The following is a 71,750-nucleotide window of genomic DNA, read 5'->3' on the forward strand; positions in this document are numbered from 1 at the left end:
TTTATTTTTTATTAAATCTCATTAATACTATCAACAAAACCACCCTCAGATGCCATTAAGGAAGAGAAAATCGAATATCATGGATACAAAAGAAAGAGAGGTAACACAGATAGAAGAGGAAAAATCTATGGAGAAAAAATTTAATATATTGGAAACCTTGAAGTTAAATGACACAGAATTCAAGATAGAAATCCTAAAAATACTCAGAGATATACAAGAAAACACAGAAAGGCAATTTAGGGAGCTCAGAAAACAACTCAATGAACACAAAGAATATATGTCCAAGGAAATTGAAACTATAAAAACAAATCAAACAGAGATGAAAAACTCAATTCACGAGCTGAAAAACGAGGTAACAAGCTTGGCTAATAGAACAGGCCAGATAGAAGAGAGGATTAGTGAAATAGAAGACAAGCAACTTGAGGCACAACAGAGAGAGGAAGAAAGAGACTCAAAAATTAAAAAAAATGAGATAGCCCTACAAGAATTATCTGACTCCATCAGAAAGAATAACATAAGAATAATAGGTATATCAGAGGGAGAAGAGAGAGAAAATGGAATGGAGAACATACTCAAACAAATAATCGATGAGAACTTCCCAACCCTGTGGAAAGAACTAAAGCCTCAAATTCATGAAGCAAACAGAACTCCAAGTTTTCTTAACCCCAACAAACCTACTCCAAGGCACATCATAATGAAATTGGCACAAACCAATGGCAAAGAAAAAATTCTCAAGGCAGCCAGGGAAAAGAAGAATACAACATATAAAGGAAGGCCCATTAGATTATCATCAGATTTCTCAGCAGAAACTCTACAAGCTAGAAGAGAGTAGACCCCAATATTTAAAGTCCTGAAAGAGAGGAACTTTCAGCCACTAATACTATACCCATCAAAGCTATCCTTCAAATATGAAGGAGAAATAAAAACATTCACAGATACAGAAAAGATGAGGAAATTTATCATCAGAAAACCCCCACTCCAGGAATTACTAAAGGGGGTTCTCCAATCAGATACAAAGAACAAAAAAAAATAAAGCCACAAGTAAAAGCTCCAAGAACACAATAAAACCAAATTTAAAATGTGACAACAACAAAAAGAAAGGGGGGAGAGGATGGAGATTAACAGTAGCAAAGGACGATGGAGTGCAAAAGTACTCACAAAATAGTGCACTACAATGAACAGGGTAGGAACCCTTTTCATTACCTAAAGGTAACCACCATTGAAAAAATCACCACAGAAGCACATGAGATAAAAAATATAGCAACAGTGGAAAGATGTATGGAATACAACCAAATAAAACAAAAGATAAAAAAACGAAAGAGAAGGATCAAACAAGACACAAAACTAACAGAAAGCAATCTATAAAATGGCAATAGGGAACTCACAAGTGTCAATAATTACACTAAATGTAAACGGATTAAACTCACCAATAAAAAGACACAGAGTAGCAGAATGGATTAAAAAAGAAAATCCAACTGTATGCTGCCTACAGGAAACTCATCTAAGTAACAAGGATAAAAACAAACTCAAAGTGAAAGGCTGGAAAACAATACTCCAAGCAAATAACATCCAAAAAAAAGCAGGCGTAGCAATACTCATATCTGATAATGCTGACTACAAGACAACAAAAGTATTCATAGACAAAAATGGCCATTTCATACTGGCTAAGGGGACACTGAATCAAGAAGACATAACAATTCTTAATATATATGCACCAAACCAAGGAGCACCAAAATATATAAGACAGCTACTTATTGACCTTAAAACAAAAACTGACAAAAATACAATCATACTTGGAGACCTCAATACACCGCTGACGGCTCTAGATCGGTCATCCAAACAGAGAATCAACAAAGATATAGTGGCCTTAAACAAAACACTAGAGCACCTGGATATGATAGACATCTACAGGACATTTCATCCCAAAGTGACTGAGTATACATTTTTTCCAGTGTACATGGATCATTCTCAAGAATTGACCATATGTTGGGCCACAAAAACATCAGCAAATTCAGAAAAATCGAAGTTGTACCAAGCATATTTTCTGATCATAAAGCCTTGAAACTAGAACTCAACTGCAAAAAGGAGGAAAAAAATCCCACAAAAATGTGGAAACTAAACAACATACTTTTAAAAAATGAATGGGTCAAAGAAGAAATAAGTGCAGAGATCAAAAGATATATACAGACTAATGAAAATGACAATACGACATATCAGAATCTATGGGATGCAGCAAAAGCAGTGATAAGAGGGAAGTTCGTATCACTTCAGGCACATATGAACAAACAAGAGAGAGCCCAAGTGAACCACTTAACTTCACACCTTAAGGAACTAGAAAAAGAACAACAAAGACAACCCAAAACCAGCCGAAGAAAGGAGATAATAAAAATCAGAGCAGAAATAAATGAGAGAGAGAACAGAAAAGCTATAGAAAAAATTAATAGAACAAGGAGCTGGTTCTTTGAAAAGATCAACAAAATTGACAAACCCTTGGCAAGACTTACCAAGGAAAAAAGAGAAAGAACTCAAGTCCAGGCCCAGACGGCTATACCAGCGAATTTTATCAAACATTCAAAGAAGACTTGGTTCCTATTCTACTGAAAGTCTTCCAAAAAATTGAAGAAGAAGCAATACTTCCAAACACATTTTATGAGGCCAACATACCCTCATACCAAAACCAGGCAAGGATGGCACAAAAAAAGAAAACTACAGACCAATATCTCTAATGAATACAGATGCTAAAATACTAAACAAAATACTAGCAAATCGAATACAACAACATATTAAAAAAATAATACATCATGATCAAGTGGGATTCATCCCAGAATCTCAAGGATGGTTCAACATACGCAAAACGGTTAACGTAATACACCATATCAACAAAACAAAGAACAAAAACCACATGATCTTATCAATAGACGCAGAAAAGGCTTTCGATAAAATATAACACAATTTTATGTTTAAGACTCTCAACAAAATGGGTATAGAAGGAAAATATCTCAACATGATAAAGGCCATACATGATAAACCATCAGCTAACATCATATTAAATGGCACAAAACTGAAGGCTTTCCCCCTTAAATCAGGAACAAGACAGGGTTGTCCACTCTCTCCACTCTTATTTAATGTGGTACTAGAGGTTCTAGCCAGAGCAATCAGACAAGACAAAGAAATAAAAGGCATCCATATCGGAAAAGAAGAAGTAAAGGTATCACTTTTTGCAGATGATATGATCCTATACATCGAAAACCCCAAAGAATCCACAAAGAGACTACTAGAAACAATAAGCCAATACAGTAAGGTCGCAGGATACAAAATTAACATACAGAAGTCAATAGCCTTTCTATATGCCAACAATGAAACAATTGAGAATGAACTCAAAAGAATAATCCCCTTCACAATTGCAACAAAAAAAAATAAAATACTTAGGAATAAACATAACAAAGAATGTAAAGGACTTATATAATGAAAACTATAAACCATTGTTAAGAAAAATTGAGAAAGATATAATGAGATGGAAGAATATTCCTTGTTCTTGGTTAGGAAGAATAAATATAATCAAGATGGCTATATTACCCAAAGCAATATACAAATTTAATGCAATTCCCATCAAAATTCCAATGACATTTTTTAAAGAAATAGAGCAAAAAATCATCAGATTTATATGGAACTATAAAAAACCCCGAATAGCCAAAGCAATCCTAAAGAAAAAGAATGAAGCTGGGGGCATTACAATACCTGACTTCAAACTGTATTATAGGGCCACGACAATCAAAACAGCATGGTATTGGCAGAAAAATAGACACTCAGACCAATGGAACAGAATAGAAAGTCCAGAAATAAAACCACATATATATAGTCAAATAATTTTTGATAAAGGGGCCAAGAACATACAATGGAGAAAAGAAAGCCTCTTCAATAAATGGTGCTGGGAAAACTGGAAAGCCACATGCAAAAGAATGAAACTGGACTACAGTTTGTCCCCCTGTACTAAAATTAACTCAAAATGGATCAAAGATCTAAACATAAGACCTGAAACAATTAAGTACATAGAAGAAGACATAGGTACTCAACTCATGGACCTGGGTTTTAAAGAGCATTTTATGAATTTGACTCCAATGGCAAGAGAAGTGAAGGCAAAAGTTAATGAATGGGACTACATCAGACTAAGAAGTTTTTGCTCAGCAAGAGAAACTGATAACAAAATAAAACAGAAAGCCAACTAAATGGGAAATGATATTTTCAAACAACAGCTCAGATAAGGACCTAATATCCAAAATATACAAAGAACTCATAAAACTCAACAACAAACAAACAAACAATCCAATAAAAAAATGGGAAGAGGACATGAACAGACACTTCTCCCAGGAGGAAGTACAAATGGCCAACAGATATATGAAAAGATGCTCATCTTCTTTAGTTATTAGAGAAATGCAAATCAAAACTGCAATGAGATACCACCTCACACCTGTTAGATTAGCTATTATTAACAAGACAGGTAATAGCAAATGTTGGACAGGCTGTGGAGAAAAAGGAACCCTCATCCACTGTTGGCGGGAATATAAAGTAGTACAACCATTATGGAAGAAAGTATGGTGGTTCCTCAAAAAACTGAAAATAGAACTACCTTATGACCCAGCAATCCCTCTACTGGGTATATACCCCAAAAACTCAGAAACATTGATACGTAAAGACACATGCAGCCCCATGTTCATTGCAGCATTGTTCACAGTGGCCAGGACATGGAAACAACCAAAAAGCCCGTCAACAGACGACTGGATAAAGAAGATGTGGCACATATACACTATGGAATACTACTCAGCCATAAGAAATGATGACATCGGATCATTTACAGCAAAATGGTGGGATCCTGATAACATTATACGAAGTGAAATAAGTAAATCAGAAAAAACCAGGAACTGCATTATTCCATACGTAGGTGGGACATAAAAGTGAAACTAAGAGACATTGTTAAGAGTGTGGTGGTTATGGGGGGGGAGGGGGGAAAGGGGGAGGGGGAGGGGCACAAAGAAAACTAGATAGAAGGTGACAGAGGACAATCTGACTTTGGGTGATGGGTATGCAACATAATTGAAAGACAAGATAACCTGGACTTGTTGATCTTTGAATATATGTAACCTGATTTATTGATGTCGCCCCATTAAAAAAATAAAATTATAATTAAAAAAAAAAAAAGAATTTCCCACATTTTCCACATCACAATTGAGCATTACTGTCTGTGCCACATTCACAAAATAATCCCAGACCTGCCACAGCACCAAATTCTGGAACTTGGCAGAGCTGATGATCATGCTCCTGGCCCAGGATTGGTGCTCCACAACCTGCTTTAACCAGCCTCCCAGGTGGTTCTGATACATGCTAAAGCTGGAAAGCCACTACTACAGACTCCTCACATGCCAACATTCAAGCAGGCTTTTTTTTTAAGTTTTTATTTATTCATTTTTAGATAGGGAGAAAGGGGTAAGGAACAGGAAGCATCAACTCCCATATGTGCCTTGACCAGGCAAGCCCAGGGTTTTGAACTGGCGACCTCAGTGTTCCAGGTCAACACCTTACCCACCGTGCCACCACCAGTCAGGCTAAAGCAGGCATTCTTAACCTGAAGCTGTGAACTCCTTGAAGTCAAAGGCAAGTGTACATATTCCTGGGGAGCAGCTGCACAGCTGTCAGCATCCTAAAAGGGATACTGGAACCTAGAAACACAGGTACCACGACTTTGAGTCATCCAATTCAGCAGAATTCACTTCTGCAAATAAACACCAAGCCAAAATTTTCTCTAAGCCCTTTAATATTCACTTAAAACAGCTGAGGCACAAGCAATAATAAAACTGCATTTGTTACAAGAAAAAAATTTTGTGTTATCTGCATGATATACCAATTAACTCAGTCTCTTTTCTGCAATAACATTAACACACTCTGGTCCATACGTTGAGTCAACAGGATTAGAAAGGCAGGCCAACTGCCTGCTTGCCTACTAGCACACTGTACTGGGTTTTATGTGATAGGGAGAATGAAAGGGCAAGTTCTGTTACTGGAACAGCAATGCTACCACCAGGTGAGCCTGTTTTAAATGCTCTTTCACTTTGCCCAAGCAGCATGCCAATGTGGACTTCCATTTCCAGAGATTCCAGCCCACATGTGCAACAGAGGAACATGGGAACACTGCAGTTCTCAGTACTAGTCTTGGGTCAGCATCAATGTGACTGACTGCCAGGTTCCAGGAAAGTGTTTGGCAATTACGCATGGGGGGGGGAAAATGTATTTTACCTATGACAGCTAGCTTTCAAAAGTAGTACAATGCCCTGGCCGGTTGGCTCAGTGGTAGAGCGTCGGCCTGGCATGCAAAAGTCCCGGGTTCGATTCCCGGCCAGCACCCATCTGCTTCTCCACCCCTCCCCATCTCCTTCCTCTGTCTCTCTCTTCCCCTCCCGCAGCCAAGGCTCCATTGGAGCAAAGATGGCCCAGGCGCTGGGGATGGCTCCTTGGCCTCTGCCCCAGGCGCTAGAGTGGCTCTGGTCACAACAGAGCGACGCCCCGGAGGGGCAGATCATCGCCCCCTGGTGGGCAGAGCGTCGCCCCCTGGTGGGCGTGCCAGGTGGATCCCAGTCGGGTGCATGCGGGAGTCTGTCTGACTGTCTCTCCCCGTTTCCAGCTTCAGAAAAATACAAAAAAAAAAAAAAAAAAAAAAGTAGTACAGTATCTACTTTTAGAGCACCAAAGGTGTCATTTACATAAGAAAATGCACTCAATACCCAGGCCAGATTGCTCGGCTGATTAGAGCATTGTCCTGAAACACAGAGGTTCGATCCTTGGTCAGGGTACATCCGGTAACAGATCAATGTTCCTGTTCCCCACCACTACCTTCCTGTCTCTAAAATCAATAAAGCAGTCCCTGGCCGGTTGGCTCAGCGGTAGAGCGGCGGCCTGGCGTGCGGGGGACCCGGGTTCAATTCCTGGCCAGGGCACATAGGAGAAGCACCCATTTGCTTCTCCACCCCCTCCCCTTCCTCTCTGTCTCTCTCTTCCCCTCCCGCAGCCAGGGCTCCATTGGAGCAAGGATGGCCCGGGCGCTGGGGATGGCTCCTTGGCCTCTGCCCCAGGCGCTAGAGTGGCTCTGGTCGCGGCAGAGCGACGCCCCAGAGGGGCAGAGCATCGCCCCCTGGGGGGCAGAGCGTCGCCCCTGGTGGGCGTGCTGAGTGGATCCTGGTCGGGCGCATGCGGGAGTCTGTCTGTCTCTCCCCGTTTCCAGCTTCAGAAAAATACAAAAAAAAAAAAAAAAGAAAATCAATAAAGCAACAACAAAAATGCAGCTGGTTGAATTTTCTCTAAAGTGGAGACACCACAGCCTTCTCAGCAAGCTCGGCATCAAAGCCTTATTTCTCAGTAAATCCAGTGATACCCAGCGCAGACGCACTGCAGTTCTTCAAGGAATATTCTTCATACCCTCCAGGATCTAAGGTGACCCCTCCGCCCTCCAGCCAGTCCTGTCCTCTCTGGGCCCATTCTCTTGTTCTTTTCCCACCTATATTCCGTCCTACCCTGTGTTCATTCTTCCCTTCCTTTGGATGGCCCTGTCCTGAATGCTCTTGTCTGGGTGGGAGCAAGATAAAAGACTGCTTTCAATTACTGACCAATCACCACCACCCTCATTTGGATTTGGGATCCTATTAGTAAAACCGACTAAACAGCATGTTTGTATTGGTCACCCCTCCACTACCCACAAAAAGCATGCGGGGCCTGACCTGTGGTGGCGCAGTGGATAAAGCATCGACCTGGAAATGCTGAGGTCGCTGGTTCAAAACCCTGGGTTTGCCTGGTCAAGGCACATATGGGAGTTGATGCTCCAGCACCTCCCCCCTGTCTCTCTCTCTCTCCCCCTCTCTCTCTCCTCTCTAAAATCAATAAAATAAAAAATTAAAATTTTTAAAAAAATAAAAATAAAAAAAAAAGCATGCGGAATATAACCAAAAAAAGCACTGTTTGAGGGTTCAGGATCACAAACCGGGGGAAGGAGTCATTAAATGTGAGTCACCTAATCCTAATTTTATAAATGAGAATACTGAAGTTCAGAGATGCAGTGTGACTTGTCCAAAGCTGTGTGCTCTCCAAAGACAGAAACTAGAACTGTATTTCAAACCCTTTCCACTACACTACAGCTACCACGAAACCCAAGGTCAAGGTAAAGTATGTACATAAAATAAAAAGCCTAGCACACATAGCAAAAGACTTGGGGCTCTCTCTACAGATTTTCAGACAGAATGAAGGCGACCTGTACAATGAGAAATGTGATTCAGTTAATAGATGCTACCAAGATCCTCACTCTCACGTCTGACCATGAATGGGTGGCTGCAGAAATGTCACTATTCTGAGAATAAGAGGTCCTGTTATCTCCAGACTTTACAAGTCTCCAGCCACAGGCTTCCTTATTCTCATCATAACAAGATACATGAATCAGACTGAAAGATTGAGAAAGTACATCAGGATAAAAACAATGAAACATGTTTACAAATCTATCACATCAGTCACTTAAAGGTTAAGTTTCAGATTTACAAGAGCAGTGACAGAACCACATGATTTCAGTGAAAATCAACGTTATCCCTTTTTTAAAAAAGTATTTTCAGAAATACTAAGTAAATCAGGCAAGCATGCAAAATGCAGAGAATAAAAAAATGCAAGGCCTGATTGGCCCTCCGGAGACGTTTGGATTTCATGATGCTGAACACAACCAAACAAATGAGAAGCTGAAAGGGACACTTGTCTGAATCAGCAGACCAATTCCCTCATTCTGTAAATGAGGAAAGCAGCAGGCATTAATGACAAAGCTCAGCAGCCAGTTAGGGGTACACAGACCCATTTCCCCGTGCTATTTTTACTACATGTATCTAAAACATCAGGGGAGAAATATCCAGAGCACATTAAATCGGAACGTTCCAAACTGATACGCAGGGCAGATAAAGTTACCACAGCACAATAGCACATCTCACATAGCTAAGAGAATAAATGCAAGGAAATGATCACAAAGATTTTAATACCCAGTTTTGATAAACAAAGTCAGGTTCCCATCCAATTTCCCGATGTGCAGCAAAATGTACTAGCTTAAAAAATGTGCATTTCTCAGCCTTCCCCTTTTTCTGCCTTTCAAAACTGAGCACTGGATGTTTCTGATGTACATAATATGATGTTATATGTACATTTTAATTACACGTTAGGAATAAACAAAATCTATATTTTGGTAACTCATAGTGTATTTATAAAATGAATAGCTCTATTAAAATACACTCTTCACTGGGAAAAATAAATACAAGACAAAGGATCTACACAAAGTAAAATGAACTTTGGTAGACATGAGTGCAGGACAGACCAGTGAACATATCTGCCTTTATTTCCCCAGAGCTGCTCATCTTCCAAGTTAAGATTTTTAAAGTATTTTTAATTGAGATTATTATGTTGACATTTCTTTCTTATTCCACATCATCTTCAGCCAAGCTCTGAGCACTCACAATTCTCTGAAAGAAAAAAATTTTTGACTCTTACAAAGTATAAACATTTAATCAGGCTTCTAAGTTCAACAAAAACACCTTTTGCATAAAAAGAAACAAATCTTGCTAAATATTAAGTATGTTAACACATTATCATCTAATATAATGATCATAACTATTGTCAGTTTCACTTTAAAATTAAAATGAATAAAGGAGGCCCTGGCCAGTTGGCTCAGCGGTAGAGCGTCGGCCTGGCGTGCGGGGGACCCAGGTTGATTCCCGGCCAAAGCACATAGGAGAGGCGCCCATTTGTTTCTCCAACCCCCCCCCCTTCCTCTCCGTCTCTCTCTTCCCCTCCCGCAGCCCGGGCTCCATTGGAGCAAAGATGGCCCAGGCGCTGGGGATGGCTCCTTGGCCTCTGCCCCAGGCGCTGGAGTGGCTCTGGTGCGGCAGAGCGACGCCCCGGAGGGGCAGAGCATCGCCCCCTGGTGGGCAGGGCATCGCCCCTGGTGGGCGTGCCAGGTGGATCCCGGGCGCATGCGGGAGTCTGTCTCTCCCCGTTTCCAGCTTCAGAAAAATAAAATGAATAAAGAAAGAATACCATTACATTGTGCTACATGTTAGCCAATTACATAACTAAAACCAAAATGAATTCAAGAGCTCTTTTCACGCCTATGTAAACTAAAAACACTGATTAGGGCCAAGAATACTGATCCTTTTATGCTCCAAACATTTCCCTTATGGCCTGGAAATGCTTAAAATCATTATATGAAGAAGGAATACAGTATTCTCAAATTGGCATTTTGAAGACACTTCCAGATATGAGAAGTTAATTGAGTAAAAAAAGGTTGTCTTTATAGAGAGGAATTCAGGCTTTACCCTGAATTCATCCACATTTCAAGACATCACCCTCAGGTCAACCTCCCAAAAGGTCTACACTATGCTGCTTTTCAATGTGCAAATAATGTTAAACAGAGGATTCTGGTAACAAACTGGGAACCACATGAGTCTAAATAAAAAAGATTAAGACCAAGTCCTTGGTTTTTTAACTCCTGTTCCTAAATACTTGGGATCTGCCGCCCTGGCTGGATATCTCAGTTGCTTAGAGCATCATCCCTGAGCACAGAGGTTGCTGGTTTGAACCTCAGTAAGGGCACATACAGGAACAGACTGTTTCTGTCTCTGTCTCTCTCTCCCCCTTCCTTTCTCTTTATAATCCATAAAAATAAACATTAAAAAAAAAGTATTTGGGGCCTGCCCTTTCTCTAGTCCCTTTCCAATACAGTGAAGTAAAGATCAGTTTATAGAATTAACCAGTCACTTTACTAATTTTTAATTACACCAAATGTGGAAATTAACATGTTACAGTCAAGCTATTTCAAAAAGGAGGTTCACTTGGTGTCCTTGGGAAAGGAGTAAAAATGAACAGAATGCATTTTGAATTAACTCTTACCATGGATCACTGTGTATAACCACGGTGCCAGTCTGCAAAAGAGTTAACCTCCCTGATGTTATATGAAGATTCTAAGACCAAGGTTCAATAAACACTGGTGTATACAAATGGTATTTTGCCCTATTAAACAGGAATTTAGGGATGTAGTCAAATAATTAGAAACTCAAAGGTACACTGCTAGAACCGAGGTACTGGGGCCTTTACACAAGTGAGGGCAGAGGGGTCCAGGATCCTTTATAGCCTAAGTTCCAGGGCAGGGCACCTTGGCTCCCTTTTCTCTGCCATGCCACTGACCTCAATGCATGTTCTCACAAGAGAAGGCAGAAAGCTAGTTTTAGAGAGTAGCTGAGAGTGGTCTGAGAGTGGGGGTTTGAATACTCCTGCTGAGACAGCTCTCAGAGACAGTTACTGACCCACCTCGAGGGCACCGTCACTACCTTATATGCCCAGTTCTCTGCATGTTTTCCCATTAGGGAAGAAAAGTTCAAGCACTGTTATCTCAAGTACTACTGTCATTATATGGATGAGCTACAAGACTACCATTTCACTAGGCTCATTTTTAAATGCTAATGTCCCTAAACATTTAATTTTCAGATTCTATTTTTATTTCTAACATTTTATTCTTACCTGACTAATTGTTGGAAGCTTAGTCAGAAGCATCTGGAACACAGGTGGTGGGAGAGTCTGCTGTAATACTTGCAGCAGTTGCTGCGGCTGGCCACACACGGCAATTGCATTGGTCAGATGGTCTACACCCTTCTCATATTCACCTGGAAGGTTGACATAAAAATAACACATAACCTGAAAAGTCTCTGCCTTTGTCAAAAATTCTACTCTAAAGTCCTCGCTGTATCTCTAAGTGATACTGACCAAAAACATTATGCAAGTAAAAACTTGGAAATAATCTATAGGACACTGATATAATTGAATATTATAAAGCCATTAACAAGGGTGAATCAGATTATATTCACTTATAAGTATCTCCAATACACACATAAAAGGGGAAAATAAAGGTGCAGAGATGTCCAAGTACTATATATTTCTATTTATATACTCAGAATATTTCTGAAAGAATACATAAGAAACTGCCTGACCTGTAGTGGTGCAGTGAATAGGTGTCAACCTGGAATGCTGAGGTCACTGGTTCAAAGCCCTGGTTCACTTTAAACTAATCACTTGTACTATTTGAATGTTACTATATTCAAGTTCAAAAGAAAAGAAATGTTAAGTGACACTATAGGCAAAATGGTCACACTAATACAGGTGGTAGGAAGAAGCAGGTAACAAAACAGTAATTAACTAGCAGGATTTATTTTTTTTATTTACCTGCAAATTTCTTGCAATAGATATACTAATTTATTTTTTTTTTAATTTATTTTAGAGAGGAGAGGGAGAGACAGAGGAGAGACAGAAGGGGGGGAGGAGCTGGAAGCATCAACTCCCATATGTGCCTTGACCAGGCAAGCCCAGGGTTTCGAACCGGCGACCTCAGCATTTCCAGGTTGACGTTTTTTTATCCACTGCGCCACCACAGGTCAGGCTAGATGTACTAATTTTGAAAGAAAAATATTACTTAAGGTATATACAGTAGTTTTTGAAGGTTCACTTAACTGAATAAGGACTTGTCAGGTGGTACTTCAGTTAATTCCATCTGAAATCTAACTCCAGAGATTGTCCCAAATTCTGGGAGCAAATCGATGTTACACTATTAAATATGGTTTCGAGCCTGACCAGGTGGTGGCGAAGTGGATAGAGCATCAAACTGGGACATAGAGGACCCAGATTCAAAACCCCGAGGTCGCCAACTTGAGTGTGGGTTCGTCTGGTTTGAGCAAGGCTCACCAGCTTGAGGCCAAGGTCACTGGCTTAAGCAGGGCGTCACTCAGTCTGCTGTAGCAGCCCCCACCCGTCAAATCACATGTGAGAAAGCAATCAATGAACAATTAAGGAGCAACAACAAAGAATTGATGCTCCTCATCTCTCCCTCTTCTTGCCTGTCTGTCCCTATCTGTCCCTCTCTGTCTATCATATACATAAACAAAAATAATATATGGTTTCAAGTTAAGTGTTCTATACAAGATAACTTTTCCATGCAGGAAATCTTTTTAATGTACACTATTAAAAATCATGTACTGCCTGACCAGGCAGTGGCACAGTGGATAGAACGTCAGACTGGGATGCGAAGGACCCAGGTTCGAGACCCCGAGGTCGCCAGCTTGAGAGCGGGCTCATCTGGTTTGAGCAAAGCTCACCAGCTTGGACCCAGGTCCCTGGCTCGAGCAAGGGGTTACACGGTCTGCTGTAGCCCCACAGTCAAGGCACATGTGAGAAAGCAATCAATGAACAACTAAGGTGTCGCAACAAAAAACTAATGATTGATGCTTCTCATCTCTCTCCGTTCCTGTCAGCCTGTCCCTGTCTATCCCTATCTCTGACTCTGTAAATAAAAAATAAAGACATTTTTAAAAATGTACTGAAGTGCCTGACCTGTGGTGGCGCAGTGGATAAAAAACGGCGACCTGGAACGCTGAGGTTGCCGGTTTGAAACCCCAGGCTTGCCTGGTCAAGGCATATATGGGAGTTCATGCTTCCTGAACCTACCCCACCCCCACCCTGTCTCTGTCTCTCCTCTCTGAAATGAAAAAAAAAAAAAAAATGTACTGAAGTTTGTTTGTTTTTTTAAGACATTTTTAGAGCAGTTTAAAAGTTCACAGTAGGCCCTGGCCGGTTGGCTCAGTGGTAGAGCGTCGGCCTGGCATACAAAAGTCCCGGGTTCGATTCCCGGCCAGGGCACACAGGAGAAGCACCCATCTGCTTCTCCACCCCTCCCCCTCTCCTTCCTCTGTCTCTCTCTTCCCCTCCCGCAGCCAAGGCTCCACTGGAGCAAAGATGGCCCGGGCGCTGGGGATGGCTCCTTGGCCTCTGCCCCAGGCGCTAGAGTGGCTCTGGTCACGGCAGAGCGACGCCCCAGAGGGGCAGAGCATCGCCCCCTGGTGGGCAGAGCGTCGCCCCCTGGTGGGCGTGCCGAGTGGATCCCGGTCGGGCGCATGTGGGAGTCTGTCTGACTGTCTCTCCCCGTCTCCAGCTTCGGATAAAAGTTCACAGTAAAAGTTAGGGGGAAACATTTGATTTTACATTGGAGATGCTAAAGGACAAATTCAACAAATGTGGCCACATGCTATATGCCGACATCAAGATGGAGAATGGGAAGTCCAAGGGGTGCGGTGTGGTTAAGTTTGAGTAGCCAGAGGTGGTGGAGAGAGCCTGCTGGATGATGAATGGGATGAAGCTGAGTGGCCAAGAGATTGATGTTCGAATCGATAGAAATGCTTAGGCAAGTTCCTTTTTTAAAACATCGATACCAGACCTCTGAATTTGTATTTTTTCTTGTTAACCATTTTAATTTGTTGGCTGATATATAAAATGTTTAAAAAATTAAAAAAAAAAAAAAGAATTGAGGGGAAAGTACAGAGTTTCTTAAAAAAAGAAAAAAAAAAACCGCTACAAAGAGGAATTAAAAATGAAAAATCTAAAATCAAAGACTTGGTCTTCTGAATGGGATTGAACTCCTATCAAGGGACTCAACAATGGCTCCACTGACTTGAAATCTGGATGCCACTTGGCAACTAAATACTCATGTAGGCAATCAAGGAGATTATTACATGGTTGCCAAGAGACATTTTTTTTTAAGTGAGAGAGACAGAGATAGAGAGAGAGAAGTGGGGGGGGGGGGACAGAACAGACAGAAAGGGAGAGAGATGAGAAGCATCAACTCCTTGTTGCGACACCTTAGTTGTTCACTGTTTTCTCATACACCTTGATGAGCAGTGGTGGGGTGGGGGCCTCCAACCAAGCCAGCGACCCTGCACTCAAGCTGGTGAGCCCTTGCTCAAGCTGGATGAGCCTATGCTCAAGCCAGTGACCTCGGGGTTTCGAACCTGGGTCTTCAGCATCTGAGGCAGATGCCCTATCCACTGCGCAACTCAGTGCCTGGTCAGGATAAAATTTTTGTTAGTCTAAATAGATATCTTTATAAGCATAAGAATAAAATTCACTTGAGAATTTGCATGAATTAAAATATTACAATCTAGCCTGACTAGGCGGTGGCACAGTGGATAGAGCGTCAGACTGGGATAACAAGGACCCAGGTTCGAGACCCCTGAGGTCGCCAGCTTGAGTGCGGGCTCATCTGGCTTGAGCAAAGCTCACCACTTAGATCCAAGGTCGCTGGCTCGAGCAAGGGGTTACTCGGTCTGCTGAAGGCCCACCGTCAAGGCACATATGAGAAAGCAATCAATGAATAATTAAGGTGTCGCAATGCACAAAGAAAAACTAATGATAGATGCTTCTCATCTCTCCATTCCTGTCTGTCTGTCGCTGTCTATCCCTCTCTCTGACTCTGTCTCTGTAAAAAAAAAAAAAATACAATCTAGTCTTGGCCAGATAATTCAGCTGGTTAGAGCCCTGGTCGGCAAACTGGCTCACGAGCCACATGCAGTCTTTGGCCCAGTGGTCCCCAACCCCCAGGCCATTAACCGGTACAGGACCGTGGGCCATTTGGTATCAGTCCGCAGAGAAAGAATAAATAACTTACATTATTTCCGTTTTATTTATATTTAAGTCTGAACGATGTTTTATTTTTAAAAAATGACCCGATTCCCTCTGTTACATCCGTCTAAGACTCACACTTGACACTTGTCTCGTAAGTTCGACAATTATATTTAAAAATACCACAGTTTTTGGCCCTGGCTGGTTGGCTCAGTGGTAGAACTTCGGCCTGGCGTGCAGAAGTCCTGGGTTCGATTTCTGGCCAGGGCACACAGGAGAAGCGCCCATCTGCTTCTCCACCCCTCCCCCCCTCCCCCTCTCCTTCCTCTCTGTCTCTCTTCCCCTCCCGCAGCCAAGGCTCCATTGGAGCAAAGATGGCCCGGCCTCTGCCCCAGGCGCTAGAGTGGCTCTGGTCACAACAGAGCGAAGCCCTGGAGGGGCAGAGCATCGCCCCCTGGTGGGCGTGCCGGGTGGATCCCAGTCGGGCGCATGCGGGAGTCTGTCTGACTATCTCTCCCCATTTCCGGCTTCAGAAAAATACAAAGAAAAAATATATATAAAAAAAAAATACCACAGTTTTTATGCCAGTCGCATAATTTTATTTTATGCATTTTTCCATCCCACCCTAAAGGCCGGACTGTAAAAATATTTTCTGACATTAAACCGGTCCGTGGCCCAAAAAAGGTTGGGGACCACTGCTTTGGCCCCTTGAGTGTGGCTCTTCCATAAAATAACACGTGTGGGTGCTACCTCGATAAGGAATGTACCTACCTATATAGTTTTAAAAATTTGGCTCTCAAAAGAAATTTCAATCGTACTGTTGATATTTGGCTCTGTTGACTAATGAGTTTGCAGACCACTGGGTTAGAGCATCGTCTCGAAGTGCAGAGGTTGCCAGTTCGATCCGTGGTCAGGACACATATAGGAACCAATTCATGTTCCTGCTGTCTCTTGTGAAAAATCAATTTAAAAAATAAAATAAAATACTACAATCTAGGCTGTGTTGGCACAGTTGATAAAGTGTCAACCTGGAATGCTGGGATGCCAGTTTGAAATACCAGGCTTGCCTGGTCAAGGCATATTTCTCTCCCTAAAATCAGTAAAATCTTTCTTTCTTTTTTTTTAATTTTTTTATTTTTCTGAAGCTGGAAACGGGGAGAGACAGTCAGACAGACTCCCGCATGCGCCCGACCGGGATCCACCTGGCACGCCCACCAGGGGGCGATGCTCTGCCCCTCCGGGGCGTCGCTCTGCCGTGACCAGAGCCACTCTAGCGCCTGGGGCAGAGGCCAAGGAGCCATCCCCAGCGCCCGGGCCATCTTTGCTCCAATGGAGCCTTGGCTGCGGGAGGGGAAGAGAGAGACAGAGAGGAAGGGGGGGGGGGGGGTGGAGAAGCAAATGGGCGCTTCTCCTATGTGCCCTGGCCTGGAATCGAACCCGGGTCCCCCCGCACGCCAGGCCGACGCTCTACCGCCGAGCCAACCGGCCAGGGCCAGTAAAATCTTTCTTAAATATTCCAACCTATATCTTTAAACACAGATAATAAAGACACCTCCTAATACTTCCAAACACACAGCAAACTGTTTGTGAACAACCACAGCAACCCAGTGCAGTTGAAACCACTTCCTCTCTGCACTTGCAACTTGATCTCAGTCACACATGAGATGAGCTCTTACTGGGGTAAAAGAATATGTTAATAGAAGATGTCTGGATAAAGGAGACCTTGTCAAGCAATGAAGTTCGCTGTCCAAATTGCTTATGCTTTCACCTGGCTTACTTTGATATTGACTTTTACCTAAAGACTCATAGTTACTTCACTTAAGCTGTTTATTGCTTGCTGTATGTGCCTTGACTGGGCAAGCCCAGGGTTTCGACTGGTGACCTCAGCATTTCAGACCAATGCTCTATCCACTGCACCACCAGAGGCCAGGCCCATCTGTGTTTTTTACCTCTGGCTGGCATGGTAATTTCCATAAGAAAGGAAGCTTGGCAGCTGAATTAAGTATTTCTCCGGGTATGTTGCGGTCAAGTGTGGAATACGAACTTTGAAAAAAAACTCCCAAGCCCTGGCTGGTTGGCTCAGTGGTAGAGCGTCGGCCTGGCGTGCAGGAGTCCCAGGTCCAATTCCCGGCCAGGGCACACAGGAGAAGCGCCCATCTGCTTCTCCACCCCTCCCCCTCTCCTTTCTCTCTGTCTCTCTCTTCCCCTTCCACAGCCAAGGCTCCACTGGAGCAAAGTTGGCCCGGGCGCTGAGGATGGCTCCATGGCCTCTGCCTCAGGCGCTAGAATGGCCCTGGTTGCAAGAAAGCGACGCCCCAGATGGGCAGAGCATCGCCCCCTGGTGGGCATGCCGGGTGGATCCCGGTCGGGTGCATGAGGGAGTCTGTCTGACTGCCTCCCTGTTTCTAACTTCAGAAAAATACAAATAAAAAAAAAAAGCCACCTCCATTTCCCTGCCTCTCATTAACCTGTCCCCATCACTGTGGGTAACTTTCCTACTCAATTTGGATCTAACAGCTCAAACCACATAGACAGACAGTCCTACTGCATGAATCTTGAAGACAATCCAAATGTATGTAATTAGGAGTACCCTATATTCTACCTTAAAATTAGCAAATTAACTTAAAATGCTTCTATTTTGGGGGTTCTAGTAGAAGAAAATTTTGATAATATAGACTCTTTATGAGCATGAAGAACATCTACCTGAGAACGTTTGCATGAATTGAAATACAGTGATGCCTTGACACACGAGTTCAATTCATTTCATAGCCAAGCTCGTGGCTCAGTTTGCTCGTGTGTCGAATCAAATTTCCCCATTTAAATTAATGGAATGCAATTAATCCGTTCCAGCCCCCAAAACCTACAGAAATTTTTTGTTTCATATGCTTTTAAATAAAAAAATGTACTTTATAAATAATAAATATATATTTACACATAATAAGAGAGAATGTAAAGAAATGAACTGGTTTATGAAGTATATTTACCTTCAAGGTCAGGCAAAGACGCTGGCCGAGAGGAAGGAGATTGGTGAAGGAGGTTTTCATTTCCTGCGCTACCACTTTTTTTTTTTTTTTTTTTTTACAGAGACAGAGAGAGTGTCAGAAAGAGGGATAGACAGGGACAGACAGACAGGAAGGAAGAGATGAGAAGCATCATTCCTTAGTTTTTCATTGCACATTGCAACACCTTAGTTGTTTATTGATTGCTTTCTCCTATGTGCCTTGAACATGGGCCTTCAGCAGACCGAGTAACCTCTTGCTCGAGCCAGCGACCTTCGGTCCAAGCTGGTGAGCTTCTGCTCAAACCAGATGAGCCCGCGCTCAAGCTGGCGACCTTGGGGTCTCGAACCTGGGTCCTCTGAATCCCAGTCCAATGCTCTATCCACTGCGCCATCGCCTGGTCAGGCTCGTGCGCTACCACTTAACATAACTTACTCTCTACACATTTAACACTACATTTAATTGCAAAGTTTAACTTACACACCATGTATGATATGTAATGTTATTGCTAAACTTAATTGCTATTTTTTTTACTTTGTTTAATAATCATTTTCTACACTGACTTTTGGCTTTTTCACCACACTTGCCTGGCTTTCACTTAGAGGCCATTTCAACAAAAACCTTCCCATGGAAGTTTGTTTCTTTCTCCCTTTTAGAACGTTCGGCAGGCCATCTATTGGAGGGTAGCAGAAGCTCATGTTTCAAATATCTGCTCATGACTTACAGCAAAAAATCTCGTGAGTGACTGCTTGTCTCTCAAACTGCTCGTGATTTCAAGTGCTCATGTGTCAAGGTACCACTATACTACGATTTGGCCCTGGCCAGTTGGCTCAGTGGATAGTATGGACATCCGACATTCAATTCCCAGACAAGGCACACAGGAGAGGTGAACATTTGTTTCTCTCCTCCTCTCCCTTCTCTCCCTCTTCCCCTCCCCGCATCCAATGGCACCATTGGTTTGAGCGTTGGCCCCAGGCACTGAGGATAGCTTGCTGTAGCTTCAACCTCATGAGCTAAAAATTGCTCAGTTGAGCTCTGGCCAGTTGGCTCTGTGGTAGAGCATCAACCCAAAATGTGGAAGTCCTGGGTTTAATTTCTGGTCAGGGCACATAGGAGAGGGGACCATCTGTTTCTCCACCCCTGCCCTTCTCTTTTCCTCCTGCAGCCATGGCTCAAGTGGTTCAAGTCAAGTTGGCCCCAGACACTGAGGATGGCTCCATGGCCTCTGCCTCAGGCACTGGAATAGCTCAGTTGCCAAGCAATGGAGCAGCTGTGCACACAGGCAGAGCATTGTCTGGTAGGGGGCTTGCTGAGTGACTCTCTGCCTCCCCTCTTTTCAAAAGAAGCAATTCCAGTGTTGTATAAATACCAGAGTGCATTACTTACACACACCAAGGTGGTTTTAGATTTATTCATTTTAAAAAGGAAAGAAAGAGGCCCTGGCCGGTTGGCTCAGTGGTAGAGCGTCTGCATGGCGTGCAGGAGTCCCGGGTTCAATTCCCAGCCAGTTGTTATTTTATACAACTGGCAGTGGAGATTTCACAGGAGAAGCGCCCATCTGCTTCTCCACCCCTCCCCCTATCCTTCCTCTCTGTCTCTCTCTTCCCCTCCCGCAGCCTAGGCTCCATTGGAGCAAAAGATGGCCCGGGCGCTGGGGATGGCTCCTTGGCCTCTGCCCCAGGCGCTAGAGTGGCTCTGGTCTCGACAGAGCAACCCCCCAGATGGGCAGAGCGTCGCCCCCTGGTGGGCGTGCGTGCCCGGTTGGATCCCGGTCGGGCGCATGCGGGAGTCTGATTGCCTCCCCGTTTCCAGCTTCAGAAAAATAAATTAAAAAAAAAAGAAAAAAAAAAAAGGAAAGAAAGGGGAAAGAGGAAAGAGAGAGAGAGAGGAGAGATAAAGAGAGAAAGGAGAGAGACAGAGGAGAGAGAGAAGGGGGAGGAGCAGGAAGCATCAACTCCCTAAGTGCCTTGACCAGGCAAGCCCAGGGTTTCAAACCAATGACCCCAGCATTCCAGGTTGATGCTTTACCCACTGCGCCACCACAGGACAAGCACACCTAGCTGGTACAGCCTGTTATACATACCTCCTGGGCTATAGACCTGTGCAGTATGTTATGTACTGTACACTGTAGGCAACTGTAACACAGGGGTAAGAATTTGTGTAAACACAGAAAGTTACTGTTATTTTATACAACTGGCAGTGGAGATTTCATAAGGGAGAAAAACAAAAATTTAATTACCAGTATACCTCCTGTATACCTGAGAGACCAAGGAAAACTGAGAACCTCATCAAAATGGCTAAAGCCACCACTTTAAACATTAAATACCCTTTTCAGCAGAAGTCAGATGATGGTGGGGGAGTCAGTTATGGGAGGTGACCAGGAAAAGCACAGCAAACAAGGGTAAGATTGTTATAAACTGAAGTCATTGTCTTCTGCATTGATAAGGGTTTCTAGAGATAAAATCACCCCTCTTCCCAGTACAAGGGAGACACCTTTACAAAGAGATTTCCCTCACAAATGTCAATGTTTTCTATAAAGAGCAACTTCTAGCTTTTCAGTTTCTCCCATGTTTACGGTTCTTAAAAATTATCTAGCTTAAAAAAAAAATTATTTAGCCTAAAATAATCCTACAACAAAGAGACATTTGCTGATAAATCCTATTCCCCACAGAGTACACCAGGCATGACAACAAACATGTGAGTAATGAATTGCCCTACATAATGACATTACAACAGCTACAAAGTCACTAGGCAACAGGAATTTTTCAGCTCCATTACAATCTTTAGGGACCAGTTTGTATATGCAGTCCATCCTTGACCAGAACGTCATTATTTGATGACAACGCATGACTGTATTTAGATAGAAGTTACAAAAACTTTTTAAGAAAAAGCTCTATTTTCCTACTGAGCCCTGGCTGGAGAGATCAGTTCATTGGCGCATAGTCCCAATACAGCAATGTTGTGTGTTTGATCTCCAGTGAGGGCACATACATGAACAATCAATGTTTCTGTCTTCTTTCCTTTATTCCCTCTAAAATCAATATATTGCCTGACTAGGCAGTGGCACAGTGGATAGAGCGTCAGACTGGGATGCGGAGGACCCAGGTTCGAGACCCTGAGGTCGCCAGCTTGAGCGCGGGCTCATCTGGTTTGAGCAAAAGCTCACCAGCTTGGACCCAAGGTTGCTGGCTTGAGCAAGGGGTTACTTGGTCTGCTGTAGCCCCCCAGTCAAGGCACATATGAGAAAGCAATCCATGAACAAATAAGGTGCCACAACGAAAAACTAATGGTTAATGCTTCTCATCTCTCTCCATTCCTGTCAGTCTGTCCTTATCTATACCTCTCTCAGTAAAAAAAATAAAATCAATATATTAAATTAAAAAAAAGAAAAGGGGCCCTGGTCGGTTGGCTCAGCGGTAGAGCATCGGCCTAGCGTGCGGAGGACCCGGGTTCGATTCCCAGCCAGGGCACACAAGAGAAGCACCCATTTGCTTCTCCACCCCTCCGCCGCGCCTTCCTCTCTGTCTCTCTCTTCCCCTCCCGCAGCCAAGGCTCCATTGGAGCAAAGATGGCCCGGGCGCTGGGGATGGCTCTGTGGCCTCTGCCCCAGGCGCTAGAGTGGCTCTGGTCGCAACATGGTGACGCCCAGGATGGGCAGAGTATCGCCCCCTGGTGGGCAGAGCATCGCCCCATGGTGGGCGTGCCGGGTGGATCCCGGTCGGGCGCATGCGGGAGTCTGTCTGACTGTCTATCCCTGTTTCCAGCTTCAGAAAAATGCAAAAAGAAAAAAGAAAAGAAAAAGAAACAGCTGTACTGAAACCAAATCTTTCGTTTTTTTTCAAGTTTATAGTGTCTTTTAGGAGATAACAGTAGGCCTCCTTAGACTGCCCCAGAGAGCACTGAGCAAGCTGGATCAGACTAGTCCCGGGGGTTCACCCAGGCACAGATAGCCAACAACTGACTGGGACGGGTGGCCAGAACCAAAAATTTGTCTCTGTCCAACATCTGTGTGCTGACTCATCCTCGTGGACAGTAGTCAGAAGCAAGGGATGCTGGACTCCTAGATCTTACCCAACCTGGAGTTTCCTTGTGCTCTCTCTCACCTTCCCCATTCCTACCTTAGATGCTTTGGTTCCAAGATTGTCCAATCACAACTCCTGAATTACAATACATAAACATGTACAGTTTCTCTTTACCCTCTGTTGGGCAGATAAAATATATTTTGTTAAAGATGGCGCTGCCCACGTGGAAGACATTGCCCAGGTGATGTTAATGTGTGTTGGGGGCGGGCTGTGGGCAGGCAGGATCCTTGTAGCCTGGGGCTTGGTTTTAGGACTAAGCCTTTCCTACCCTTTTTGATGTGGGGTGGTACAATCCCGTCATGTCTTTGATAAGTGACTTTGTATCAGAGACTTCCCTATTTTGTATATTGGATTGAAGGTTTTGATTTCTACACTATAAAACGGGAGCAGAACAGTAGCTTGCTCTCTTGGTTCCTGAGATTAGCATTACAGGAGAGAGAGCAGAGGGGAGAGGAGAGAGAGACCACGTGGAGGAGGCCAGAAGCAGCCAAGATGGCGGAGTGCTGAGTGAGAAACCAGTTTGTGCAGAGAGAAGGAAAGAGATGGGGAACAGAGGTGAATAAGTCTGGTGAGCTAGAAACCTTTGATTCTAGGAAACTCAGATAAGTCAGTAGCTTTGTGAGCACTGAATGTGAGTGGGTTTTGGAGCCCAGTGTTTGTTTCACTTGCCCGCCAGGTGCAAGCTAGGATTAAAGATGATGGCCCACCATTTTGGCTCCATTGTTTCTTTACCAACTATACGAATCCAATGCAAACCTGCATGAGCCAGGCTGCTATGATAGTGGCCGTGGATACTGGCTCTACACCCTCTAAATTCACTTCAAGTGTTTATTCAAGGGGACTGATCTGAGCTTTATCCCAAGTCTTGTTTGGCTGCCTGGTGGATAAACCTTTTTCTCTGTGGAGAACCTGTTGCCTCAAAGCAACATCTTATCTGTTTGTGACAGGAAACAGATCCACTGACTTTGTTAACCATATTACACTGAAAAAGTCCCTTATCAACCATAAATTTATATCAGAGTGAAGAATTCTACCCAGTTTTCTGGGTCTTTTTAAAAAATCAGCCCAAAAGACGTCACTTATGCTAAAAGTCCATGACACCAAACTTAGATTTAACACCTGATCTAACTGCAGTTTCAACTTCTCCCAGAAACATAATCTTAATGAACCAATCAAGAATTCTCTGGTCAAGCCTGATCATGCAGTGGCGCAATGGATAGAGCGTTGGACTGGGATGCGGAGGACCCAGGTTCAAGACCCCGAGGTCGCCAGCTTGAGCGCAGGCTCATCTGGTTTGAGCAAAATAAAAAAGCTCACCAGCTTGGACCCAAGGTCGCTGGTCCAAGCAAGGGGTTACTTGGTCTGCTGAAGGCCCGCGGTCATGGCACATATGAGAAAGCAATCAATGAACAAGTAAGGTGTTTCAACGAAAAAAAAAACACTGATGATTGATGCTTCTCATCTCTCTCCGTTCCTGTCTGTCTGTCCCTATCTACCCCTCTCTCTGACTCTCTGTCTCTTAAAAAAAAAGAATTCTCTGGTCAAGAAACAATAAGGTAATTCACCGCAAAGGCCCTTCCTCATCCCTGCCCCAAGAAAAGAAAATCTACATAAAACCCTTCCCCTTCTCTGCCCCCAAAGAAAAGATGTCCCTAAATAATCACTTCTGATTTCTTTCACTAATAGTTCCCTTCCTCCACCCTGCTTCCTATAAAAATCTTCCATTTTGGGCCTGACCTGTGGTGGTGCAGTGGATAAAACGCATCGACCTGGAACACTGAGGTCGCCAGTTCAAAACCCTGGGCTTGCCTGGTCAAGGCACATATGGGAGTTGATGCTTCCTGCTCCTTCCCCCTGTTCTCACTATCTCTTCCTCTCTCTCTCTCTCTCTCTCATCTCTCTAATAAAAAGGAATAAAAAAAAATTTTTAAAAACCTTCCATTTTGTACAACCCATTGGTGAGAGCGCCCTTCTAGTTGCTAGATGCTCCACTCATGAATAATTTAATAAAACCATACAAGGGCCCTGGTAAATAGCTCAGCTGGTTAGAGCATCATTAGAAGCACAGAGGTTGCCCTTTCGATACCCAGTCAGGGCACATACAGAAACAGCTCAATGGTCCTGTGTGTGTGTGTGTGTGTCTCTCCCCCTTCCTCTCTCTCTAAAAAATAAACAAACATTAAAGAATAATAAAAAACTAAAATAAAACCACTTAAGAATCTCCACATTTACTTCGTTGAAGTTATTTTGTTTTTTTTTGTTTAATATTTTATTTACTGATTTCTTAAAGAGAGAGGAATGAGAGAGAGAGAGAGAGAGAGAGAGAAGGGGGAGGAGCAGGAAGCATCAACTCCCGTATGTGCCTTGACCAGGCAAGCCCAAGGTTTCGAACCAGCGACCTCAGTGTTCCAGGTCGACGCTTTATCCCACTGCGCCACCACAGGTCAGGCCTTATTTTGTTTTTTCATGACTATTACCTTGGGCGAGTAACTCTTCACCAAGCTGTATTTCTTCAAGGAAAAATTTCTGAACAGCTTCAGCATCTTTAAGGTCAGGTAACTGTTTAAAAATAGAATATTTAATAAGTTAACAAAATTATGTCAGGGGACATAACCAATACACAGAAAATCATACCACTTTAAAAAAAATCCCCAAATTACAATTTACTCTTCAAAAGCAATCGCAAAAATTAGTTATCTACATTGAAATAAATTAAGAAAAAAGTATTTCTTATTGCTCAAACTGGTATTTGAACAGTTCTTAGAAAGTTGAGTCAAACCTAGAAAGGAATACAAATACCTCTACCATAAAATACGCACAGTACTATTTTTTGATTACCATTATTTTAGAACTTTATCTGTTATCACCTTGTTTTTTCTAGTCCAACATTATCTTGTAATGATTTTACATGCATCTAAAAGATTATAGTTACTCTTAAATGGCAATAGAATATACCATTAAAGACTATATAACTGCATAATAATTACATATTTGTTGAGCATTTGAGGTACTTCACAAACATTTGCTATTATAATTACAAGCAGCAGCTTTGATGAAGTAAGTTTGCAGTTTTGTGTTCCTGTTTTCCAGTTTGTTACCTATTACAGGACCGAATGATTAACAGTGCCACCAGCTATTTTGCTTGTCTCTTTTTAAAAATGCAAACCCACTATTAAAAAATTCCTTTTTATTTAAAGACCTGGATTCTATTAATGTAAATCTTTGGTTCTTGAATTATATTAAATACACTCCTATAATCCAACATGGGTGAAAAAATTTAAGTTTCTGAAAGTGAAGGCATCTCTCACAGACTACCCCAGGATACAGCAAGAATATGATGAGACCTGAATCCAAGCCTTTAATATATCAATGTTCCTATAGCCTTAAAAAACTGAAACACGCCCTGGCCGGTTGGCTCAGTAGTAGAGCGTCAACCTGGCGTGCAGGAGTCCCGGGTTCAATTCCCGGCCAGGGCACACAGGAGAAGTGCCCATCTGCTTCTCCACCCCTCCCCCTCTCCTTCCTCTCTGTCTCTCTCTTCCCCTCCCACAGCCAGGGCTCCATTGGAGCAAAGCTGGCCCAGGGCGCTGCGGATGGCTCTATGGCCTCTGCCTCAGGCACTAGAATGGCTTTGGTTGTAACAGAGCATCGCCCCCTGGTGGGCATGCCGGGTGGATCCTGGTTGGGCGCATGCGGGAGTCTGTCTGACTGCCTCGCCGTTTCCAACTTCAGAAAAATACAAAAAAAAGAAGAAAAAAACCCAAAATGAAACACAACAAACACATTTCAGAAAGGTAGTTTGGACACAATAGAACTGTGTGCTTGTCTCTCATTTTTACTTCACTATTATCAAGTCCAATCAGTCTACTGCCTTACTTGATTGTTTCAAAGTAACAAAATGTAACATTTATCAATTTTTTTTTCCTTGCCTCAACTTGCTTCAAAAAGAACCACTATTGATCCAGTAGTCCAAGTGCTGGGAATCCAGACAATGGAATTTATTTCAATAAAAAAGAAAAGCTCGCCTGGCCTGTGATGGCGCAGGATAATGTGTCGACCTGGAGCGCTGATATCGTCAGTTCAAAACCCAGGGCTTGCCCAATCAAGGCACATAAGGGAGTTGATGCTTCCTGCTCTTCCCCCCTTCTCTCTCTCTCTCTCTCCCCTCTAAAATGAATAAACAAAATCTTTACAAAAGAAGAAAAGCACCCTGGCCAGGTAGCTCAATTGGTTAGAGCAACATCCCAATATGCAAAGGTTGCAGGTTCAATCCCTTGTCAGAGCACATACAAGAATCATCCAAAGAATGCATAAATAGGCCCTGGCCGGTTGGCTCAGCGGTAGAACGTCAGCCTGGCGTGTAGAGGTCCCGGGTTCGATTCCCAGCCAGGGCACACAGGAGAAGCGCCCATCTGCTTCTCCACCCTCCCCCTCTCCTTCCTCTCCGTCTCTCTCTTCCCCTCCCGCAGAGAGGCTCCAGTGAAGCAAAGATGGCCCGGGCGCTGGGGATGGCTCCTTGGCCTCTGCCCCAGGCGCTAGAGTGGCTCTGGTCGCGACAGAGCGACGCCACAAAGGGGCAGAGCATTGCCCCTGGTGGGCGTGCTGGGTGGATCCCGGTAGGGCGCATGCGGGAGTCTGTCTGACTGTCTCTCCCCATTTCCAGCTTCAGAAAAATACCAAAAAAAAAAAAAAAAAAAAAAAAAAAAAAAGAATGCATAAATATAAGTGAGACAATAAATCAGTGTCTCTTTCCCTTTCTCTCTCTCTAAAAATCAATAAAGTTAAAAAAATAAAACTATATGCACAATGATTAACATTTACTTACTTTACTTTACTTACACATGTCACAGAACATTTTTTTATCAGGCAGATAAACCTATGTAGTCATTTAAAATAATCATGAACACAGGATCTATGGAAAAGAAAAAAGTGAATAAAAAGATTTATATCTACCTTTATATACTACAACTAGGTAAAAAATTTTCAGGTGATAGGATTCTGGATCAGTGGCTATGAATACATAACTTCTGAAATAAACGTGGTTCTAAAGGAAAGAAAAATTAATGTTTTATTTTATTATTTTGAAGCAGCTGAGTGAATAGGTTTGGGCTTTTTGGTATAAGACTGGAGACTACCATTTTACTACCTCTTAAATACTGGGCAAACAGTTGTCTGTTTTTTACAGCCAAAAAAATGAGAAACAATGAAGAGACGGATAATCTACAACTGATTTCAGTTAACTATTCCTAAAAACAGCAAATTATATTTTAAAATAGAATATCAAGGTAGCTTTCTTCAAAATATATACATGAAATAGAGTTTTTTGGGGTGTTTTTGTTTTTTCTTATTCATTTTTTTTATTAGAGAGGAGAGAGAGAGAGAGAAGGGGGGAAGAGCAGGAAGCATCAACTCCCATATGTGCGCCTTAATCAGATAAGCCCGGGATTTCGAACCAGCAACCTCAGCATTCCAGGTCAAATCTTTAATTACTGCAGCACCACAGGTCAGGCCATAAAGTAGAGTTTTAAATAATTATTTCTATAAAGTATACAGTAGAGGGGTGGGCAAAAGTAGGCTTGCCGTAGTTCATATGTAAAATACAATAATTAATAAATACAAATTCAAGTGTTTCGTGTACTCACAACTATAAAGCTACTTTGCACACCCCTATACAATCTAAACAAAGAAGTAGATTAAGTATTACCTTGGAAAGTCCAGCTCTCTCCTTGGCAAGCTTTTGTTTCTTTCTTCCTATAAGAAATGAAATATTTTCATTTTATCATTAAAATGATAATCAAAAGAAGTCTAAATGCTGTGGCAGTCATTCATTCTATTTCCAAAATATTACCAATTCTTGGGCTTTCTGCTTCTGAGGTCTCCTTGTGATTTGTCAGGGTCATATGAATAGTTCTGGTCAAGGAGCTTTGGGCAATATGACATTTCTGGTCAGGAGTTTTTTCCTTCCTCCTAGGCACCAAGATCAGCCATTTACAAGATGGAGTTCGCTATAACAGCTAGGTCTCATGAGTAATTACAGCAGAGCAAGCCCTCCCTCCCAACTTACAAGGAATATGAAAATGAGCTAGAATTAAGCCACCACTGCTAAGGAGTTTCATTACTAAAATACAGTAGATTCTATTTACTAAATGTTGAACACGGACTGGCATTCTTAAAGAGGGGGGGAGAATTAGCATTTAAGAAAGTTATTTTACATTTTTTAAGATTTTATTTCTTGATTCTGAGAGAGAGAGAGAAACAGGGGCGGGGAGGAGCAATAAGCATCAAATTGTAGTATATAGTTGTTTCCCATATGTGCAGTGACCAGGCAAGCCCAGGGTTTTGAACCAGTTACCTCAGCCTTCCAGTTTGAATGCTTTACCCACTGCACAGCACAGGTCAGGCAGAGAAAGTTTTCTTTAAAAACAAAAAAATGATAATAAACATAGCCCTGGCCACATAGCTCAGTTGGTTGGAGAACTGTCCCAATATACCAAGGTTGTGGGTTCAAACCCGTCAGGGCACATATAAGAGTCATTCAATGAGCCTGACCTGTAGTGGCGCAGTGGATAAAGCGTCGACCTGGAATGCTGAGGTCGCCGGTTCAAAACCCTGGGCTTGCCTGGTCAAGGCACATATGGGAGTTGAAGCTTCCAGCTCCTTACCCTGTTCTCTCTATATATCTCCCTCTCTCTCTCCCCTCTCTAATAAAAATGAATAAATAAAATCTAAAAAAAAAAGTAAATAAATTAAAATTTAAAAAAAAGTCATTCAATGAATGCATAAATAAGTGAAAACAAGAAGATGTCTCCCCCTCACACTTCCACTCTCTCTAAAATCTCAAATTATACTGCTCACAAAAATTAGGAGATATTTCAAAATGAATATGAAGTGATAAAATATCCCCTAATTTTTGTATGTGATTAGGTATTTTATCATAGCACAGCTACGATTGAGCAGTGAATGTAAGTAAATAAATAAATGTAGGCCCTGGCTGGTTACCTCAGTTGGTTAGAGCGTTATCCCAATATGCCAAGGTTGTGGGTTCAATCCCCAGTCAGAGCACACATAGCAATCAACCAATGAATGCATAAGAAAACAAATCAGTGTTTCTCTCTCTCTCTAAGTTTTTTTTTTTAAAAAGTCCTGGCCTGATGGCTCAGTTGGCTGGATCATCCTGAAGCACAGAGGTTGCTGGTTCAATCCCTGGTCAGGGCATAAAGGAATAGATGGGTGTTCCTGCCTCTCCCTCCTTTGCTAAAATCAATTTTTAAAAAAATTAAAATGTAGTGTTCATGCATTTGATAAAAAAATCAGGGATAGGGAACAGTGCTCAGAAATGCATTGTTAAATTCTTAATTCTGGCTGGTTAAGGGGGGAAAAAAAAACTCGGCCTACAGTCAAAGATGTGGGTTTTTATTTTTTTTGGGGGGGGGCTTGTTTTTGCTGTGAAACAGCAATACTACATCTCCAGGAGCAAGAGATGTGTACTTAAATTGGCAATTCACTGTACACCCCAATGTGAAGGTGCTGGCACAAAGAAGGCACAGGCTTTGTCTATATGCCAGCTCTTCCACTTACAGTGCCACCTTGGGCAAGCTACAGTAACCTTTGCTTCACTTTCTTCCTATGTAAAATTCGTCCAAAAACAGTGCCTGCGTTAGAGATGTGAGGATTAAATGAGTTAATGTATGTGAAGTATTTTTAAATTGTGGCTAGTTTATAACATGCCATACAAGCGCTTTTATTATATATATAGTTCAATACCAACTCTTCAGCTAAGGAGCTGTGCTATGATAAAATACCTAATCACTAAAATCTAGCAGTGACGTGGAGAATAACCACATGGCATAGCTAGCTAGGAAAGGCAAGGTTGTAATACTTATTACTTGGATGACCTCAGGTAAATAAATCTCTGTGGGAGACTACCAGTAGCAAAGCTCTTGTAGTTCGAGGCTTAAGCAAAAGGCTTAGTTCTCCCCCCATTTCCTCCATATTGGCAATGAAGCTGAGTATTTGCACTCACCCCAACCACCACCTCACTTGCTTGGTTAAGTTGCTAAAGGCTAAGTTTTTCTCCACACCTCCATGTTAGTTGTGTTGCTGGATTGTTTCTACTCATTCTATCCTCCAGTCCCTCCGAGAGACCGAAGGCAATTTCCTTTTATTCTTTGTTTTGTGAAGTTAAGATGTTATGTATGGTGGAGGTTTTCTGCATTTGGGAGAATTCTTGGGTTACCTTGGAAATGTGACTTTGTTTTAATTATCTCTTTGATTTGCTAATGACTTCACTTTGCCCTATAAAAGTAGGTAGGGTAGCCTGACCAGGCAGTGGCACAGTGGATAGAGTGTCAGACTGGGATGCCGAGGACCCAGGTTCAAGACCCCAAGGTCGCCAGCTTGAGCGCAGGCTCATCTGGTTTGAGCAAAAGCTCACCAGCTTGGACCCAACGTCACTGGCTTGAGCAAAGGGTTACTTGGTCTGCTGAAGGCCCATGGTCAAGGCACATATGAGAAAGCAATCAATGAACAACTAAGGTGTCTCAATGCACAATGAAAAACTAATGATTGATGCTTCTCATCTCTCCGTTCCTGTCTGTCTGTCCCTGTCTATCCCTCTATGACTCTCTCTCTCTGTCTCTGTAAAAAAGAGAGAGAAAAAAAAATAAAAGTAGGTAGGGTGGTGAAGACTCAATTTTTGCAAGCTATCTTCTGCGTTGCAGAGAGTCCTTCTAAGCCCATTCTGTTTCTCTTTAAGCCTATTTTCTTAATTTCATACTGTTCCCACTCAGGAGCTGGAGTTATTAGCCGCGCTGGTTCACAGCAAATCTCAACTCTCCAAAGATAAAGCACGGTTAACTTTACCACTGTCAGAAACAAAGCTGGAATAAAACAAATGTCCTCCACAAATCCAAGTCCCAATACTAAAGAGGCAGTGACCTGCCCTGGCTGGGTGGCTAGGTTGGTTGGAATGTCACCCCAAAGCTCAGAAGTTGTTGGTTCAATTCCCAGTCGGGGCACATACAAGAACATCCTGTCTCTCTCTCCCTCTTCCTCTCTTGCTAAAATCAATACATTAAAATAAATAAATAGCCTGACCTGTGGTGGCGCAGTGGATAAAGCGTCAACCTGGAAATGCTGAGGTTGCTGGTTCGAAACCCTGGGCTTGCCTGGTCAAGGCACATATGGGAGTTGATGCTTACAGCTCCTCCCCACCTTCTCTCTCTGTCTCTCTCTCCTCTCTCCCTCCCTCTCTGTCTCTCTCTCTCTCCCCTCTAAAATAAATAAAATAAAATAAAATAAATGAATAAAAAATAAAAAGACAGTGACCTGTTTGCCTGTTAATTTATTATGATCAGGGAATCTTCTTTTCTTATCTAACCTTACAAACTGGCTTTAACCACACCAGTATCTCTTGCCAACTTTAGCCCCATTAAACAAAGTGCCACAATTCTAAAGCTTAATACAATTTAGCGGTTTCAAAAGAAAAATATAGGTTAAAGTTGATCTTACATATTAATTGAGGACTGCCTATGTTTTTCTAACAAACTACTTTGTCGGGAGCCGATCCACTAATGCTGGCTAACTAGGTCACAGCAGAAGAAGATCCACAACTGCTGGTTGACAAAGTCACAGCAAAAGAAGATAGAGTTACCGCAGTAAAGACCAACAGCTGCGGGTTGACAAAGTCACCGCAAGGAAAGGCACGATACTTCCCCCTTTAATCTTTTGAATTAATCTGGCCTTATATCCCCCCTTTTTCTGGGTGTGTGCTATTATTTGTGGCACAGGGATAATAGTACCGTACTTTCCCTGTAGATTTGTAGTAATTTCTTTGGAAATGAGACAGAAGGTGTAAGTTCCACAGAAAAGCCTGTAAGCCCCTTGAACTGGGCTCATAAACATAAGAGGCTGGCTATGATATCCCTCATAAAGGGTTAAGTTTGTAGGAGAATTTCTTATTAATCATGTTAGAAAGAATATAGTTAGAACTTAGCTAGTGTATGAATATAGTAAATAAATAAAGTTTGACTAGACAATAGAATCTTAGGTAAGGTGTTATGGAATGGCCCGTTGCATGGCCTGGGATAGGAATGCAGTCAGCAAGAAAAGAATGTTTTGCTAAGAGAATTGTTTTATGACTGAAGGCAGTTGCTGGACTTTCTCAGTGAGACACTCATGAGATTTATAAACTTTCCCAAAAATTCTTTCTTCTGATAATGAGAGGTATGGCAGGGGGCATCCATAGAAGCAATAGCAATTAATGTCTTCTGAAATTATGTTGCTACTAAGCTATCTTGCGAGTGCACTCTATATATCTTTAAGTAAAAGTTACTCTTAATGTTAAGTCAGTTTCTCAATGGGCAAGCCTTTTGTTATCTTGTGAGAAAAGCCAGGACACTGCATAAATTCAAGGCCATTTGCCTGAGCAAGCGGTGGTCCTTTGCTACTCCCTAATGATTTTGTCTGTTAATCTCTCTCTGCCCCTTGACTCACAACAACAGTAAAGTTGAGTTATTAGTTAGTACTAATCCTTTAAAAGCTTTTACCGATGTTATCGCTATTCAAGTTATTTTTTAGTTGTACTTTGAATGATTTACCACCTGATTTGTAGTTTACAGATATAAACTAACTGTTATCTGGAAACATGTAAACATAGTGAAACAGAAGCAATGATTAATACCATGTAATTGTAACTTGGTGTGTGTGTATAAAAAAGGAGCTGTACTAGCATTTGGTAGAGATGCCTGGCAGTAAATGCTAACTAGAGAATAAAGAGAAAGAAAAGAATTCGGCTCTCTCACTCGAATTTCGCCGACGCCGTCTCCTCCTGTGGGACCCCTGGATCCCCCCCGGGGCTGGACCCCGGCATTTGGCGCCCGAACAGGGACCTACAGGTAATCCCCCCTCGTTGTCTCGGGACGGCTAGGACTCCACTCAGGGTGCTGCAGACCCCCCTGTAAGAAAGACAGGGTGAGGATAGGTGGAGAATTTCAGAACTTAAGATTTTGAGAAGTCATGGGCCATACTGAGTCTAAAGAAAGAAGACTCTTTATGAAAGTCATTAAGTATACACTTTCCCAAAAAGGAGTTAATGTTTCCTCTAAACAAGTAGCTCGTTTTATGAAATTCATACAAAAATGTTCTCCATGGTTTCCAGATGAGGGAACGCTTGATTTCGAGGAATGGGTTCAAGTTGGAGAAGATTTAAAACTTTATTATGAGGTACATGGACCAGAAAAGGTCCCAGTTGATACATTTGCTTTATGGAGCTTGATTAAAGATGCCTTAAATCCAGAACATGAGATGCATAAACTTTCTAAGGCAACTGCTCCTCCAAAAGAAGAGACTCCGTTAATTAGAAGTAAAAGGCAGTCTCAAGATACTACAAATCATGCTATGGCCTCTTTAAAATTAAGTAAACATCAGGATAATAGTGAAAATCTTTTATCTCCAACAGATGAGGCTGAATTAGAAGATGAGGCAGCTAAAAATAATAGGGATAATGAGGATTGGAAGTCAAAAACAGTCTTGCCCATATTATATTCCTCCAAGACTGACAAAAAGGATGAAAATAAGGCTGTTAAAATGTCTTTGCCTCTACCAGTACAATCACCAGATGTTAATGAAAAGAAAAAATCATCAGGGTTAACAGGGTTGCAGAAGGCAATTCAAGCTTCTTGCGACCAAGGGGAAACTGATTTGGCATTATGTTTCCCTGTGGCTGTGGCTGGTGAATTTGATGAGGAGGATCCTACATGGGAGCCGCTTTCTTATAAATTATTGAAAGAGTTGAAAATGGCTTGCAGTCAATATGGACCCACCTCTCCTTATACTATGTCTTTGGTGGAAACAGTTTCTCATAATTGGATGACTCCTTATGATTGGGAACAAGTAGCTAAAGCTTGTTTATCTGGAGGAAATTATCTCCTTTGGAGAGCTGAATATGAGGAGCAAGCTAAACAACAGGCAGTTAGGAATAGGAGGACTCATGATCCTGTGATTAGAGAAATGATTACGGGAGAAGGAGAATTTGCTGATGTTAGTGAACAGTTAAAACTTTCTAAACCAGCTTTGATACAAGTGAATAATTGTGCTATATCAGCTTGGAGAAAGTTGCCAGCTTTGTCTGGTGGAGATGTTACTGTGGTAGGAGTAAAACAGAAAGGTGATGAACCTTATGAGGAGTTTGTTGCTCGGTTGATTCAAGCAGTGAGAGGAGTTGTTTCGGATGAGGCGGCAGGAGATATTATAACTAAACAGTTGGCTTATGAAGATGCTGATTTTACTTGCCAGGCCATGTTGTGGTCAGTGAGGAGAGAAGGAACAATGGGGAATTTCATCAAAGCCTGTCAGGATGTAAATCCTGCTTTTGTTCAGGGAGTAACTATTGCTGCAGCTTTAAAAGGAGAAACATATCCTCAATTTATTAAGACCATGTATCAAGGAAAAATGCCTTCTGTCAATGAAGCTTCCTCTAAGGGAAGTCTTACTTGCTTTACTTGTAATCAAACGGGCCACTTTAGCCGACAATGCCCTAACAAGAGTGAGCAAGCAGGCCCAGGAGTGCAAGGGACAGCTCCCATAATTAATAATACTAATAATAATGTCCCATTACCTAAGACTTTGTGTCCACGCTGTCAAAAAGGATATCATTGGGCAAAGCAGTGCCGTTCTAAATTTCACAAAAACGGACAGCCATTAGGACCAAAGTTAGGAATAGAATGGCAGCCCCCACAAAATCAAAATCTAGTAAGCAATCCAAGTAGTAATCAGGGAAACTGGCAAGGGGGCCAGCCTCAGGCCCCGATAACAATTGGGGCCAGCCTGAATCCATTTGTCAACTCCGGTCTGTCTCAGACCTCACCCGGGCCTCCCGCGTGGCAGGCGGGAGTTCTACCACTGAACCACCCATGCCTCCATGCAAAATATGAGAAGCAAGCCTCTTGTGGGGGTTGAAATGGAGGGATTCCGGCTGCCGGTTGCAGCAGCTATTAGAAGTAAAGAATGATTAGAAAACTGAGATGAGTTTTAAAGTTGTGTTATTATCTGATTTTCTTTAGTAAAATAGAAGGACTTAAGAGTTGGGAAAAATTATAGTTTTTTTGTTCTCCTCTTTCTCTCAACTCATTTTATTTCTTTCCTGTTCTATGCCTGAAAAGAGGGAAAAGGGAACACCTGTTTGGATATGGCTAAACAGAATCTCATAAACGGCCGTTCTTGAAACTTTTCAAGAGAGAGTTCTGTTTAGTTTCTATCCAATATGTTCCAGTCAAAATTGCCCTGTGTAAAAATCAAGCAGGCCATATTCTAATCTCTAAAATCCCGGGTTTCTCTCTAATTTGTCTGATTTGTCTACTTTGTCTGATTCTTGTTTGTGTTCGGTCTTTGTTTAATGTTGTCTAAATGTGATTTTTTAAGTTCTTGCATGCAAAAATTGAATATGCCGGCTCTAATATTATAAAAATACCATCCCTACAAATTTATAATTTTAATTGAAACAAGTAAAGCGTGCTCATTTAAATTTAAATAATATGAAATATGAATCCTAAAGACTTGTTAATTTTGACTAAACTGCTTCAAGCTTCAGGCTGCTTGCTGTGGCTACAGAGCATGAAGCAGAGTAGATTTGCCTAACAAAGGTATAGATTTTTTTTACTATAGAAAAATAATGAAAGCCACACTAGAATTTTCCAGCTTTAATGTGTTCTTTAAATTGCCTGTTAATTAATGGAGTAGAAATGTTTTTATGAATACAGAAAACTCGTATACTGGAACTCCTGCAAATCTTCTTTATCATGCTTTTTACTTTAAAAAAATTTCTTTTGAATGCTGATATACAGGATTATTCAACACCTGAGACACTGGAATCTGGATCTGGATAAGCCTAAACCAATGGCAAAGTGGAAGGATTTATTGACAGGTCAATGGAAAGGTCCAGATGTAATTTTAACCCAGGGGAGAGGGTATGCTTGTATATTTCCACAGGATGCTGACTCGCCTCTCTGGATCCCAGACCGGCTGATTCGCCATGTCTCACCAGAGGCCTCTGCTGCCACTGCTGCCCCCTCCCAGCCAGAAGGAGACTCCTGTTCCACCCGCATCACCAGTGACTTTCCAGCAAAAGTCATCAAAGAACTCTCTGTATAATCCTGTTACTCGAGTGATGCAGCGATTGTCACTACAGGGAGCTAGACGACCTCCCTATCAACGGATGGCTCGCTCTACTCGAACTGTCAACCCACCAACCTGGGGCCAGTTGAAGGCGTTGTCTGAAAGGGCTGATTCAATTTGTCGTCAACAAAATATAGAGCGTAACCCTGTTAATATGTTTATTGCTATGCTAGCTGTACTTTCAATTCAGGTACTTAATGTTGAGGCTACTAGACAAAACAAATCTTATTGGGCTTATATTCCAAATCCACCATTAGTTAAGCCTGTTACTTGGGGAGGAGATGATATACCTGTGTTTAATAATCATACTAAGTTTTTGGGAGGATCATGTAGTTCTTTTATTATGCATAAAACTAATTCAAATTTCTCATTTCATGGGAAAACGGATAAGGTACCTATATGTTTTATGTTTAATAATACTCACAAGATTTCTGGGTGTTTTCCTACTACACTTAAGACTATTTTGACTGACTCTCCTAAAAGTAATAAACCTGGACACACTACAAGAGACTTATGGTCTCTCACAATTTTAATGCCTGGAGGCCCTGACACCCATGAGTATAATCCTGTTACATTGCCTCCTAAGGGATTTCACCCATGTAAACTTTATCCTCCAAAAAAGGCAACTCAAGAGCCTTACTGGTGGTCTGTGGAGAATAGATTTGGTTTTCCCCCATGGCAAGAATGTGCATATTACAATTATATAAATTATACTGCATATGCTGTTAATTTCACTGTACAAGATTGGTCTAGTCCTTATTCTGAATATGATTATAGAAAATTAGTGCAGAAAATGAGAGACGATTACAGTTGGTCAGATAAATATAATCCTTTAAATAAAATCGTCACACGTTGGCAGTCTGCTGGATGGATACCTGCACAGCTGACTTATCAGGATGAATTAACCACCAGGTATCAAACAAAGCTTTGGCAGCTAATTGCAGCTGCTGCACCAGCATATTTGGTTAGGCCTTACCCTTATCCTGTTCAGAATATTTTTGTTCAGGCTTGTGTACAGGCTCCTTATGTACTCTTGATTGCTACAATGGACAGTAATCTTTCTGTTAGTACTTATAATTCTATGTTTAGCATTTCCTGCTCTCGCTGTGTTTTAACAAACTGTCTATCATATGACACCAAAGCTCAAGTTATGTTTATTTTGCGGCAGCCACCTTATGTGATGTTACCTGTTAGTCTGTCTCAGCCTTGGTATGATGACCCAGGGTTGCATGCACTACAGGCTGCTTCTGAAGCGCTTGCTCACCATCGAGGAAAGCGATTTGTTGCTGAATTGATTTTGGGAATTACTGCTCTTATTGCTATTATAGGATCTGTAGCTGCTTCCACCACTGCTTTAGCTCAATCAGTTCACACTGCAAATCATGTGGATAGTTTATCTCGTAATATATCTCTTGCATTAGCAGTACAGGAGACTATAGATAGGAAGTTAGAAATGAAAGTGAATGCTTTAGAGGAGGCTTTTATTCACATATGTAATGAGCTGTTAGCTATGAAAGCTAGAATGACTCTTAGATGCCATGCAGGATTCAGGTGGATATGTGTGACTCCTTTAGAATACAATCAGTCTATCATAGCATAGAATAATGTACAGAATCATTTGTTAGGTGTATGGAATAATAGTGATATTAGTTTAGATTTGAGGGAATTACATCAGCAAATACAAAACTTAGGACATTCAGGCTCTTTAGTCTCTGCCTCAGAAGTAGCTAATCAATTTGTTGAAAACATTAAAAGTATGTTTTCTATGCATGGCCTGACCTCTCTGGCTACTGATATAGGCATAATAATAGCTGTGGCAATTATCACTCTTCTTGTCCTTCCAGTCATGTTCCGACTTTTAAACAGCAATCTCAGAGAAACAACGGTGAAAATACAAAAGCTTTATTTAAATAATAAAAAAGGGGGAGATGTCGGGAGCCGATCCACTAATGCTGGCTAACTAGGTCACAGCAGAAGAAGATCCACAACTGCTGGTTGACAAAGTCACAGCAAAAGAAGATAGAGTTACCGCAGTAAAGACCAACAGCTGCGGGTTGACAAAGTCACCGCAAGGAAAGGCACGATACTTCCCCCTTTAATCTTTTGAATTAATCTGGCCTTATATCCCCCCTTTTTCTGGGTGTGTGCTATTATTTGTGGCACAGGGATAATAGTACCGTACTTTCCCTGTAGATTTGTAGTAATTTCTTTGGAAATGAGACAGAAGGTGTAAGTTCCACAGAAAAGCCTGTAAGCCCCTTGAACTGGGCTCATAAACATAAGAGGCTGGCTATGATATCCCTCATAAAGGGTTAAGTTTGTAGGAGAATTTCTTATTAATCATGTTAGAAAGAATATAGTTAGAACTTAGCTAGTGTATGAATATAGTAAATAAATAAAGTTTGACTAGACAATAGAATCTTAGGTAAGGTGTTATGGAATGGCCCGTTGCATGGCCTGGGATAGGAATGCAGTCAGCAAGAAAAGAATGTTTTGCTAAGAGAATTGTTTTATGACTGAAGGCAGTTGCTGGACTTTCTCAGTGAGACACTCATGAGATTTATAAACTTTCCCAAAAATTCTTTCTTCTGATAATGAGAGGTATGGCAGGGGGCATCCATAGAAGCAATAGCAATTAATGTCTTCTGAAATTATGTTGCTACTAAGCTATCTTGCGAGTGCACTCTATATATCTTTAAGTAAAAGTTACTCTTAATGTTAAGTCAGTTTCTCAATGGGCAAGCCTTTTGTTATCTTGTGAGAAAAGCCAGGACACTGCATAAATTCAAGGCCATTTGCCTGAGCAAGCGGTGGTCCTTTGCTACTCCCTAATGATTTTGTCTGTTAATCTCTCTCTGCCCCTTGACTCACAACAACAGTAAAGTTGAGTTATTAGTTAGTACTAATCCTTTAAAAGCTTTTACCGATGTTATCGCTATTCAAGTTATTTTTTAGTTGTACTTTGAATGATTTACCACCTGATTTGTAGTTTACAGATATAAACTAACTGTTATCTGGAAACATGTAAACATAGTGAAACAGAAGCAATGATTAATACCATGTAATTGTAACTTGGTGTGTGTGTATAAAAAAGGAGCTGTACTAGCATTTGGTAGAGATGCCTGGCAGTAAATGCTAACTAGAGAATAAAGAGAAAGAAAAGAATTCGGCTCTCTCACTCGAATTTCGCCGACGCCGTCTCCTCCTGTGGGACCCCTGGATCCCCCCCGGGGCTGGACCCCGGCACTACTTTGCTAAGTGTTCATCACTGGGCAACTATTTGGGGAAAAAGAACACATTTCTTTTTCACATTCTATCCTCAAGTTTCTTAAGGGTTTTGTTTGGCCCTCTTTTGGCAGAAAATAACAAACAATACCAAACTTACATTAACTAATTCCTAAATATCATGGCACAGACTAGTGCAGTAAGGGGAATACTAAGACTAGAAGAGAAATAGAAGACTTCACAGAGAAAAACTGCCACGAAGACAAGGAACACTTGGATGTTAAGTAAGAACTCCACGCCTGACCTGTGGTGGCGCAGTGGACAAAGCGTCGACCTGGAATGCTGAGGTCACCAGTTCGAAACCCTGGGCTTGCCCAGTCAAGGCACATATGGGAGTTGATGCTTCCTGCTCCTCCCCCCTCTCGACCTTCTCTAAAATGAATAAATAAAACCTTATAAAAAAAAAAAAGGGTAAGAACTCCGCAAATTTTTTTTAAGATTTTATTTATTCATTATAGAGAGGGGGGAGAGAGAGAGAGAGAGAGAGAAGTGGATAGAGCGTCGGACTGGGATGCGGAAGACCCAAGTTCGAGACTCCGAGGTTGCCAGCTTGAGTGTGGGCTCATCTGGTTTGAGCAAAGTTCACCAGCTTGGACCCAAGGTCGCTGGCTCAAGCAAGGGGTTACTCGGTCTGCTGTAGCCCCGTGGTCAAGGCACGTGTGAGAAAGCAATCAATGAACAACTAAGGTGTCTCAACAAAAAACTGATGATTGATGCTTCTCATCTCTCCGTTACTGTCTGTCTGTCCCTATCTATCCCTCTCTCTGACTTTCTCTCTGTCTCTGTAAAAAAAAAATTAAAAAAAATAAGTAAATAAATAAAAAATAAAACATTCTCATGTATTACAATCCATTCATTTCCTACCACTCATGTTCATGATTGTGGGTAGCTGGAGCCAATCACAGCTGTCCTCCGGGATAACACCAAATTTTTATTGGGATAATGCATAATGTACACAGGCCGTTGTATGGCTCTCACGGAATTACATTTTAAAATATGTGGTGTTCGAGCCCTGGCCGGTTGGCTCAGTGGTAGAGCATCAGCCTGGTGTGCAAGAGTGCCGGGTTCGATTCCCGGCCAGGGAACACAGGAGAAGCGTCCATCTGCTTCTCCACCCCCCCCTCTCCTTCCTCTCTGTCTCTCTCTTCCCTTCCCGCAGCCAAGACTCCACTGGAGCAAAGTTGGCCAGGGCACTGAGGATGGCTCTATGGCCTCTGCTTCAGGCACTAGAATGGCTCTGGTTGTAACAGAGCATCGCCCCCTGGTGGGCATGCCGGGAGCATGCGGGAGTCTGTCTGACTGCCTCCCCGTTTCCAACTTCAGGAAAATACCAAAAATATATATATGTGTGTGGTGTTCATGGCTCTCTCAGCCAAAAAGGTTCCTGACTCCTGCTCTAAATGCTGTAGAAGTGAAGACATTCCCATCAAAATAAAAAGCATTTCAGAAATAAACATGGTAGCCCTGACAGGTTGCCTCAGCCACCTGGCTCAGTGTATGAAAGTCCTGGGTTTGATTCCCAGTCAGGGCACACAGGAGAAGCAACTGATTGCTTCCCCTCTCCCTCTCTCTCTCACTTCCCCTCCCATAGTCAAGGCTGGAAGGGTTGGAGCAAAGCTAGCCCTGGGCACTGTGGATGGTTACATGGCCTGAGGCACTAAAGTAGCTTGGTTGCCAAGCAGCAGCCCAGATGGGCAGATTATCTTGCCCAGGAGGGAGCTTGCGGGTGGATCTTGGTCTGGGTGCCTGCAGGAGTCTGTCTCTGCCTCCCGCCTCTCCCTTAATTTAAAAAAGAAAAAGAAAAAAAAGAAAGAAAGAAATGAACACGGCAAGTTTGTGGAATAAACAGAGAAATACAATTTGCTAAACCAGAATTTATGTAAAATGACAAAAATGGTAATAAAATCTGGTATAGAGAAACTTAGTTTCCATTACTATCCAATTTTCTAGTTTATAGGGTGGAGAGGAGTATGCTGCTGCTGAATGTTGGATACAGTTACCAACTTTAAACATTCTGGCTTTAGTTTCCTAAGACAACTAGTTACATTACCTTATTTGCAGCTATAGTATCAGTACCTCTATGATAAAGGGACAGATGGAAACAGACTGGCAAACCAATTAGTAAAATCAGGCTTTGACTCAGAATTTGCTAGAGGTTCCATGGGCTATTGTGTAAACCTAACAAGTTAAAACTCTACACATAAGATACAAGCTTACAAAAAGTTCCAAATTTAAGTCATTCATATAGCATCCATTTAAACAAGATTATTTAATATATATATTTTTAAATGCTGAATCATTTTATATAGTACTGGGAAAGTAAAACACACCTGTAGTAAGCACTATAATTTGGAAGTCAATTTTCACTTATTAATGATTAACAAAAATTATGCTTTTTAAAAGGCTTCAGAATCTCAGATATTACTTCAAACCTTAAATAACTTAAGCCTAAAAAAAAAATTAGAAAAGTTAACAAGCCAAAACAATTAAATTGAGAAATCCTGCAGATGTAAATATTCTATTGGAAATTAGAATAGAAAAATTCACTAGCTAGCCTGACCTGTGGTGGTGCAGTGGATAAAGCGTCGACCTGGAAATGCTGAGGTCGCCAGTTCGAAACCCTGGGCTTGCCTGGTCAAGGCACATATGGGAGTTGATGCTTCCAGCTCCTCCCCCCTGTCTTTCTCTCCTCTCTGTCTCTCTCTGTCTCTTTCTTTCTCCTCTCTAAAATGAATAAATAAAAAAAAGAAAAAAAATTAAAAAATTAAAATAAAATAAAAAAATTTCACTAGCTAAACTGAAGTAAATTTAATTCCACAAATGCAAGACTCCTCAAGTTCTTAAAATCAGCCAATCAGCCTGGCCTGTGGTGGCGCAGTGGATAACGCATCGACCTGGAAATGCTGAGGTCGCCGGTTCGAAACCCTGGGCTTGCCTGGTCAAGGCACATATGGGAGTTGATGCTTCCAGCTCCTCCCCCCTTCTCTCTCTCTCTCCCTCTCTCTCTCCTCTCTAAAAATGAATAAAGAAAAAAATTTTTTAAAAAAGATTAAAAAAAATAAATAAAAAAATAAAAATCAGCCAATCATACAATTACCTATAATCAGAGTGCAAAATGACTGAATTAGTTCTAATTGCTAAAAATATCAAGTAAATTATGTTCATAAAAATCCTTGGCATTCATCAATTACTATGTGCCAGAGACTATAGTAACTCTGGTATAATACATTTTACAAAAGTGAAACTAAAACTTGAAGTAGGTTGCCCAAGGTTAATCAGTTAATAATTCAAACCAGACCACTTAAATCATTACACAACCACTCAAGCCAGAAAGGTAAATTAACGAATTAAAAATGAAAAGGAATTTTCAAGAAAAAAAATCTTTTCTTTTTTTAATTTTTATTTATTCATTTTAGAGAAGAGAGAGAGAGAGAGAGAAAGAAAGGGGGGGAGGAGCAGGAAGCATCAACTCCCATATGTGCCTTGACCGGGCAGGCCCAGGGTTTTGAACCGGCAACCTCAGCATTCCAGGTCGACGCTTTATCCACTGTGCCACAACAGGTCAGGCGAGAAAATAAATCTTGATGTATCTAGAAAGACAGCTTTTATTTATTCAACCAAAAATTATTTTTCTCAAGGTCTTATAAAAGAATTACAGCGTTTCCAAAGTAAGAAAAGGTTAAAACATTCCTAACAGAGCTATGTATTTGCAACTACTTTTAAAACTATAGGAAATTTATCTAAATTCCAGTGGTTACACTTAAGGCCAGCATTAATGGAGGAACCTTCCTCATGCCAAGAGTGGTGATGGACACTGCAAACGTCTTACTTAATGTTCAAAAAACCAACCAGAGGCCGGTGGTGTTACCTGATCTTACTGAGAAAATTAAGATTCAGAAATCTCAAAATTATGCTGCTAATCTGTGACTAACCTGGACGTGGAAAGTCAGTGTCAAACCCAAATTAGCATTCTTTCCGTCAGTCTATGTAACATTAAGTAAATTACCTATCTTCGCCCTCCCAAAACATAAGCGAGTAGGATTCCACGTCCTATTTGGGATGTTGTGAGGCCAGGGCGGTCAACTGTGGCAGGCACTGGCCACACGTGCGTACTGAGCACAGAAAATGCCTTATAGAATTTAAAGAAATAATAGGAAATAGAACATCACTTCTTTATCCTTTCTGGGCTTCAATTGCGATTCAATTTTAACTTCGGAAACTGAGCAACGTAGGTAAATTACAAAATATTTCCTAATCCAACAAATTTGCTCTTCTATTGCTGCAAATGAGTCTGCCTCGGAAATCCAGAACGCCGTGGCTCTGGGGGCGCAATCCGCTCTCGCGCATGTCGGGGTGATGTCGCAGGTCTGAAATGGGGCCGCGCCAGATAGGAGGCACAGCCCTTGGACGCCCTGCAATTCTGTAGCATCCGTTCATATCCTGGCAGCATGGGGCACAGCCGCCAGGAGAGTTTAAGAATGCAAAGACGCCCTGGCCAGTTGGCTCAGTGGTAGAGCGTCGGCCTGGCGTGCGGAACTCCGGGTTCGATTCCCTGCCAGGGCACACAGGAGAGGCGCCCATCTGCTTCTCCACCCCTCCCCCTCTTCTTCCTCTCCGTCTCTCTCTTCCCCTCCCGCAGCCAAGGCTCCATTGGAGCAAAGGATGGCCCGGGCGCTGGGGATGGCTTCTAGGCCTCTGCCCCAGGCACTAGAGTGGCTTTGGTCGCGACAGAGCGACGCCCCGGAGGGGCAGAGCATCGCCCCCTGGTGGGCGTGCCGGGTGGATCCCGGTCGGACGGATGCGGGAGTCTGTCTGACTGCCTCCCCGTTTCCAGCTTCAGAAAAATACAAAAAAAAGAAGAAAAAAAAATGAATGCAAAGACGCTGCCGGGTCGGGCCTGCCGACTGGGTCTCATCCAAAAATTGGTAAAATAGAAAAAATAAGACTTTCCGGGTAATAAGCATATAGGTTTTAGAAGGCGAACGCAAATACAAACATAAAAAGAAACTCAAACCCCTACCCCCAACACACACATACTCTAAGTTATAATAGAAAAAGAATGTATTTATACAACCCAAGTGAGGACACAAATGGGAGAATCGTTCTCGCCGCTCCAAAATGGAGGGACCGCGCCAGGGCGGCGGGGAACCGCCTCTTTCCGGGTCCGGCGCGAGGCGGCGGCGGCGGAGAGGCGGGAGTCAGCCGCCTGGCGCGGGGACCCACTCACGTTCTCGCAGCCTGTTCTTGAAGTTGGGGTCACTCCGTCTCTTGCGGTCGAAGTAAATGCAGTACCCGATGAAGAGGGCCCCGCACACGCCGGCGGCGATGGCGCTATTCCGGCCCACCATCTTCTCTCGACCACAGAGACGAGCTGGCGGCCGAAAGGGCCAGGAAAGAAGCCGTTGGCGTCGAAACCTAAGAGCGACAGCACTGCTCACACAGACGCACGCCGAGAGAGAACGGGAAAGACGAAGCGCGCCATTTCCGGCCCGTCACCCAAGGCCCCCAAGGCCGGCCGTGGCAGTGCCTGAGCAGAAGCCGCGGGTTGTCCGCCGCAGCTCCTGAGCGGAGGCGCCCGCGCTGCTTCTGCGCCTGCGCAGGGGGCTTAGGCGAAGAATGTGAGGTTCCTTGGGTGGTGTACAAGGATTTGTTGGGAGTTCGCGAGTACTGCACCAAGAACTTCCTCAGACACCGCGGGGCAAATGGCGGGCATAGCTGCCGTGCACCATGCACAGAAGCAGGAAGTTGCTGATGACTAATGCTTTCTTTCATTCTTGTATAATGCAGGCAGCCTGTGGCTTGTTTAATAGCCTAGTGACTCTATTATCTGACAGCAACCTGGGGTGGGCAGCATGTGGGTCCTTGACTTAGTGCAGAAAAGATTTCACAACAGAAGTCCATGCGATTTTGAGAGTATGTTTCTTAGTGTTCGGCAAACCAACGTGTTTCAAGGGTGAAACAAGTGAATTATGTTTGCTCGCTTGTATTTTGCATTGGCACACGGCAGCGCCATGTGTGTGTGGTCTGTGAAAAGCTGCTGCTGCTTGCACTGGGGGCAGCAGATTGTAAGGTACGAATTGCCTTCCTGCGTGGGAGGGGCCATTATTTGCTGGAAAAGGGTTTTTTTCAACCTGCCATTTTGCTAGTGAGTCCAGAGAGGCAAGAGAGAAGACTGAGGGGGTTGGGAGCCCTGAGATTTTGGCCTGGCCTGTTTGGGGTGTGATGATGTGATAAAGTGCCAAGAAACTATATAACAGCATTAGCGCCCTGGCCGGTTGGCTCAGTGGTAGAGCGTCGGCCTGGCGTGCAAGAGTCCCGGGTTAGATTCCCGGCCAGGGCACACAGGAGAAGCGCCCATCTGCTTCTCCATCCCTCCCCCTCTCCTTCCTCTCTGTCTCTCTCTTTCCCTCCAGCAGCCAAGGCTCCATTGGAGCAAAGTTTCCCTGGGCGCTGAGGATGGCTCTGTGGCCTCTGCCTCAGGCTCTAGAATGGCTCTGGTTGCAGCAGAGCAACGGCCCAGATGGGCAGAGCATCGCCCCCTGGTGGGCATGCCGGGTGGATCCCGGTCAGGCACATGCTGGAGTCTGACTGCCTCCCCGTTTCCAGCTTCAGAAAAAATACAAAAAAATAAAATAATAAAACAGCATTAGCAACGCCATGAGAAAAAGTCAGGCCTCTTACCCCCTCCTTTCTGTGAAGAAAGGAAAGAAGAATGCAGGAGGAAGGGCTTGCAAGGGCAACTGGGTCAGCTAAGTCTAACTACAGCGCAAGGAAGGTGGAACTTATCTGAGAATCTCTTTGCTTTTCTTATAAGCCTTTAGGGTGTAAGCAGTGTTCTCCTTTTGATAGATTCTATAGATAAACGTTGTAACAAGGCAGTAAAATTTAATGAGCTTGGGAGTAATGACTTTTGCATCATGCTCCCCATCCAACCAAGCCCAGCCAGTATGTAATTTGGTCTTTAAAAGGGGGGGGGGGGGGGCACGCTCAGGCTCAGGCCTGACCAGGCGGTGGCGCAGTGGATGGAGCGTTGGACTGGGATGCGGAAGGACACAGGTTCGAGACCCTGAGGTCGCCAGCTTGAGTGCAGGCTCATCTGGTTTGAGCAAAAACCAGCTCGAGCAAGGGGTTACTCAGTCCGCTGAAGGCCTGCAGTCAAGGCACATATGAGAAAGCAATCAATGAACAACTAGGGTGTCGCAATGTGCAACCAAAAACTAATGATTGATGCTTCTCATCTCTCCGTTCCCATCTGGCTGTCCCTGTCTATCCCTTTCTCTGACTCTCTGTCTCTGTTTAAAAAAAAGGGGGGGGGGGCCTGACCTGTGGTGGCACAGTGGATAAAGCCTCGACCTGGAAATGCTGAGGTTGCCGGTTTGAAACCCTGGGCTTGCCTGGTCAAGGCACATATGGGAGTTGATGCTTTCCGCTCCTCCCCCCTTCTCTATCTCCTCTCTCTCTCTCCTCTCTAAAATGAATAAATAAAATAAAATTTAAAAAAATAATAAAATAAAAATAAAAGGGGGGGGGCCTCAGAGCTCAGAGCTGTGTTAGAGGCAACACAGCTACAGCATTTGGGTTTCCCCTAACCCCCTGTAGTCACCGGCCAATGAACTCCTCAAAAATTCATCTGGACTTAGCATCTTTGTGGAATTCGCTGGTCACTTTACAACAATGAGTCTAGTAGAGAGCCTATGAGTCCAGGAGAATCCAGAGAGAGAAAGGGAAGTGGTCTTACCTGCCTGTTTACATGAGACTTTTTTTTTTTAACTTTTTTTTTTTTTAAGATTTTATTTATTCATTATAGAGAGGAGAGAGAGAGAGAGAGAAAGGGGGAGGAGCAGGAAGCATCAACTCCCGTATGTGCCTTGACCAGGCAAGCCCAGGGTTTTGAACCGGCAACCTCAGTGTTTCCAGGCTGCATGAGACTTTATAAAAGGAATGGCCTGGCCTGACCTGTGGTGGCGCAGTGGATAAAGCGTCGACCTGGAAATGCTGAGGTTACCGGTTCAATACCCTGGGCGTACCTGGTCAAGGCACATATGGGAGTTGATGCTTCCAGCTCCTCCCCCCTTCTCTCTGTCTCTCCTCTCTGTCTCTCCCTCTCCTCTCTAAAATGAAAAAAAAAAAAAGGAATGGCCTGCCATTTTCCAGCCCCTCAGTTCCTTTACCATCTGCCCAAATCCAACCTAAACCTGTATGGTCACAGCCACAGCCTCTGGACAGTGAAATGAGGGGCTTAGGACAGAAGCAACAGGAGAGTCTAGGTGAGGCAGTTTTGCCCACTGGAGAGTCAGAGAAAAGAGGCACTTGGAGACAGGATCATGGGGTTAGCCTGGGATGAACTGCCACTGCTCCCCAGCTTCTAAGTCTCATGGGTGATAGGGTTGCAGTCTGGGGCCATGAAGCCCTCCACCCTTAAGTAGATTGAGGGTCATTAGAAAAAACTGGACATTTCAGATCACCCCCCAGACATCCAGATTGATTCACCAGGTATGGAAGGTCCCCTAGCTAACTTACAGTTTGTTAAGCCAGTGGACAAGGCCACCATCACAGCCACCTCGCCCATGAAGGTTCGCATTAGATTTGGACAGACGGTAATGAAACAATGGAGCCCAAAGCCGGTAGCCCATATCTTTAATCCTAGCTTGCACCCACAGGCAAGTAAAACACACACTGGGTTCCAAAACCCACTCATTCAGTGCTCACAAAGCTACTGACTTATCCAAGTTTCCTAGCATCAAAGGTTTTAGCTCACCAGACTTATTCACCTCTGTTCCCCATCTCCTTCCTTCTCCCTGCACAAACTGCACAAACTGGCTTCTCACTCAGCACACCACCATCTTGGCTGCTTCTCCTGGCCTCCTCCACGTGGCCTTCTCTGCTCTCTTCTCTAGTGCTGATCTCGGGAACCAAGAGAGCAAGCTCCTGGCCTGCCCCATTTTATAGTGCAGAAATCAAAACCTTTAATCCAATACACAAAATAGGGAAGTCTTTAATACAGGGGTCCCCAAACTATGGCCTGCGAGCCGCATGCAGCCCCCTGAGGCCATTTATCCGGCTCCCGCTGCACTTCCAGAAGGGGCATCTCTTTCATTGGTGGTCAGTGAAAGGAGCAAAAGATGCATCCGCATCCTGTGCTCTTGGACTACTGTATGTGGTGGTGCCGCAAAGCACAGCATCACTCACGTACAGTACTACTTCCGGTGGTGCGGGATGCATGTGTCACGGCTCCAGAAGCACGTCATATCACTTGTTACGGCTAGCAGTGACAAATATGGAACTGACATTGACCATCTGTTGGGCAGATAAAATATATTATGCTCACTTTGTTAAACATGGCGCTGCCCACATAGAAGTTGGCGCCCAGATGATATTAATGTGTGTTGGGGGCGGGCTGTAGGCAGGCAGGATCCTTGTAGCCTGGGGCTTGGTTTTAGGACTAAGCCTTTCCCACCTGTTGCACTCGCCGGGTAAAACAAACACTGGAGACGTTTGGAGAGTTTCAGACAAAGTTTTATGGCCAAGAGAAAAAGAAAACAAAGCAAAACAAAACAAACCTGCGAAGGGGTGAACTCAAGTGGTAGTCACAAGAGCCACACCGAGCGCCTACAGTCTAGGGGTTTTTATAGCATAGCAAGCAAGCAGTTCATACAGAAGCAAATTTGGCATTTAGCAATTGGCTCCCCCAAATTAAATTCTAGTCACATGCCTTAGTAACCAGTCATACAGTTGAAAGCCCCAGCTGGAAATATCCCTATCTATCCCCTAGGATGTGGTTACATTTTCTGTCTTAGCAGTTCTTGTGACTTCCTTATCTCAAGGACTCCTCAGCTCCTAGCCATCCTGGGAGTCTGACGACTTCTCTATCTCAAGGACTCTTCAGCTCCTAGCCATCCTGGGAGTCTGGGCTCATCTGTTTACTGGACTAGTTCCTTTGAAGTTATTTCTAAAGCCTATTAATGTATTTTATGGCTTTTATTCGAATGTCACACCACCCTTTTTGATGTGGGGTGGTACAATCCCATCATGACTCAGATAAGTGACTTTGTATTAGAGACTTCCCTATTTTGTATATTGGATTAAAAGGTTTTGATTTCTACACTATAAAATGGGGGCAGAACAGGAGCTTGCTCTGTTGGTTCCTGAGATTAGCATTAGAGAGCAGAGCATAGAAGGGGCACATGGAGTAGGCCAGGAGAAGCAGCCAAGATGGCAGAGTGTTGAGTGAGAAGCCAGTTTGTGCACAGTTTGTGCAGGGAGAAGGAAGGAGATGGGGAACAGAGGTGAATAAGTCTGGTGAGCTAGAAACCTTTGATTCTAGGAAACTCGGATAAGTCAGTAGCTTTGTGAGCACTGAATGTGAGGGGGTTTTGGAGCCCAGTGTGTGTTTTTACTTGCCCACCGGGTGCAAGCTAGGATTAAAGCTAATGGCCCACCAGTTTTTGGCTCCATTGTTTCTTTACTGACTGTCCGAATCCAATGCGAACCTGCACGGGCCAGGCTGCTGTGATGGTGGCTCTGGCTACTGGCTTTACACCTTCCTTCTCCCCGCACAAACTCTGCACAAACTGGCTTCTCACTTAACACTCCGCCATCTTGGCTGCTTCTCCTGGCCTCCTCCACATGGCCTTTCTCTGCTCTCCTCTCTGTTCTCTCCTCTAATGCTAATAATCCCAGGAACCGAGAGTGCAAGCTCCCGCTCTGCCCCCATTTTATAGTGTAGAAATCCAAACCTTTAATCCAATATACAAAATAGGGAAGTGTCTAATATCATACAAAGTTATCTGGGGCATGATGAGATTGTACCACCCCACATCAAAAAGGGTGGGAAAGGCTTAGTCCTAAAACCAAGCCCCAGGCTACAAGGATCCTGCCTGCCCACAGCCAGCCCCCAACACACATTAATATCATCTGGGTGTCAACTTCCACGTGGGCAGCGCCATGTTTAACAAAGTGAGCATAATTTTTTTTTTTTTTGAGCATAATATATTTTATCTGCCCAACACCCAGTGTGTGTTTTTACTTGCCCGCCGGGTGCAAGCTAGGATTAAAGATGATGGTCCATCAGTTTTTGGCTCTGTTGTTTCTTTACCGACTGTAAGGCCAGGAACTGCCATCATGGCCATTCACATGCAGGTTCCCATTGGATTCGGACAGTCGGTAAAGAAACAACGGAGTCACAAACTGGTGGGCCATAGCCTTTAATCCTAGCTTGCACCCGGCAGGCAAGTAAAAACACACACTGGGCTCCAAAACCGACTCACATTCAGTGCTCACAAAGCCACTGACTTATCTGAGTTTACTAGAATCAAAGGTTTCTAGCTCACCAGCCTTATTCTCCTCAGTTCCCCATCTCCTTCCTTATCCCAGATACAAACTCTGCACAAACTGGCATCTCACTCAGCACTCCGCCATCTTGGCTGCTTCTCCTGGCCACATGGCCTCTTTCTGCTCTCTGCTCTGCTCCCTCTGCTCTCTCATGCTAATCATCCCAGGAACCAAGAGAGCAAGCTCTCCTTCTGTTCCCATTTTATAGTGTAGAAATCCAAACCTTTAATCCAATATACAAAACAGGGAAGTCTCTAATACAAAGTCACTTATCTGAGGCATGATTGGATTGTACCACCTCACATCAAAACGGGTGGGAAAGGCTTAATCCCAAAACCAAGCCCCAGGCTACAAGGATTCTACCTGCCCACAGAGACACACATTAATATCACCTGGGCGACGGCTTCCTCATGGGCAGCGCCGTCTTTAACAAAGTGACCATAATATATTATATCTGCCCAACACCGACTGTCCGAATCCAATGCGAACCTCCATGGGCCAGGAGGCTGTGATGGTGGCCGTGGATACTGGCTTTACACCATCTCAGCCAAAAGCAGGCCCATAGTTCCCATTGAAATACTGGTCAGTTTGTTGATTTAAATTTACTTGTTCTTTATTTTAAATGTTGTATTTGTTCCCGTTTTGAATTTTTACTTTAAAATAAGATATGTGCAGTGTGCATAGGGATTTGTTCATAGTTTTTTTTATACTCCGGCCCTCCAACGTTCTGAGGAACAGTGAACTGGCCCCCTGTGTAAAAAGTTTGGGGACCCCTGCTCTAATACAAAGTCACTTATCTGAGGCATGATGGGATTGTACCACCTCACATCAAAAAGGGTAGGAAAGGCCTGACCAGGCGGTGGCACAGTGGATAGAGCATCGGACTGGGATGCTGAGAACCCAGGTTCGAGACCCCGAGTTCGTGAGCTTGAGCAGGGCCTCATCTGGCTTGAGCAAAAAGCTCACCAGCGTGGACCCAAGGTCACTGGCTCGAGCAAGGGGTTACTTAGTCTGCTGAAGGCCCGCGGTCAAGGCACATATGAGAAAGCAATCAATGAACAACTAAGGTGTCACAATGCACAACGAAAAACTAATGATTGATGCTTCTCATCTCTCCGTTCCTGTCTATCCCTCTCTCTGACTCTCTCTCTGTCTCCGTAAAAAAAAAAAAAAAAAAAAAAAAAGGTGGGAAAGGCTTAGTCCTAAAACCAAGCCCCAGGCTACAAGGATCCTGCCCACCCACAGCCCATCCCCAACACATTAATATAATCATGCCCATCCCAAAGAAGAAGGGTAACCAATACCATCACCTGGGCGATGAGCTTCCATGTGGGCAGCGCCATCTTAAACAAGAGAGCATAATATATTTTATCTGCCCAACATGGTTAATCCTTTTTCCCCCCACCCTTGAATCCTCTATTTAACCGTACCTGTTAGAGAACCAGTTGCTGACCTCTGCCTTAGGAGTCAGCCCAACAGATGACACTCTGTATGGCCAGTGTTGTAAAGTACCAAAAGGCTGCAAATTAATATGATATTCTAGGAATAAAAGGTCAGGCTTTCCTGTCCTTTCCTTGGAAAATGGAGGAAAAGGAATGTAGAAGTCTCCTGACTAGGGTCATTGGTTTTAAGTTCTCTGAAAGGATCGATGTTAACTGAGAAACTTCTTCTCTTTCAATAGGAGGCAGAATTTATATACCACCTTGCATTGATTGTAGTTTCTCCCTTTCCTGGAATCTTGAGAGTAAAATACCTCTAGGCTAGTGAGGGAAGAGGAACCCTGAAAGATTCGTAAATGTCTTTGATTGTATTACCTTGACAGTCTTTTTTTTTTTTTTTTTTTAATTAATTAATTAATTTTTTTTTTTTTTTTATAGAGACAGAGAGTGAGTCAGAGAGAGGGATAGACAGGGACAGACAGACAGGAACGGAGAGAGATGAGAAGCATCAATCATTAGTTTTTCATTGTGCGTTGCAACACCTTAGTTGTTCATTGATTGCTTTCTCACATGTGCCTTGACCGCGGGCCTTCAGCAGACCGAGCAACCCCTTGCTAGAGCCAGCGACCTTGGGCCCAAGCTGGTGAGCCTCGCTCAAACCAGATGAGCCCGCACTCAAGCTGGCGACCTCGGGGTCTCGAACCTGGGTCCTTCCACATCCCAGTCCGACGCTCTATCCACTGCACCACCACCAGGTCAGGCTACCTTGATAGTCTTAATGTTTCTGTATATCCCTTAGACCAGTGGTCCCCAACCTTTTTTGGGCCATGGACCGATTCAATGTCAGAAAATATTTTCACGGACCGGCCTTTAGAGTGGGACAGATAAATGTATCACGTGACTGAGACAAGTGTCAAGAGTGAGTCTTAGACGAATGTAACAGAGGGAATCTGGTCATTTTTTAAAAATAAAACACTGTTCAAACTTAAATATAAATAAAACATAAATAATGTAAGTTATTCATTCTTTCTCTGCAGACCGGTACCAAATGGCCCAAGGACCGGTACCGGTCCGCGGTGCGGGGGTTAGGGACCACTGCCCTAGATCACTGGTCGTCAACCTGGTCCCTACCACCCACTAGTGGCATTCCAGCTTTCATGGTAGGCGGTAGCGGAGCAACCAAAGTATAAATAAAAAGATTTAACTATAGTAAGTTGTTTTATAAAGATTTATCCTGCCAAACTTAGTGAAAATCCAACATAAAGTACTCGGTAAGTAATTATTATTATTATTATTATTTTAAACCATATTTTTATTTATTTATTTATTTTTACAGGGACAAAGAGAGTCAGAGAGAGGGATAGATAGGGACAGACAGACAGGAACAGAGAAAGATGAGAAACATCAATCATCAGTTTTTCGTTGCGACACCTTAGTGGTTCATTGACTGCTCTCTCACATGTGCCTTGACCGCGGGCCTTCAGGAAACCGAGTAAACAACCCTTGCTCAAGCCAGCGACCTTGGGTCCAAGCTGGTGAGCTTTTCTTTTTTTTTTTTTTTTTTTTTTTTTTTTTTTTTTGCTCAAGCCAGAGGAGCCCGCGCTCAAGCTGGCCACCTCGGGGTCTAAAACCTGGGTCCTCCGCATCCCAATCCGATGCTCCATCTACTGCACCACCGCCTGGTCAGGCAGTAATTATTATTATATGCTTTAACCTGCTGTAACTCTTCTTTATAAATTTTATTTTATTTTGCCTGACCAGGTGGTGGCGCAGTGGATAGAGCGTCGGACTGGGATGCGGAAGGACCCAGGTTCGAGACCCCGAGGTCGCCAGCTTTAGCGCGGGCTCATCTGGCTTGAGCAAAGAGCTCACCAGCTTGGACCCAAGGTCCCTGGCTCCAGCAGGGGGTTACTCGGTCTGCTGAAAGCCCACGGTCAAGGCACATGTGAGAAAGCAATCAATGAACAACTAAGAAGTCGCAACGTGCAACAAGAAACTGATGATTGATGCTTCTCATCTCTCTCGGTTCCTGTCTGTCTGTCCCTGTCTATCTCTGCCTCTGTAAAAAAAAAAAAAAAAATTTATTTTATTTTATTTTTCACAGAGACAGAGAGAAAGAGAGAGGGATAGATAGGGACAGATAGACAGGAACGGAAAGAGATGAGAAGCATCAATCATTAGTTTTTCGTTGTGACATCTTAGTTGTTCATTGATTGTTTTCTCATATGTGCCTTGACAGCGGGCCTCAGCAGGCCGAGAGACCCCTTGCTCGAACCAGTGACTTGGGTCCAAGCTGGTGAGCTTTGCTCAAACCAGATGAGCCCGCACTCAAGCTGGTGACCTCGGGGTCTTGAATCTGGGTCCTCTGCATCCCAGTCTGACACTCTATCCACTGCGCCACCACCTGGTCAGGCTGCTTTGTAAATTTTATAAAGTTACTTCCCTACTTTATAAATCACCATTACTGTGGAACTGGTGGGTGGTTAGACAATTTTACTACTAACAGAGATACAAAAGTGGGCAGTAGGTATAAAAAGGTTGACTACCCTTGCCCTCGGCAAATGTTATAATCTTGTTAATAATTGTGCCATAATATCATGCTCTCTGTTAATCCAAATTCGGAGGGACCCGAAATATGAAAGACAGGAGCAAGGTCCGTCGTTTACACATTAAAGCTTTATTGTCTAGCTTAGACAAGCGGCGGGAAATCCGACAGAAATCTGACGGAGAGCGCGCTGGCCCTTTGTTCTACTTAGTTTTTATAGTTTTGTAAGTGGGAAGTACAGAATCAAAAATTGCAATTAGGAGCCCCTTACCGCTATTGGTTATAGTCATATGTCCTTTAACATGATAGGACCACGTTCAATTTGCAAACCATACATCATTTTGGAGGAAACAAAATTTACAAGTCAACACAATGGTAGAAAGATATCTCTTTACATATTAAAAGGCCTTCCTATATTTTCTAGTGTTCATCCGCCATCTCTCTGTCCAGAGTCAGACATGCATTTACATAAGAGAGGTAGTTTCCGTGGGGACAAATGCCCGAAAATGGCTCATAGTTATAAGAAAAGGTTTATTTTGGCTTTTCCCTTCCTGCACCTGGCTAGCCATTCACTCCTTTCCCCACAGGTGTGGTGGAATGTCAGGGAATCTATGCTTTCCTTCCCTTTTCATTTACAATACAATGGCAAGAGCCATCCTGGTTATGCCAATCACACAGTACAGAGACTATTCTCACAATTTCTCTGCACACCTTAACCCAAATTAATAAAATGTTCTTCAAGCCTCCTAAAATATTAATATTAATTCTGTAGCCTTTTGGTACTTTACAACATCTGCAGGTGAAATGGCTCAGTGGCTCCTCACTCTCCCCCACCCGCGTGTGATCAGGGGTATATATGCAGCCCCAGAACTATTTTTGGGGCTGCAAGATTTGGGCCTGCAGATGCCCCATGTCAGCCATATGTGGCTGGCATATTAAAATTTCCTCCCTTAATAAAACTCTTCAAAATTTATCTGGACTGGGTGTTTCTACCTGGACTCGATGAAGTGAAGTATGGTGCCTTTCAGAATCTGGGGTGCAGTACTTTATAACACCAGTAGTTGCAGCAGTCACGGTCATGCACATGTGGGTTCTCACGGGATTCGGGCAGACAGTAAAGAAACAGTGGAGCCAAAGAATGGTGGGCCATTCCTTTATTAAAGTCTCGTTGGCACCGGCCAATGAGCAACACACAGGGAAAACACTTCTCTTTCACTCAGGGTTCCCAAAGTTCCTGACACATTCTCTGGTTCCACAACCAGGAAATCTTCTCCAATTTCTCCTAGAATCAAAGGCCCCATCAGTCTCAGCGGAGCTCGCAAAGCCCTCACCTCTGTCTCCCCATCTGTACACCTTCTCCCTTTTCTGCCAACATGGTTTCTTCTTCAGCACCCTGTATTCTCTCTGTTATCACTCTGCAAACATGGCTTCTTCTTTCTTTTCCTTCCTCTCTCCTTTTCAAAACTCTCTGGTGCTAAAACCTCTCCTCCAGCAAACATTAGCAAAACAATGCCCCCTCCCAAGCAGGAAGGTAATTTGCATTTCACAGACCACATATACCTGGCACTGCCCAGCCCACAATGCAAACTGTAAGTGAGCAAACATGAAAATCATATTTTACAAAGTTATTTGACCAACATCTCCTAATAAACTTTCTTCCCTGAACCTGGGTGTCCTCCTTTGGCAAACCTTACAATGGGGACCTTTAGAGTATAGCAGATGCACACTGAGAGAGAAGAAGGGTGTGGGTATGCTTGTGAGAGGAGAGTGCCCAATGGGGCTTCCTCTTGATGGTTTTAAAGTTGGGAGTTTAGCCTGACTAGGTGGTGGCCCAGTGGACAGAGCATCGGGCTGGGACCTGGAGGACCCAGGTTCAAAACCTCAAGGTCGTCAGCTTGAGTGTGGGCTCATCTGGTTTGAGCAAAGGCTCACTAGCTTGAGCCCGAGGTCGCTGGCTTGAGCAAGGGGTCACTCAGCCTGCTATAACCCCTGCACCCCGCCCCAGTCAAGACACATATGAAAAAGCAATCAATGGCCTGACCAGGTGGTGGCGCAGTGGATAGAAATTGGACTGGGATGCAGAGGACCCAGGTTCGAGATCCAGAGGTCGCCAGATTGAGCGTGGGCTCATCTGGTTTGAGCAAAAAGCCCACCAGCTTGAATCCAAGGTTTCTGGCTCCAGCAAGGGGTTACTCGGTCTGCTGAAGGCCTGCGGTCAAGGCACATATGAGAAAGCAATCAATGAACAACTAAGGTGGTGCAACACGCAATGAAAAACTAATGATTGATGCTTCTCATCTCTCTCCATTCCTGTCTGTCTGTCCCTGTCTATCCCTCTCTCTCTCTAAAAAAAAAAAAAAAAAAAAAAAAAAGCAATCAATGAACAACTAAGGTGCTGCAATGAAGAATTGATGCTTCTCATCTCTCTCCCTTCCTGTCTGTTTCTATCTATCCCTCTCTCCTCTGACTCTCTCTGTCTCTGTCAAAAATAAATAAATAAAGGTTGGGACTTTTGTAAGGTATTTTTCCCTGCCGAGGAAGAAGGTAGGGGCCAGAGCCACAAAGTGTGGAATAATAAAAGGCTTTATTGAGTAAAGTGTGCTTCCCGCCCAACGAGGTTCCCTGGTCCCGGGGACAGAGAGGCCAGGAAAGTCGCCTTTTTTTCCAAAGGGCTCCTGGGAAGTTTCTTTTGGCGTGCCTGGATGTGGGCAGTCCTAGCTAAAGTTCCCGGGCCTAGGTTCCCCACATGACCATCCCCCATTGCCCACCACCGTACAAGTTTAGAGGAGGATCTCAATAGAATATTCATCAGCTTTATAATGATACACCAAAATGAGGTTTATTCCCCTGGCCTCATCTGTCCTTGGGTGTGGTTGGCACAAAATGTACTTGTATTTATGTTAGTTCCCTTGGTAGGAAGATATACCCTCTGGCTGGGTAGAAGTATAAACCATTTACTCTTGGGTGTCCTTGGTTATGGAAGATAGGCTTGTGTGATTTACTAGATGGCTGTGAACTGCTTGGCCACTTATCTCTACCTATTCCATTTGTCCTGGCTTACTAGTATAGATGACATGTTAAACCTAACAAGCTTAGGGGAGATCTGCATGGTGGTCTTGCAAACTCAGAGACCACATAGGATGGTCTGAAATTAAAACTTTCTAACTAAAAGCAGTTCTGTGTGTGTGTGTGTGTGTGTGTGTGTGTGTGTGTGTGTGTGTGTGTATGTGTATTTTTCTGAAGCTGGAAATGGGGAGGCAGTCAGACAGACTCCCGCATGCGCCCGACCGGGATCCACCTGGCATGCCCACCAGGGGGCGATGCTCTGCCCATCTGGGGAGTCGCTCTGTTGTGACCGGAGCCATTCTAGCGCCTGAGGCAGAGGCCACGGAGCCATCCTCAGCGCCCGGGCCATCTTTGTTCCAATCGAGCCTTGGCTGCAGGAGGGGAAGAGAGAGACAGAGAGGAAGGAGAGGGGGAAGGGTGGAGAAGCAGATGGGTGCTTCTCCTGTGTGCCCTGGCCGGGAATCAAACCCAGGACTCCTGCACGCCAGGCCGATGCTCTACCACTGAACCAACTGGCCAGGGCTGCTAAAAGCAGTACTTGACAGGTGGTCAAGTCCTAGGGAGGTATTTTTCCCTAACAAATGCCAATGCTTACCTTAATCTTGCCTGTCTGTTGTCTTTTTGCATGTACAATAAAGTACCTGATAACATGCCTTTGAAATGTAAGTAATCTTTTCCAAACCCTCCCTGGGCACACTCACCACACAGCGACTAAAACATTGTTATTATCATGTCAGTTGTTAATTGTTAGGTATCCTATACCTGCCTATGTAAAAAAAGTAATCTATCATCAATGGATTCAATGTTACCCCCCTACATCTTCCCTTTTTTTTTTTTTGCATTTTACTGAAGTTGGAAACGGGGAGGCAGTCAGACAGACTCCCACATGAGCCAGACCGGGATCCAACCGACACGCCCACCAGGGGGTGATGCTCTGCCCATCTGGGGCGTTGCTCTGTTGCAACCAGAGCCATTCTAGCGCCCAAGGCAGAGGCCATAGAGCCATCCTCAGTGCCGGGGCAAACTTTTGCTCCAATGGAGCCTTGGCTGTGGGCGGGGGGGGGGGGGGGGGGGGGACACAGAGAGAAAGGAGAGGGGGAGGGGTGGAGAAGCAGATAGGCGCTTCTCCTGTGTGCCCTGGCCGAAAATCGAACCCGGGACTCCTGCACGCCAGGCCGACGCTCTACCATTGAGTCAACCGGCCGGGGCCTACATCTTCCCTTTTGATTCTAACGTATACAATAAACAATGAAACTGCCCTGCTCCAGAGTATTTTCTCAATCCATTGAGATTTTTCTTCTAGGCAATTATCAACAGTTTGGCTCAAATAAACTCATAAAAAAGTCTTACAGGTTTGGACTTTCTTACATTGACAATAGCCAGTCTCAGTTCAATTTGAAAAGAATGTGTCTAAGGCTGGTGGCCACCATGGCCATGCAGGTTCCCATTGCATTTGGGCAGAATGTAAAGGAATTGTGGAGCCAGAGGATGGTGGGTCATTCTATTTATTAAAGTTTTGCAATGCCAGATGAGCAAGCAGGCAGGAAAAACTGCTTTCCTCTCTCTAAAGCCAAAAACAGTGGGCAGGGGCACCCCTTCCCCAGCAAACAATAGCAAACAATAACCCTCCCAAGCAAGCAGGAAATCCACAATTTGCAATCTGCTGCCCTGAGGGCAAGCAACCACAGCACCAATCAGGCAAAATAAAAGCAATTGAATGTAACACACTTACTATACACAGCTTTGCCCAACAAATGTGTTGACCTAGAATGTTGAGGTCACAGGTTTGAAACCCTGGGTTTGCCAGGTCCAGGCACATACAAGAGACAACTATGAGTTGATGCTTCCTGCTCCTCCCCACCTCTCTCTCTCTCTCTCTCTCTCTCTCTCTCTCCCCCTCCACCTCCTCTCACTAAAATCAATAACTAAAATCTTTTTTAAAAAATAGTAAAAAAGAGAAGAAGTAATAAAGTTTTTTGTTTGTTTTTTAAAGAGACAGAGAGAGTCAGAGAGAGGGATAGATAGGGACAGACAGACAGGAAGGGAGAGAGATGAGAAGCATCAATCATCAGTTTTTCATTGTGACACCTTAGTTGTTCATTGATTGCTTTCTCATATGTGCCTTGACCACTAGCCTTTAGCAGACCAAGTAACCCCTTGCTCAAGCCAGCGACCTTGGGTCCAAGCTGGTGAGCTTTTGCTCAAACCAGATGAGCCCGCGCTCAAACTGGTGACCTCAGGGTCTCGAACCTGGGTCCTTCCACATCCCAGTCCAATGCTCTATCCACTGTGCCACCGCCTGGTCAGGCAGTAATAAAGTTTTTAAAAAATGAATGTTACAGTATGGTATTGTGAGTGGAAGAGAAGTACTGTAAATGGAGCAATTGCTGGAAAAATATAGCCGATAAAAGAGTGAACGGAAAAAATAAAAAACATGAGTTTCTATTTTTTTTAATCTTTTTTTTTAAGTTTTTATTTATTTATTTATTCACTTTAGAGAGGAGAGAGAGTGAAAGAGCGAAGGGGGAGGAGCAGGAAGCATCAACTCCCATATGTGCCTTGACTGGGCAAGTGCAGGGTTTCAAACCAGCGACCTCAGCGTTCCAGGTCGATGCTTTATCCCACTGTGCCACCACAGGTCAGGCTCATGAGTTTCTCTTTTTTAAATCAAAAGGAACACTATGTTAAGGATGCTAAACTTATGTAAATTCATAGAAATGTACTATCTAGCATATATAATGTACACTATAAAATATATTCAGTAAAATTATACAGTATATTGATAGATACATGAATTGACCAGGAATTACAACTGCCCTTTTTCTGTTCCACTTGGCTGCCTGATCCCACCCTTAATTACCGGACAATCGCCCCTGGGACAGAGGGGTTCCTGGAAGCTGGTGAATCGCCCCAAGAAAGAGTATTCCAGAAAGCCTAACATACCAGTGTAAGGACCAAGAGAAGATCAGAATATCTAAAATAATAGGATATAGGCAGGGCACTGATGGAACAGGGAACTTAAGGGTTACAGGCAGGTCCTGCTCCTGTTCTGTTAGGAATACCATGCCCAAGGTTGTTCAAGAAGCAGAGACAGATAGGGACCCTGGGAGGCTGAGAACAAAGAAAGACAAACATTTGCATTCCATTGGTTAAAGACCCTTATCAGAAATTTATGTTTGGAATTCGCCAAGGAGCTAGACCCAGCCCCTGTTGCTATGCTATGTGCAGCCCCCTTAGCGAATAGGTAACCACCACATCTGCTTCTGTATTATGCTTACTTACTTAGGATATATAAGGAACTAGCTGTAAGCGCCAGGCGCGATTCCCGTTTGTAGCTCCTTGTGAGTAAGGTGTCTCCGGACACCTGGGAATTTGCCCCTGCGCAGGTTAAACTGGCCAATAAAGAAACATCTATATTCCTGAAAGTCTCTGACGTCTGTTATTGTACCCGGTGCATGCTACAACCAGCACACCCTTGCTCAAGGTTATTCCCAACCCTGTAAAATTTTGCCTCAGTCTGTTTTGGGGGCCCTTCTTTTGGAGAAGTGTCCCGGCAGGTCTTTCTCCTCTAATAAAGCCTACACACCTGGAGTTCAAGTGCCGTTTCATTCTTACATCTGGTGCCAAAACCTGGGACCAGGTACCGGCTGCCTGGACGATCCCCTTGCTGGCCGAACTTACAACCAGGGAAGCTGTGGACAGTGGCAGCTCATCTGGGCTAACTCCCTGATTCTGTTCGGCTGTGTGAGCATGGTTGAGTGACTGGCAGTCCGACCCTGCCCTGAACCCTGCCAGACCAGGAAGGTAAGGAGTTTCTCCCTTCCCTTCCCTGGTTGGCCTCCAAATTTCTCTCCAAAAACACCCCTTCCTGGTTGGACAGTTTTGACTTCGGACCCCATATCTACAGGTGGTCTGCCTCTACTCCTCTACTGGACTTTTACGAAAGTCTAGGTGCGCCTCGCCAGGACACTCTCCTACGTCCCAGGATCTCAGCCTCGGGGTGACGACCTCCTGTCTGAGACTCTCTTTCTACAGAGATTTTCTCCTCTCAGAACTGTGACTGAAGGCGGGGATGCCCCTTCTCTCACCAGTCTCCTCTACTGTGGGCTCCTCTCAGTCCAAACCGTCCAGCCAAGCTCCCCTTGAAACATGGGCTCCTCCCAAACTCAGGCTTCAGAGACTACTCCTCTACTCCTTTGGGACTCCTCCACCCTACTCTCTGGGGTTCACAGTTTGGGACGTTTCTACTCTGAGCAGCTAGCTTCTTCGGACTTCCTCAAAAGTCTATGCACCTAGCTAGGTTGCTTTCTACTACCAGTACAATATCCTAAGAGATCTTGACAACATTGGCCACCAGACGGGGAGGGCATCAGAAATTCCTTTTATGCAGGCTTTTCTTCTCCCTTCGCTCCTGTCCTTAATTTCTGTACTGCTTGTTCTACACACAGGCTGTTTTTGGCCAGAGAACCCTCACCTAAAACCTCTGCTCCTAATCCTTCCTTTTCCGCAGACTCCCAACTCTCTCTCCCTCCTGCCTGACCCCCGGGGCACCCCTTTCTAGGGACCCCTCTCTAGTCCCTCGGCAAATCTCTTTCACTCCAGTACCTTCCTTCCAGAAAACCCCCTCCCCTCGCTTTGCTGAATCTTCTTTCTTATTCACTTGCAAATACCAGTCTCTCTTTCTCCTCCCCTGCTGGCCAGGGGCCCCTCCCTTCTCCACTGTGTTCTTAAATCCCTCCTCCCTCCTTAGAAGCTGTGGCTCCAAAAAAAAAAAAAAAAAAAAAAAGCTGTGGCTCCAGCTGCAGTGCCTGTCTCTCTTCTTCAACCTCTCCCCACTGGCTTCAACTGTATTTTACCCATTTCCCTCTCCCCACCAGCTTCAACTACAACTATGCTCTTCTCCCCCTCATCCTCTCCCCTCTCTTCAAAGCTCTAGCACTTTAACCTCCTCCTCCTGCAGATTCTGACCCTCCTTTCCATCCAGCTGTTCACATTGTCCATCCGTCTGCATTCTCTCTTCCTTCCCTCTATGCTGGCAACTCCCTGCCATCTCAAAAAGCTTAAAAAAGCAGAATTGTATATTAAGCTATGTGAGTAAGTAATCTGTCTTGTCTCTTTGTTTGTCAGAAAATACCTTTAGTATAATTTTAATTGAAACAAGTAAAGCGCGGTCATTTAAATTCTTTAATTCATAATTTATATATAAAATATTTGTTTACTGTGTAACTGTGTCTGTTTCCAAGGCCTTAAACCAATAATTACTCACCTCTTAAATCAAGGCTTACTTGGCCCTGGCCGGTTGGCTCAGTGGTAGAGCGTCGGCCTGGCGTGCAGGAGTCCCAGGTTCAATTCCCGGCCAGGGCACACAGGAGAGGCACCCATTTGCTTCTCCACCCCTCCCCCTCTCCTTTCTCTCTGTCTCTCTCTTCTCCTCCCGCAGCGAGGCTCCACTGGAGCAAGGATGGCCCGGGTGCTGGGGATGGCTCTGTGGCCTCTGCCTCAGGCACTAGAGAGGCTCTGGATGCAACAGAGCAACGCCCCAGAGGGGCAGAGCATAGCCCCCTGGTGGGCATGCCGGGTGGATCCCAGTCGGGCGCATGCGGGAGTCTGTCTGGCTGCCTCCCCATTTCCATCTTCGGAGAAATGAAAAAAAAAAGGGCTTACTTATCCCCACAGATTCTCCCTGCAATACCCCCACTCTTCCTGTTTGAAAACCTTCAGGGGCTTATTGCCTCCTACAAGCCTTACATCTAAGAAATGAGACAATAATTCCCCTCCATTCAGTAGTCCCTAATCTCTACAAGTTACTGTCACACATTCCCTCAAACACCACTCACTTCACGGTCCTAGACCTCAAGAATGCCTTCCTGCCTGACCCGGCGGTGGCGCAGTGGATAGAGCGTCGAACTGGGATGTGGAAGGACCCAGGTTCGAGACCCCGAGATCGCCGGCTTGAGTGTAAGCTCATCTGTCTTGAGCAAAAAGCTTGCCAGCTTGGACCCAAGGTTGCTGGGTCGAGCAAGGGGTTGCTCAGTCTACTGAAGGCCCACGGTCAAGGCACATATGAGAAAGCAATCAATGAACAACTAAGATGTCGCAACAAAAAACTGATGATTGATGCTTCTCATCTCTCTTCGTTCCTGTCTGTCTGTCCCTATCTATCCCTCTCTCTGACTCTCTCTCTGTCCCTGTTATAAAAAAAGAAAAAAAAGAAAGAAAGGAAAAAAAGAATGCCTTTCTTACCATTCCTCTACACCCTGACTCTTACTTTCTGTTTACCTTTATTTAAACTGACTCAGACACTAATGCAGCCCAGCAACTTACATGGACTGCCTTACCCCAGGGGATCAAAAACAGCCCACACCTGTTTGGGCAGGCACTAGCTCAGGATTTAGCAGCATGCAATCTCAAAACTAGTACTCTCTTACAATATGTAGATGACCTACTCCTCTGCAGCCCCTCCCTGCCTGCCTCAAGGAGACACACAGCCACCCTTCTTAACTTCCTCGCCATGAAGGGATATCATGTCTTCTCTGCTAAGGCTCAATTTCACTCCTAGTCTGTCGCCTATCTGGGCATCACCTTAACCCCCACCACCTGAGGTCTCACCCTGAATCAAACTCAGACCCTCCACAGTCTCCAACCACATACCAACGCAAATCAAATCCTTTCTTTCCTCAATCTAATAGACTTCTTTAGACACTGAATTTCCAATTTTACTCTCTTAGTCAAGCCCCTCAGTGAGATCTTCTGAGCATGGCTTTTAAGGTCTATAATGGCCAAGGAAGTAACAGAAAAGGCAAATAAGGCCCAAAAGAAGTCAGGAAATACCAGCTTTTGGCATATGCTCTTAAAGGCTCCGATGCCCTAAAGGGCTTCATAGGATTCCATCAGGGCCCTGCTCCAGAGTGGAAAGAAAGGTTACTGAACTGAAGCCTGCCAAGCTTCCCGGCCCCATCAAGGGACATGTCTTTGCTGTGGAATGAGGGACACGAGAAAGTAAGCTGCCCCCTTGCTCCATGGAGGGAGGATGGGTTCAGTCTCTTTTAGCCCTGCTCCAGCTACCTGTGACCTGACCTTGCCCAGCATGCTGGGAATTGCCACTGAAGGCCCAAGGACATCGTTCATGAGCCTAAGGTATTTCTTCCAAGTAGCAGATAAGCTAATCTCATTTCTTGTAAACACAAGGGCCATCTACTATGCCTCGCTTGAATATTTGAGTTTTATTTATTCTTCAAAAATCTCTACTGTGGGTGTTGACAGTCTGACTTTGTTACTTTATTTAATGTCTAGTATCTCCTTTATTCCTCTTGTCTCAATGCCCCATGCCTATTGTAGGCTGGAACCTGCTGTTAATTCCAGCAAGAAGCAGTGGTCACTAGGACTTAAACTCTAACTGCAAAGTGTAGAAATGTAACCACCTTTTCCCTAAGCACTTGCAGGATTTACAGGTTACTCAGCAAACCATTCAAAGACTGTCCAAGAGGCGCTTCCAGCATTACATCACCGAAGGACTGACTTTCTCGTGGACAGGTCCACATACACCATGATCCTGACAACTCCCAATGCTGCTAAAGTAGAAAAACGGCATGCCTTACTCCAACCACAAACCGGAAGCTGGTTGGTCTACATATGGTGAATATATGAAAAACTAAGGACTCTTTTTTTTTTTAATTTTTTAACTTATTCAATTTTAGAGAAAGAGGAGAGAGAGAAGAGGGAAGGAGCAGGAAGCATCAACTCCCATATGTGCCTTGACCAGGCAAGCCCGGGGTTTTGAACCGGTTACCTCAGCATTCCAGGTCGACACTTTATCCACTGCGCCACCACAGGTCAGGCTAAGGAATCTTTTAATCAGTCCTTGGAAAAAGGGAAACTAGGGAAAAAGAAAGTCAACTTAACTGTCACTAAAGGTTAAATTTTTTTTTTTAGAACTTTTTATTTTTTTATTTTTTGTATTTTTCTGAAGTTGGAAACGGGGAGGCAGTCAGAAAGACTCCCGCATGCACCCGACCGGGATCCACCTGGCATGCCCACCAGGGGGCGATGCTCTGCCCATCTGGGGCGTTGCTCTGTTGCAACCAGGGCTATTCTAGTGCCTGAAGCAGAGGCCATAGAGCCACCCCCAGCGCCAGAGCCAACTTTGCTCCAATGGAGCCTTGGCTGCAGGAAGGGAAGAGAGAGACAGAGAGGAAGGAAAGGGGGAGGGGTAGAGAAGCAGATGGGCACTTCTCCTGTGTGCCCGGGCCAGGAATCAAACCCAGGACTCCTGCATGCCAGGCCGACGCTCTACCACTGAAGATTATAGATTTTTAAATCAAGAGTTCTGACTAGAAAAGAATTGTATGGTTTTGATAATAGACTGGATAAGATGTAAGTTGTAGAAGGTTTGTGCAGGTTGTAGGAGGTTTGTACCAAGAAAAAAGAATTTGAATAATGAGAAAACAGTTTTTCAAAGACTGTTTAATTAGTCACCCTAACTATCAAACCTTTACTCTCCCCACTTATTGGGACGACTGTAAAACCAGTATCCAAGGCCACCATCACAGCTGCCTGGCCCATACAGGTTCACATTGGATTCATACAGTCGGTGAAGAAACAATGGAGCCAAAAACTGGTGGGCCATCATCTTTAATCCTAGCTTACACCTGCTGGGCATGTAAAACACACACTGGGCTCCAAAACCTACTCATTCAGTGCTCACAAAGCTACTGACTTATCCGAGTTTCCTAGAATCAAAGGTTTCTAGCTCACCAGACTTATTCACCTCTGTTCCCCATCTCCTTCCTTCTCCCTGCACAAACTCTGCACAAACTGGCTTCTCACTCAGCACTCCGCCATCTTGGCTGCTTCTCCTGGTCTCCTCCACGTGGTCTTTCTGTGCTCTCCTCTCTAGTGCTATTCCCAGGAACCGAGAGAGCAAGCTCCCGGTCTGCCCCACTTTATAGTGCAGAAATCAAAACCTTTATTCCAATATACAAAATAGGGAAGTCTCTAATACAAAGTCACTTATCTGAGGCATGATGGTATTGTACCACCCAACATCAGAAAGGGTGGGAGCGCCTGACCTGTGGTGGCGCAGTGGATAAAGCGTCAACCTGGAAACGCTGAGGTTGCTGGTTCAAAACCCTGGGCTTGCCTGGTCAAGGCACATATGGGAGTTGATGCTTCCTGCTCCTCCCCCCTTCTCTCTCTCTCTCTCTCTCTCTCCCCTCTCTATAATGAATAAATAAAATCTTTAAAAAAAAAAAAAAAAAAAAGGGTGGGAGCCTGACCAGGCGATGGCTCAGTGGATAGAGCGTCGGACTCAGATGTGGAGGGCCCAGGTTCGAGACCTGAGGTCGCCAGCTTGAGCGCGGGCTCATCTGGTTTGAGCAAAGCTCACCAGCTTGGAACAAAGGTTGCTGGCTTGAGCAACAGGTTACTCGGTCTGCTGAAGTCCCGTGGTCAAGGAACATATGAGAAAGCAATCAATGAGCAACTAAGTTCTTGCAACAAAAAACTGATGATTGATGTTTCTCATCTCTCTCTGTTCCTATCTGTCTGTCCCTATCTATCCCTCTCTCTGTCTCTGTAAAAAAAAAAAAAAAGGTGGGAAAGGCTTAGTCCTAAAACCAAGCCCTAGGATACAAGGATCCTGCCTGCCCACAGCCCGTCCCCAACACACATTAATATCACCTGGGCGGCCTGACCAGGCAGTGGCGCAGTGGATAGAATGTCAGACTGGGATGTGAAGGACCCAGGTTCAAGACCCCGAGGTCGCCAGCTTGAGCGTGGGCTCATCTGGTTTAAGCAAGGCTTACCAGCCTTTTCACATATGAGAAATCAATCAATGAACAACTAAGGAACCGCAACGAAGAACTGATGTTTCTCATCTCTCTCCCTTCCTCTGTCTTTCCCTATCTGTTCCTCTCTCTGACTCTCTCTGTGTCTGCCACAAAAAAATAAAATAAAATAAATTCAGGAAAAGGAGATACATTTAATGGGCAAAGGGCTTCCAAGTGGGCAGCAACATCTTTAACAAAGTCAGTATAATATATTTTATCTGCCCAACAATGACTCTTTCCTCCACTCTGACCATCTGGAGCTCAGAAACAGAGAAACAAAACTGACCCTTTGTCCTATTCTCTATTCAGCTCTCAGCCTGCCTCACCCAATCAGGGGCTTTCTACACGTGTGGGACCAACACCTATATGTGTCTCCCTACTAATTAGACAGAAACCTGTACCCTAATCTATCTCACCCCAAGTATTAACCTAATCCTACCCCATGAACCTCTTCCAATTCCTAGTACACTACCCGTCAATCTAAGAACCAAACAAGCTGTACAGGTAATCCCTCTTCTTGTTGCTTTAGAAATCTCTACAGGCCCTGGCCAGTTGGCTCAGCGGTAGAGCGTCGGCCTGGTGTGCGGGGGACCTAGGTTCGATTCCCGGCCAGGGCACATAGGAGAAGCGCCCATTTGCTTCTCCACCCCTCCCCCTCCTTCCTCTCTGTCTCTCTTTTCCCCTCCCGCAGCCAAGGCTCCATTGGAGCAAAAATGGTCCAGGCGCTGGAGATGGCTCCTTGGCCTCTGCCCCAGGTGCTAGAGTGGCTCTGGTCGCGGCAAAGCGACACCCCGGAGGGGCAGAGCATCGCCCCCTGTTGGGCAGAGCGTCGCCCCTGGTGGGCGTGCCGGGTGGATCCCGGTCGGGCGCATGCGGGAGTCTGTCTGTCTCTCCCCGTTTCCAGCTTCAGAAAAATAAAAAATAAAAAAAAGAAATCTCTACAAAAATAGGTCTAGGGGCAGGGGGACTGGCCACTGCCCTGTCTTATTCCTACTCTCTGTATCTCTAGAGCCCAGCAAATTTATAAACATGGAGTCAGTGGTTTCACACAAACTGGCTGTCTTGACTATTGCCTTTCATTGGTCCACTCACTCTCCTATTTATTTTTCTAACTTTTGGACCCTGCCTCTTACGTTTGTTCACTAGTTTCTTACAGAACCGCATGCAGACCTTTGCCAATCAGAAAAGTGGAAAAATCTACCTAGCCCTAAACACCAACCCTGAAACCTGCCCTCACGAAACAGAAAAGTCTAAAAACCTATAAATACACCCCTACTCCTGACCTTTCTCATGGCTAGGACTCATCAAGCAGGGCATCCAAGTTCTCAACCTCACTTCTGTATATAACACTTCTCACCACTTTCTCTGTGCCTTTCTTTTCACCTTGTTTTTAATTTTTTTAATTTTTAAATTTTTTTATTTTAATTTTTCTGAAGTTTGAAATGGGGAGGCAGTCAGACAGATTCCCGCATGCGCCCGACCGGGATCCACCCGGCATGCCCACCAGGGGGCGATGCTCTGCCCATCTGGGGCGTTGCTCTGTTGCAACCAGAGCCATTCTAGTGCCTGAGGCAGAGGCCATGGAGCCATCCTCAGCGCCTGGGCCATCTTTGCTCCAATGGAGCCTTGGCTGTGGGAGGGAAAGGGAGAGACAGAGAGGAAGGAGAGGGGGAGAGGTGGAGAAGCAGATGGGCGCTTCTCCTGTGTGCCCTGGCCAGGAATCGAACCGGGACTCCTGCACGCCAGGCCGACTCTCTACCACTGAGCCAACCAGCCAGGGCTATGCCTTTCTTGTTTTTTTGTTTTGTTTTGTTTTGTTTTTTTCTGAAGCTGGAAACGGGGAGAGACAGTCAGACAGACTCCCGTATGCGCCCGACCGGGATCCACCCGGCACGCCCACCAGGGGGCGATGCTCTGCCCCTCCGGGGCGTCGCTCTGCCGCGACCAGAGCCACCCTAGCGCCTGGGGCAGAGGCCAAGGAGCCATCCCCAGCGCCCGGGCCATCTTTGCTCCAATGGAGCCTTGGCTGCGGGAGGGGAAGAGAGAGACAGAGCGGAAGGAAGGGGAGGGGGGTGGAGAAGCAAATGGGCGCTTCTCCTATGTGCCCTGGCCGGGAATCGAACCCGGGTCCCCCGCACGCCAGGCCGACGTTCTACCTCTGAGCCAACCGGCCAGGGCCAGCTGTGCCTTTCTTTCTTTTTTTTTTTTTTTTTTTTAATTGTTTTTAAAGACTTTATTCAATTTTCAGAGAGGAGAGAGAGGGAAAGAGGGAGAGAGAGAGAGAGAAGAGGGAAGAGCAGGAAGCATCCACTCCCATATGTGCCTTGACCAGGTAAGCCTGGGGTTTTGAACTGGTGACCTCAGTGTTCCAAATCTATGCTTTATCCCACTGCGCCACCACAGGTCAGGCCGGCTGTGCCTTTCTTAACAAGCCTCCCATCCCTGAGGTTCCTTTACCCTACTTACTCAACATCACCAAAAATCCAGACCCTTTTTCTCTTTCTGGAGTTCCTCTCTTCCAAGAAGACCCCACCTCAACCCTCTCAATTTGCTACACCAATTGGCCTACCCCGTTATGCAATAAGACTATCCTAGTCAAAACTTCTCTAATCAGCCCTAAGGAACTCATTTCTGGTGCAATGGAACCATTCTAAAAATCTTAAACACCTCTTCCCTCCTCCCTTGTGTCCGGGTAATAGTTGTGCCACAACTAACATATTATGGAGAGGAAGAATTTTCAAACCAGCTGAGAACAAGCAGGAATAAATAGGCTGCCTTTCTCCTGGCCCTCCTTGGCTTTACCTTTGCCCCCTCTATAGTGACTATAGGGATTGGCGGGGCTGGTTTAGGCCATAGTATATTGACTACTAACCAACTAAAGGCAGACTTAGAACAGGCCCTTGATAATTCAGCCACCTCTCTAGCCTCCCTCCGGAGACAACTGACCTCCCTAGCTCAAGTCGCCTTACAAAACTGGAGGACTTTAGACCTACTAACAGCAGAGAAGGGCGATACTTGCCTCTTTTTACAGGAACAGTGTTGCTACGACATTAATGAGTCTGGCCTGGTCAAGGAGAATATCAACTCTCCAAAAACTTCAAGAACGAATCTGCAGGGGCCAGGTCGGTACTGACCCCTACTCCAAACAATGGTGGAAAAACCCCTTGTTCTCCATGCTAGCACCAATTATAGGACCAATCCTAATTTTGTGCCTAATTTTAATGCTTGCCCCTTTCTTTATCAAGTTCCTGCAGGCTCAAATGAGAGAAATCTCTAGGAGTACCTACAATCAAATGCTCCTACACTCCTATTCCCCAATACCCCAAGGAGAACTTCACAAGGGAAATATCAAATAGGTAGGGATGACAGCAGGAAGAAGCCGCTCAGCCTGAGAAGTTCCCTCCTGAATGTTCTCCAAACCCCCTTCCTTTTAAACCACACATATTCAGTCCTTCTAAAAACTTACACCAACAGGTTCCCTGTCTCTAAAAATCTCCACATGT

At 44.2% G+C, this 71,750-nt stretch overlaps 1 protein-coding gene, 1 long non-coding RNA gene and 1 other non-coding gene across 3 annotated transcripts; all 3 read right to left on the minus strand.

Annotated features, from left to right (window-relative positions):
* Window positions 1-5,791: 5,791 nt before the first annotated feature.
* On the minus strand, window positions 5,792-46,431 carry LOC136403662 (uncharacterized). Its single transcript, XR_010751166.1, has 2 exons — window positions 46,383-46,431; window positions 5,792-6,399 (listed from the first exon to the last, which is right to left on the minus strand). It is a non-coding gene; the product is annotated as an uncharacterized lncRNA (long non-coding RNA).
* On the minus strand, window positions 7,619-45,573 carry TOMM20 (translocase of outer mitochondrial membrane 20). Its single transcript, XM_066382664.1, has 6 exons — window positions 45,267-45,573; window positions 28,287-28,333; window positions 25,060-25,141; window positions 11,581-11,723; window positions 7,987-9,527; window positions 7,619-7,763 (listed from the first exon to the last, which is right to left on the minus strand). The coding sequence occupies exons 1-5, from the start codon at window positions 45,385-45,387 to the stop codon at window positions 9,483-9,485; spliced, it is 438 nt and encodes a 145-aa protein (XP_066238761.1). The 5' UTR covers window positions 45,388-45,573; the 3' UTR covers window positions 7,619-7,763; window positions 7,987-9,482.
* On the minus strand, window positions 44,394-44,523 carry LOC136389826 (small nucleolar RNA SNORA14). The gene has a single exon (XR_010748391.1). It is a non-coding gene; the product is annotated as a small nucleolar RNA SNORA14 (small nucleolar RNA).
* Window positions 46,432-71,750: the final 25,319 nt, after the last annotated feature.

Source organism: Saccopteryx leptura, chromosome 1, assembly GCF_036850995.1.
Source record: "Saccopteryx leptura isolate mSacLep1 chromosome 1, mSacLep1_pri_phased_curated, whole genome shotgun sequence".
Lineage (NCBI taxonomy): Eukaryota > Metazoa > Chordata > Mammalia > Chiroptera > Emballonuridae > Saccopteryx > Saccopteryx leptura.

Excerpts from the sequence above, each read along its gene's own strand:
- TOMM20 (XM_066382664.1), bottom strand. The coding sequence starts at position 45,387 with ATGGTGGGCCGGAATAGCGCCATCGCCGCCGGCGTGTGCGGGGCCCTC. Across the intron at positions 28,334-45,266 it reads CAAGAACAGGCTGCGAGAAC|GAAGAAAGAAACAAAAGCTT; the intron begins GTGAGTGGGTCC and ends CATTTCTTATAG. Across the intron at positions 25,142-28,286 it reads AGAGAGCTGGACTTTCCAAG|TTACCTGACCTTAAAGATGC; the intron begins GTAATACTTAAT and ends ATTTTTAAACAG.